Source organism: Mytilus californianus, unplaced genomic scaffold, assembly GCF_021869535.1.
Source record: "Mytilus californianus isolate M0D057914Y unplaced genomic scaffold, xbMytCali1.0.p SCAF_1, whole genome shotgun sequence".
NCBI lineage: Eukaryota > Metazoa > Mollusca > Bivalvia > Mytilida > Mytilidae > Mytilus > Mytilus californianus.
The window spans coordinates 28,375,607-28,447,695 of NW_026262581.1; the positions used below are offsets into that span (position 1 = coordinate 28,375,607).

General features: G+C 32.1%; 2 protein-coding genes across 6 annotated transcripts; one reads left to right on the forward strand and one right to left on the reverse strand.

The window, feature by feature from the left end:
* Positions 1-38,861: 38,861 nt before the first annotated feature.
* LOC127718453 (uncharacterized) lies at positions 38,862-59,537 on the reverse strand. 2 transcript variants are annotated; one of them, XM_052224486.1, is made up of 2 exons: positions 59,448-59,537; positions 38,862-39,592 (listed from the first exon to the last, which is right to left on the reverse strand). In XM_052224486.1, exon 2 carries the CDS (start codon positions 39,577-39,579, stop codon positions 38,902-38,904), a length of 678 nt encoding a protein of 225 aa, XP_052080446.1. In that variant the 5' UTR covers positions 39,580-39,592; positions 59,448-59,537; the 3' UTR covers positions 38,862-38,901. The 2 variants fall into 2 exon arrangements, with proteins under 2 accessions (XP_052080446.1, XP_052080445.1); XM_052224485.1 differs by lacking the exon at positions 59,448-59,537 and adding an exon at positions 58,158-58,216.
* Positions 59,538-64,305: 4,768 nt separating this feature from the next.
* On the forward strand, positions 64,306-71,790 carry LOC127718465 (baculoviral IAP repeat-containing protein 7-A-like). 4 transcript variants are annotated; one of them, XR_007989853.1, is made up of 6 exons: positions 65,013-68,105; positions 68,285-68,356; positions 68,456-68,637; positions 68,844-68,988; positions 70,365-70,544; positions 71,003-71,790. XR_007989853.1 is itself a non-coding variant. In XM_052224516.1 (5 exons), the coding sequence occupies exons 2-5, from the start codon at positions 68,443-68,445 to the stop codon at positions 71,200-71,202; spliced, it is 720 nt and encodes a 239-aa protein (XP_052080476.1). In that variant the 5' UTR covers positions 64,306-64,326; positions 68,285-68,442; the 3' UTR covers positions 71,203-71,790. The 4 variants fall into 4 exon arrangements, 3 of the variants coding, with proteins under 3 accessions (XP_052080476.1, XP_052080462.1, XP_052080482.1); XM_052224516.1 differs by lacking the exon at positions 65,013-68,105 and adding an exon at positions 64,306-64,326 and having other exon boundaries at positions 68,285-68,637; XM_052224502.1 differs by lacking the exon at positions 68,285-68,356 and having other exon boundaries at positions 65,040-68,105.
* Positions 71,791-72,089: the final 299 nt, after the last annotated feature.

The window sequence follows — 72,089 nt, forward strand, 5'->3', positions numbered from 1 at the left end:
TAATTTATTGCAATACTTTCCAAATTAGTACAGGAGTGCACAATCTTGTTACAATTAATTTCTGGTTGTTTCGGCAAGAGCCGCTAATATGACTTCTTATAGAATAAAAAATTGACCACACTACGTACATGTACGTTGATTTGATATCAAGGTGATTTCATTAATTTTCTGTACTAAAGCTCCTGGAGCTAATATATTAAAACAGCAATGCAATGCAGTATATGACATTGACAGTGCTGGTTCTTTGGAGAATTCAGATTGTTTTTTATATATAAAACTATCCGTTTTAGACGAAATGAAGTAGATTACAGCAATTATAGGTACATATAACTGTACGGCCTTTAACAATGATCAAAACCCATACCGATTAGTAAGCTATACAAATGTAAAACAATTCAAACTCGAAAGCCAACGGCCTCAATTATAGGAAAAACTAATATGATAGACAGCAACAGACGATGACCACTGAATTACAGGCTCCAGATTTAGAACAGGCACATACATAATGTGGCAAATTGAACATGTTTGTGAGCGCTCAACCGTATCCTAACCTGGGACAGTAATAATTTATGAACAACCTGTAAAAATCAGTTGAAAAAGTGTTTGACTCATCAGATCGACACTAAGCACAAAAATAACTAGCAAAATGTAGTACTTTTAGCCTATGTCGTATGGACTTTAGCTGGCCAGGGAAAAACGAAGAATTTCAAATAACTATACTTTATTCAGACTGTAATCTCATGGCAACTTTTATGTAATTGTACCAAGAAGATTTGAATTTAAATGCACACAAGGTATTTCATAATATAAAGTAAATCATACTTTTATTCTAAAACCAATTGTTGCCGGCATGACACGGATTTAGTTCTGTTTAGACATAATCTTTCGATCAGTTTCATTTTGAGTCTGGAGCTGACATGTCAGTAACTGCTAGTAGTCCTTTGTTAATTCATGTTGATCAATGTCATTTTGCTTAGTTTCTTCTGTTACATATTCAACATCGGACTCTGACTTCTTTTAAACTGAGTTTCACTGTGTGTATTGCGGTGTGTTTGCTTATTCCACACTGGCTAGAGGTATAGGGGGAGGGTTAAGATCTCACAAAACATGTTTGATCCCGCGGTATTTGTGCGCCTGTCCCAAGTCAGGAACTTCTAGCCTTTGGAAGTCTTGTGTGTTTTTTTTAAATTTTGGTTCATTTATATGTTTCGGAGTTTGATGTGGCGTCCATCCCGCTGAACCAGTATACATTATTGTTTAGGGGCCAGATGATGCCCGCTTCCAGGTGCGGGATTTTCTAGATGCGTTGAAGGCCCATTGGTGGCCTTGGGCTGTTTTCTGTTCTTTGTTGGCTTGTTGTCTCTTTGAACCATTCCCCGTTTTCATTCTAAATTCTATAAAACATTACCGCTTAAGTTGTAAAATATGATATAATGATTCTCTGTATATTAAATTACACGTAGTATTTCTATTCTTGCAGTTATGTATTTTGTTTAGTACGATATCGATGTACAGAGAACAACATATATTTTTTCTTTATGTTCTGATACGATGTCAATGTTCACAAAGCGATAAATAACGATTTCTCTAAACTTCATCAACTAATCGAAATTATAATCATTACATTATGTTACCTCATATTTACATCTCTGTATTGAATACTTATTATTCTTTGCAAGAAACGGAAAATTACGATTTTCTTGTTACTAATGAAATGGCAATATAGGTTGACAATAATTTCCTAATGCACGTTAATGCATAAAGTAAAAACATAATTTCCTATTGCGAAGTGAATGAATTTATAAATCGCTTAAAAACAATTTAAACATTTACAAAATATGAAATATAACAAAAGGACTAAAGAAACATACAAAGTACCGATCTAAAAATACTCGCATTACTTACATTAATCATGTTTCCTAAACCAAAATATCAATTAGTACATGTACACACCCGATGGATTTAGTACATTCCCGTATTGTTAATGGCGTTGCAGTAAAATTATATAGTCAGATGTTTGAGTTGATTTTTGGTACAATAATGACGTATTATTATTATAAATATACTAATAATCAGCTCCACATCTGAAGGCATTACAGGCAAAGCAAGGGAAAAAAACAATGTCGATGAATGTAGGATTTGCTTTTTGTTCTTGTTAAAGGATCAATCTTCCGCGTTATTTAAATCTGAATTTTATTTCGCGCGATCAATATTTGTCAGACAGACTCTTATAATTGTTTGTTTGAAAGTGTTACAGTACTTTAAGGCATTCTGGCTTGTGGATTCTAACGTGTTTATTTCCATTTTAACAACCATAATGAATACAATAGTTTTGTCATATATTTAGTCACATTGCAACCATTGGACACAGTTTTGCAATAATAAGTTGATGGTATGCCTAGTCTATCATGTGAATTAAGCAAAACGAACTTTAAAAATGTCGCGAGCAGGGATATAAGTATCGTGCCGACATATATCATAATTACTTGGTTTGATTTATGTTCTTTGTTATCAGTTACATGTAAATATGTATATCTTTATTTGTATAGTAAAATCCATTAACTGAAGTGAATTTTGTTGTATGTTCCTTTGTGTACATTTTTTATCCACTGATCGAGTTTAAAAGAATCATGGTTTTGATCTCCAAAAATTAATTTGATCCCATCATATATATATTTACCAGTCCCGGGTCCCGTCAGTGATGGTCTAGCAGTTTCTTATGTCATAATCCTACTGTTTTGCCATTTGGATAATTTAAATTATTGATAGTACAGGTTATATTCATGCTCAACTTTTTAAGACTCAGGGCGATTAAGAGCTTGATAAAATACTCTATGTACACCTGTCAATCGTTGATCACTGAAGATTTAATTCTACATATATGTGTGTGTGCGTGTTTTTTGGATTCTGTCTAATTGACGTTCAACTCCATCTCGTTTAGATAGCAAATCAAATTAATAACAAGTGGATGCGAAATTAGGTATCGATAAAGATTGTTCAATTTTCTATTTTCTAATTACGTACATGTAATGTTATTCGTTGATTTTGAAGAAAGGACAGTGTGTTATTGGTCGTTTTCTTGCCACAAAACTTGAAGCTCACAACAGGATAACTTTTCATTTAATTAACAATTGTGCGGCATGTGCAAAATCTTGATGTGAGGTCTTTATGATATAATGCATATTTACAGTGATATTATGATGAAACAAAAGACATTGAAATTAGTTTGTTATTAAGCTGGAGAAAACAAAATACGCAGGCAAAGAATTTTGTTCGTAATTATCATTGACAAACACAAGCTAAAATTATAGGAGTTTATCGGGTTAAGAATGTGCGCTATGTAAATGAGATTTGAAAACAGAACAGTATCTATATATACATGTATCTCAAGATATGTATGACTTCACAACTTATTTATTGTGACGTCATGACTCCTTAACTTTCTCAAATATTTTCCCTCCAATTTACTCTAGCTGTCTTTTATTGTAATTTTGAGGGAAATATAATGCGTAAATTCAAAGAAAACAAGGTCTTTATCGCACTTTTGCGTATATGTTTTAGGATTAACTACTGTATAATAAATATCAAGATTTATAATTAAGAAGAAAAGTTAGAATATTTGTTCAAGGTTCAATATCGTTTTGCCTTCAATACAAGTTGTTTCTTTTTTTCTTTATTATAGTGACGAAAACACAATTATGCTGAGTATTATTGTACTTTTTTGTCAGCATTTCTGTCTATCCATTATAGTTAACAACATAAAACAAAAAATTCCAAAAAGTGGGTTAAATGTGTTTTAGTGGCAACAACTCCTGTCAGGACTCCATTGACGTTTTAATCATATTGGCTAAGTCTTATTAGACATTTTCGAAAAGTCGTTTACAAGGACACTTATAGATGTACCGACACCGATACCCACTTTGACTCAAAAAAGAGGACAATATCAAAATGTCGAAACATACTAAATGAACAACTTGGTTTGACTCAGCAGAGGTAAAACATATGAGCCGTGATACATGAATTATGTAACGACTGAGCAAGTTGATAGAGGTAAATGGAAGGACAATAATTTTTTTGTCCCTGCACAGCGTTTTAACACATATAAATGGTTATAAAGTTTGCATATTAGCAACATCGAGTCGGTTTTCAAATCCACCTTATTTATCAACAAAAAGAAGTTGGCTACATTTGTTGATTATAACATGTACCGTCACTTATGAACATGATACTAAATCATAGAAATATTCACTCAAAACAAACTGTATTGTCGCATTTTGCTTTTTCTTCGCAAAACAAAAAAATAAGGCAGGTAAGATCAACTAAGCAGATAGTCATTTTGCCTATTACATTGATCCAAGACCATTAGAGTTCAACTGATTGCATCGATCAAAACGTCGAGATAGGGTTGTTCTTTAACTAATTTAGTTTGTTTGGGGTTCGACTGCTCAGTTTTTCTGTGCAATGTTTAGTGATTTGTTGTTTGTCTTTTTGTGGTTTTTCGTTTGTGCCATTATGCTGTCTGTTTTTCTTTGTATTAGGGATTTGTATCGCCCCATGATATGGTATGTCCCTTTGATAGCGGGGTAAAGGGCATAATTTGTTTGAAATATGTGCCCTTCGTTTTTTTTCAATCTAGACACATATTCAAATGTGTTTATTCAAATCGAACTTTGACGACTCTTTGGATAGCTACATGTACTATATGAGATAACCGAAAACAGAACAAAAGAATCAGAAATTGTTTAGAAGCAATCTATTACAAAATTTAAATTACCTTAAATAAGACTGTGCTTTACAGTAATAGGTCAGCAATATTCTGACTATAAGTGAGTGAATTCTATTGATAATATTGTTTAAAGAATCAAAGCCATACTAGGTTTACTCCAGTCGTATATTTTCTATTTTTGTTTTATTCATATGTTTGTAAATTTATTGTTATATTGAATTGTTTTAGAAGATTGCACACACATAATATAATATACATCAATTACGATTAATTATTCGATATCTAGTAAGTTCAAACTGTACCGTGCTAATAAAAGTCGAATGTATTCAATTCCTTAGCATTTACCTTTCCAATCCGTCCATCCTCTGTTCCAATATAAGTTACCATAACTTCATCATGGAAGAGTATATCCACCGCGGTTATAACATCTTTACCTGCATAAACCGGATTTCTATTTTCAATGCCTGTTGTGGATTCGAAAGTATGACTATAATTCCTGTGGCAAACGTTTTCTTGTTCATTACAAATCTATAAAAAATTATAAATAACTCTCTAAGAATTTTATGTGGTAAATATATCCACGTTTTACACGATATTCTCTCAAACCTTTAGTTATACGTACTTTCTCCTCTTTACTTTACTTCAATGTACCTCATCTTTCATTATATAGATTGTCTTTAGATTTAAAATGATTATTACATCCATTAAAATGGATTTGTTTATCGTTTGACAGTTGGATGAAAATGGTACAAAATGCAAATGCAGCAAAACCACACGATCAAATGACGATACTGGAGTGTTCTTGTTTTTTGTTTTTTGATTTTTATTTGAGTAATTAAACAAAATCTATTCTTTATATAGCATATAAAATATCCAGTTTGTATTAATTACGGGTTCTGCATGATGAAAAGGGAACTTCCCCTGGACAATGTTTTTCTTTTTTTTTTAATTATTTGCCCAAAGATTTCCTTGCAATTCAACCTTATTCTTTTCTGACAATATATAAATATCACATACATGTAGCTGAGAGGGCGAGGAAAAAGCCTGGTATCTTTGATGAGTTTTAAATTCGGTTAAAATTAATGAAAATACTGCAAATTTGCAAATGAGGTTTAAAATCATTGGAGGAATTTAAACAGAAAAAAACATAGCTACACATTGATTTCCTATTGATACTACAGTCGTTTAATTTCAGTAGTCAGAATGTGCTGATTGCATATAAGTAGATTGTGAAATACAGTCATGGACCGTATATTGCCTCCAGCCGCGCCCACAATAAGGATGTGTATATGTATGGACAACGTTCAATGTCATTGCTCTCGAAAAATAAATGTATACACAATAAAATTGAGAATGGAAATGGGGAATGTGTCAAAGAGACAACAACCCGACCATAGAACAGACAACAGCAGAAGGTCACCAACAGGTCTTCAATGCAGCGAGAAATTCCCGCACCCGGAGGCGTCCTTCAGCTGGCCCCTAAACAAATATATATACTAGTTCAGTGATAATGAACGCCATACTAAACTCCAAATTGTACACAAGAAACTAAAATTAAAAATAATACAAGACTAACAAAGGCTAGAGGCTCCTGACTTGGGACAGGCGCAAAAATGCGGCGGGGTTAAACATGTTTATGAGATCTCAACCCTCCCCTTATACCTCTAGCCAATGTAGAAAAGTAAACGCATAACAATACGCACATTAAAATTCAGTTCAAGAGAAGTCCGAGTCTGATGTCAGAAGATGTAACCAAAGAAAATAAACAAAATGACAATAATACATAAATAACAACAGACTACTAGCAGTTAACTGACATGCCAGCTCCAGACTTCAATTAAACTGATTGAAAGATTATGTCTTCATCATATGAATATCAGGCACAATCCTTCCCGTTAGGGGTTTAGTATCATACCATATGCATATTAAGCGGAGAGCGATGTAAACTAATTTATCGTACAGTTGAAAAAACACTATAAAAAAGTGTGTTTTCTTGTTGAAATTGGTGTATAAGTTATAACATGCATTGCTTATTAATGATAACTTAATCTATAATCAGCCGAATTAGTTCGCCATGCATCAGATAGACCGAAATCAACAAATCGTATTGTTTACGTTATATTATTACCTTGCCAAGTAACAGGCCTTTTTAAGGGATCTTTCATAAGAATATTTATAAAAAAAATCATCAAATGAGTACATAAAATGTTTCAGGTTGAAAAATAAAGACGATACTGGCTAGTGTATTGATTTGACATTACAATGATGATCCGATTCGCACACATCAGGAAAAACGCTCGTCTCTTCACCTCATCCTCATATTTTTATATTAACTAGACTAAATATTGTCATATATAAATAAAGAGTTGTTAAACAAATAAAGAGTCTACGACTGTAACGAGGGTGATACGACATTTCTCCACTCGAGACAAATAAATTCAAAATTCCAAATTTAAAACGTGAGGCTCGCCAAGCGTTTTAGATATTTAAAATTTACTGTCAAAAGTGGAAAATATATCGTATTTCTCTTCTGATTTTTAGACGATATGCAGACAAACTTTATTTCTTTTCCAATGATCTGCAAAAAGGTGAGCTCTTTCTAAGTTACGTCATCAGGCATGGTCACCCTTTTTCGTGACTTCACAATAGGATTTTGAGAGGAAAGCAAGATCATTGGACGTCATAATTGAATTTTTATCAACGAAGAACTGAGATCAAACGAACAACACTTTGTTTAAATATATGTTCAACCACTGCGCATGCATCAAGTGTGTTACGATATTTCTCCACTCGAGACATTTTATTTTAATATTTAAAGCGCGGACTTGGCGAGCTTTTTGAATTATCAAAATTTAACTGTTGAGAGTGGAGAAATATCGTAATACGAGTTATAGTGGCGGAAATCTATTTCTCTAATGATTTTTAGACAATATCTAAACAAAGTTTATCTTTCCGTTTCAAAGATTTGCAGAAAGTTGTGTTCTTTATATGTGACGTCAGCAGACGTGGTCGCCTTTTTTGATGACGTCACATTAGGAAATTAGGAAATTTAAAAGAAACAAAGAAAATCTGACGTCATAATTGAACTGAAATATTTTTTCTCACACCGAATGAGAAATGTGAAAAAAGCATAAAAATTAGAGAAATGAAAATAACCAACCGGTCAGGAAATGGATATAACAATATCCAAAACCTTAATAGTTCACAACACACCGTATAGATTATTTGCATGTAATGGTGCGAATAAAGAAAGTAAAGATAATACTGAATATTGGGAGTCTTAAGAAGCATTCGTTTCATTTAATCGACGAGACATCACCAGGATTCAGCTTATCATAATAGTTAGTTTTCATAATACACATACATGTGCATGTGCAGTGCATATGTTCGTGAAACGTTAAAGTCGACTTTGAATGGAGAAATCTTAGTAACAACCCATTGAAAGAACCAACAAGGAAACATGTTCGAAACATTACTCGGGACTTCTGCTCTTCTAGCTCAAACTAAAGAGGTTGGTGTATTAGTTCGTGAATAAATTCCGTCTTTGCACTAGACGAAATCAAAAACAATAAAACAAAAGTCATGAAAGTGAATCTCATAGTTTTAGAGTCATGTATGCTGTGAAAATAGGTTTGAACATGCAAGACCGAGCGATCATTGAATTTAGATAAAATCGTTTCCTCTCCAAGTTGATTAAAACACCATAACAAAATGCCGAACTCCAAGGCAAATTCAATAAGGGGACGCTTATAAAAACTGACAAATTTAAATGAATGTGAAGTTAGCAGCCGGTTCGTTATTTGATATTTGATATTCAATATCCAACCGGCTTCTAGCAGTCGTTTCGATATTCAAATTTAGTTGAAAATTATAAAAGTTAAAATAATCGATAACATTAAAAGCATGATAGTCATAGTTAAAAGGAGTGAAAAGATATGTAGGATATCGTTTTATGACCCCTTCAACCTGTTGTAAATTCAATATAAACCCTTATGTAAATCGCACATTTGTCTTTATGAAATATAGATTTTTATCAATAAAACGACATCAAAGATGTAGGTTTTCACTATATATATATTTTTTTTTTGGCTTTCCATAATTATTTCTATTGATATTTTTAAATGTTACTAGAGTGATCGAATTTTGTTTTTGTTTCTAGAAATATCATAATAAATAAAAGTACATCTTTGATGTCGTTTTATTGATAAAAATCTATATTTCATAAAGACAAATGTGCGATTTACATAAGGGTTTATATTGAATTTACAACAGGTTGAAGGAGTCATAAAACGATTTCCTACATATCTTTTCACTCCTTTTACCTATGACTATCAAGCTTTTAATGTTATCGAATATGTAAACTTTATAATTTTCAACTAAATTTGAATATCGAACCGACTGCTAGCAGCCGGTTGGATATTGAGTATCGAATATCGAATAACGAACTGGCTGCCAACTTCACCTTCATCAAAATCAATTGGTATCAAGCAACGGAGCAAGTAAAAAACAACAGCCATATTCTCTACTTAGTACAGGCATTTGCGGACGAAAAAGATGAGTTTAACCTAGTTGTATAGCTAGCTACACCTCCCTCTTTTTTACACTTGTTTTCGTTATGAAACCAGTGTCATAATTTGATTCGACATTCATATTATTGTAAAAGGGGCAGTAATTATAAAATTTTATCAATGAAAAATCGTAAAATGTCTTGTCTTAATATATTTACGTGTCGCTGTAAAATTAACCTAAACTTTACAATATAATGTGAATAACACACGAAACAAAATGACTGGTTTTGGAGGAAGATCAAAACTTTATTATAATTGTTAACTAATACATACACATGGAACAAGCGTCTTTGAATTACAGAGAAAGAAACATAATGATCAAAAATAAAAACAAAAACAATCTGCTGGTTGTGACATTCGATATACCAGGTGGAGAATAAAAACAACATGTCAGATTAATTTCTGGACTGCCATTGGAAAACATAGTCTGTTACATAAGGAAATAAGTATTGCATTGCAACCAGCCACCTTAGTATCTGGAGCCTTAAGAAGTTGTTGCATGACACTCTCTCTACACGGGTATCGGATTTAATGTCTGGATTAATGGGTTTGTAAAATAGTAATTGTCTATACTAGGTCAAAGTCGCTAAAGAAAATGTCAACCACATGTTACGAAAATATCATGCATTTTCGATGCATTGTATTGATGACTTATTATAATTATAGTGGCCGTAAAACTATTACACTACCATTCATACCTTAACCGAGTAACTCTGTTTATAGTGGGTTTTTTTCGAAGATGAACCATGTCTACAGAGAATGTCAAGTACCTTGTTCAGTCATACATGTATGAAGGATACATATACCTTGCAGCAGACTCATATAAGTTCAGTCATATACTTTCTAAAATTACTCCTTACAACAACACGCGTGTGTATGTGTGCTTTATACTTAAAGTGAGTGTGAGGATCTTCGAGAAACTTCGTAACAGCATCCTGTTAAAATTAATATTATGTTGCCCTTTTATTCACTTTATGTAATCACTGTGCTCAATGTTTTATTCAGTGTTGAATAACCCCAATTCGTATATCTGGTACAAAGTATACAGTCTATTTACTTACTTGAGAATGGTGTGTTCCAGTTTTAAGGATGGACTTGCAGAACTGCTTTCTTAAATTAATAAATCTTTTAGAAATATCTGATTGATTGTAAAAACAAATTACACTGGTGTTATCTTCACGAAATACAACTAAGATAACTTCATCAAAACGGATTCCGTGTTCTATCTTCTTGAAAGTCGTGTCTTTATATACACAACTTAGTTCCATATCTTCAAACGCACTATATAATTTACTGTCTGTTTCATCAGCAATGTAATTTAAACAAAGTTTTCCTATCTTTGAAGACTTATACTGGCCACTTATTTCAAATATTTGAAAAAAGAAATAAACATATGAAGCATTATAAATAAATGATGATTTAAACACAACATAAGTTCCTGGTTTTGAAGGATGTAAAACAGATAATTTCATATCTGTAAGGTTTAATGATAAAAGTCCGTTCGACATATCACCTATGATAGCAATATCCATATTAACGCTTGGCTTATTGATCGTTGAATAAACTGGGAGATATGTTATGTTCACTAATATATTGTAGCGTGCTCCACTTGTAAACTGTAAATCGTTGGTACAATGGCTTACATTCATTATGTTGTAGCATTGAATAATGTCTCCAGTGTCACCCCGATACAAGAGAAGCCACACGTTTGAATAATTGGTGATCACATTTCCAGTAAGGGTTTTCAGATTTAGAGACACGATTCCTCCGGCGCCTCCGATATATACTGTTTGATTTGTGACAGCTACCTGCGTAAACGGCGAAATTTCCTTGTTGCTATAATTACTATTATGACTTAGAGTATTTTCTATCATCACAGCAAATATGTACAGTAAAAGCGGAAACGGCCGTGTTTCAATTGTACCCATAATTACTAAATAAATCTTGCAATCAATAGTCGAAGGTGAACAGGTCGAACTTGTTTTTCCTTTTTCGTCTTAAAAGACTGCCAGTTGAATCTGTTATTCTGAAAAAAAAATCTACTTCGGGTTTAAACAAGGTCACTTCCGGTTGACCTTAATAGTATGTCATATGTCTAACAACCTAACACCAAAAATCCATGGCTTTATAACATACCATTATGAAGCTATAACCAAAAATTCATAAATATCAGAAATGCTGTAACACCAGTCCTATAAATGTTATCGTATTAATTTAAGCTGAAGATATCAAATCTTCGCCAAAATGTCTCAAACATTTAGCCCTATTTCTTTTTTTGTCTCATTCTTTTAGTTTCAGGAAAATATCAGTAACATGCAAAGGTAAAAAAATAACAATGTCCAACAGCCGTTTGACCTTCCGCAATTTCAGATGATCTCAAGTCTCGTGTATGTATAATTAAGAATTTAACCTGCCAAACAGTTTAATATGTTGAATGTTTGAGGGGAGTCATTAAAGTATTTCGAACCAAATGTATTGGGGTTGCTTGAAGTGGTTAATATCTAAACTTTGACAAAAATCTTAAATCAACAACTTTTACAGTTATTTAGGAGTTGCGATAACAGACAACGGTAAAAAGTAACAACATGCTCTTGACCTTTGACTTTGATCTCAATTTCCTGCTTATGGACCAAGGAGCTCATATCAAAAGACTCTAGTTGGACTTTTGTTTTTTTTTGTTGAACACAAAAGGGAAACTACTCTTATAACAGTACCGGATCATTTGGTTCAAATTGAACAGATTATTCTAAGGAATTAAAAAATGGAGAACAAATGAATTGATATCTTTAACGGTTTCTGAGAAGCGATAACAGTATACAAGTATATAATTCCCATATGGAAAGTGTTCGGTTCAAAAAGATAAGTCTCAAAAGCAAAATGATTGTCTGATATTATATACTAAATACCTTATCAACCTGTTGCAAAACTAGACTGGTACTGGGCTGTTATTTGACAAGTTTGACAATTTATATAATAATATTTGTATGTTCCGAAGGCATACTGAATATTTTACGGAGGGAACCAACCTATTGCGCCACATACTTATGTTTCGAGGTTTCATAAAGTTAAGTGGCGGAGGACAATCAAAATAATCAGAACAAAATTATAAGGCTTTCCACAGAATGGTGTGTATTAGTATTTACTGGTTGGATTATTATTTTTTGAAAGAAAATTATTATAAAATAATAATTTATGTAACGTAAACATATATGATTATTATTTTGCAAAGTTAGTTAAATAAAACTAAACTTTACTCTAAGTAGTGTTTCTTTATATTTATTTTTTAATCTTTGTATAAACTAAGGAGCTTTTGTTTCTGAAACATAAACTACATTGTACTTCTTATGTTTGTTGTTGTTTAAGAACACATTACCATCGTTATTATCTCTGCTCTGCTTGCTTGTTGTGAAAATGATTTTAATTAACGCAGTTTAAAAAGGTCTTCATAGTTGGCATGGTATCGGGCCAAATTAGTTTTATGTTTTCAAAATATACCTGATAACAGGTTAAAGATATTCTTGTACTTGGGTCCAAATTAATGAAATGCTATTCACCTTTAGAAGTAGTAAATAAGCAGCCTGGGTAATCTCCTTCAAAGTTTGTACGATCACGGAAAATAATTGAATTAAATTGGATAAAAAAATTACAGACAGTATATCCTCTCGGTCTTAATGATAATATCATGGTAATATATCAAGAACCGATAATGATAGCATTTTGGATATAGATTATAAAACTGTTCGTAAAAACCGTTTTCATGGGCGAAGAATAAATTGTAATCAGAGATAATTTGGTACCAACAATACAAATATCTCGGACCTCATTACTATTTCAAAAACCAACGGCAGACATTATCTGTTCTTCACCTGTTAATAAATGACATCAAATTTTAGAGGATTGCAACACAATTCCATATTGCAGTCCTAAGTATGAAATCGTCCAAATTATAATTGCATATTGTTATTCTAAACTCTTTCCCAAAATTTATCGCCCTGAAAATCACAAAAAAAACTTTTATTTAAATCAAATGTGTTAATAAAGGTTTTGATTATGTAAATATTGCCGGTAATTTTAATGATCACTCCGTTAAAAAACAAATTCCTGGCTGTTTTGATAATCCTGAGCTCCCTCTTCTTTGTTATGTTTACAACAAATCTACCCGGAAATATGCATTTAAATATAGCGAAGTGTGTACAGATGTTAATATCAGTGACAATACACCTATGTCATGAAATTGCATTAATTCCGAATACATTAATGGCCCCAGTTTCCCTGTTATAACAGGTGACTTTAACATCGTCCATAACCGAGAGTTGAAATAATTCCTCAGTAAAGGACTTAAAGGAGAGGCGAAATATACTAGAGTGTCATTCAAACTCATAAGACAAACAGACAAACAATAGTTCACCAAACACAACATAGAAAACTAAAGACTGAGCAGGACGAACCCCACCAAAAACTGGGGGTGATCTCAGGTGCTCCGGGAGGGTAAGCAGATCCTGCTCCACATGTGTCACCTGTAGTGTTGCTCATGTTAGTACAAATACGGTAATAAGTCTAATTCGGTAGGTCACATTGGGGAAAAGGGGACGGGATTGTAGTTTCGACATTAGGAACATATCCGCTATCATCTGTGAAACGGATATTCCATAACGGTCAACCAACTATTGATGGCGTCCGTTAATCTTACGAAGGGATGATATCAACTTCACAAATTGGAACTCTTGGTTTAATAGCTTTCACCAATTTGAACTTTTGGTTAAATATCGCCCCGTCAATATTAATAGGAACGACTGCCTTAACATCATCCACGACTCACTCCGTACTTACTGCACGCAATGGATAAAACGAGAAAATAAAGCTGATAAAAAATCCTTAGATTCTTTTTTTAATTCAGTAATGAACATAGTTTATATTCGTATTAAACATTTTAAACAACATTTTACTCCTAACAACAACCATAATAGCTCTATTTCTCGTATCAAACAAAAGCAAAAAGAACTCGCCAAGGAATTTGTTTTTGTCCCGGCTGATAAGGCTGCCAATAATATCATTATTGTTTGACGTAAATTTACATTGAGGTTCTACAAAAGGAAATCACGAATTCACCAACATTCCAACTGGCTCTATTTTCGGAAAATGACATCTGTAACAAACATAAACTTTTAGCTACATCTTTACAAGAAGAACCAAATACAATGAAAGTTCCAACTATGTACTGGCTTCCGAAGCTACACAAAACAACTTACATATATAGATTTATTTCGTCTTCAAGTCATTGTTCAACTACTAAACTGTCTATTCTACGTACTAGTACACTTGGTACAAAAACCTGGTAATAAATTGTTCAAATAAGGCCTTTGAAAATAGTGTAATTAATTACTTTTGGAGTGTTAAAAATTTGTTGGAAGTACTTGATAAATTGCATGCTTATATTGGTGATTTCGAATCTGTTCAACGTTTTTATTTTTCTACCCTATATACCACTTTGCCTCATAATCTCATTAGTAAAAAATTCACAGTCCTAATTAAATGGGCATTTAAAACGTCAGAATGCGAATATATATGTTCAAACTCTTTTTGGTCATTTTTTAGTAACAACAAACAAAAGAACTATGTCAACTGGACCTGCTATGATACGATAACTGCAATTGAATTTTTACTAGATATCATTTTTGTTCACTATGGATATCCATATATCGTCATTTTATCGGAATTCCAATGGGGACAAACTGTGCACCACTTATTGTGGACCTGTTTGTGTATTGTTATGAGATACAATGTATGACTAAAATCAGCAAAGGCCTATCGAAACAACATATGATACAAAAATTTGGTAACACTTTTAGATATTTGGATGATATATTGGCTCTCAATAATGATGACTTCAGTTTTGTACACTACAGAGATTTATCCTGCTGAATTGACTTTAAATAAAGCTAATACAATGAACAATGCCCTTTCCTCCATCCTAATAACTATATCGTTAACAGGAAGCTTAATACCAAAATTTACGATAAAAGAGATGATTTTTAATTATTCATTTTGAGATGATGACATTCCGTTGTCACCATCTTATGGTGTTTTTATATCTCAACTTGTTCGATTCGCTCGTGTATGTAACAATGTTTTTGATTTTAACGAAAGAAATCTCTGTATTACGGAAACATTATCACAAACTAGTCAAAACATTTACTGAATTGTATCATCGGTACAAGGACACCATTCGTAAATATTAATCAACATGCAGACATCTTATACATTCAGGTATTTCACATCAAATCTTTTATGGTAATATTCTAATACAAAACACACAAATGTCGTCATTCACCTCAAAAGCTCCCCAAACCTTTCAACAGACTTATTAGAAAGTGATATAGTTACGATATTTTGGAATTAATATTGATTCACTGATAGGGTTTTTGCATCAGAAATAAATACATATATGCTAAAACCAGTTATTGGCATGATATTGGTAATGTTCTTGTCGTATATTTCATGATGGTATGATACTAAACCCCTCACGGGAGGGATTGTGCTTGATTTTCATATACATATAAGACATAATCTTTCAATCAGTTTAATTGAGGTCTTGAGCTGGATTGTCGGTAACTGCTAGTAGTCCTTTGATATATTATGTTCATCATTGTCATTTTGCTAAGTTTCTTCTGTTACCTTATCTAACTCGGACTTCTTTTGAACTGAGTTTAACTGTTCGTATTGCTGTGTGTTTGTTTTAAATTCCACATTGGCTAGAGGTAAAGGGGGAGGGTGGAGATCTCACAAAACATATTTAACCCCGCCGCAATTTTTTGCGCCTGTCCCAAGTCAGGAACCTCTGGTCTTTGTTAGTCGTGTATGTTTTTTTTAAATTTTGATTCATCTATATGTTTCGGAGTATAGTGTGACGTCCATTTTCGCGTAACTAGTATACATTGTTTTAAGGGGCCAGCCAAAGCCCCCCTCCGGGTGCGGAATATTCTCGATGTGTCGAAGACCCATTGGTGGCCTTCGGCTGTTTTCTGCTCTTTGGTCGGCTTTTTGTCTCTTTGACACATTCCTTGTTTCCATTCTTAATTTTATTTATTTCCTAAAATTTGTTGTACAGAATATTCATTTTTTTCTCCTGTCTTCTCGCAAGATATTTTGTTTTCAGTTCTTTCCAAGAAAGTACCATCTTAAAAGTCAACCCCCTCCTCGAAGAATATGGAATGGTCGTCCGCTTAATTAGTCGTTATTCTATTTTTGACAGAAACTACAATGTACAAATAACCAGCATATTACCTAGTGTCAAGATGATATAGCTCCAGAGAAATATTAAAACAGTTTAAGATGGACCGGTTGCGAAAAATATGACATGTTCATAAGTTTTAGAGGAAATCCCGGTAAACGGACAAGGTTATTGACAACAAATATCCAAAAAAGTAGGAAAACCCAAGGTACCAAATGAAGATAATTTAATTTATCATCTTGCCGGGTTTAAATAGGTGTATCAGCTATGGGAGATTTCATATCAAGATCACTTGATAAAGTTTTATTTCCTACAGGTTTTTACATGCGATTTATTACCCTCCCTATCGGACATACGGTTTCATATAGGTCATACAATTGTGAGAACTATTAATATCCAAGCAAAAAACATAATAGAATAGGTATGAGACATTATTTGGTCCCTAAAATGGCAAACTAATAAATTTGTTCTCAAGTCTTAATGGACACCGAAGGTTACGCGTGATGTCACTATGGTGTCATGAATATGTTGAAATCAACATAACAAAATTATTTGAACAAAATAAAATTGAGAATGGAAATGGGGAATATGCCAAAGAGACAACAACCCGACCAAAGAGCAGACAACAGCCGAAGGCCACCAATGGGCCTTCAACGCAGCGAGAAAATCCAGCACCCGGAGGTGGTCCTCAGCTGGCCCCTAAATAAAATTGTGTACTAGTTCAGTGAAAATGGACGTCACACTAAACTCCAAAACATATAAATGAACTAAAATTAAAAAACATACAAGACTAACAAAGGCCAGAGGCTCCTGACTTGGGACAGGCGCAAAAATGCGGCTGGGTTAAACATGTTTTGTGAGATCTCAACCCTCCTCCTATACCTCTAGCCAAGGTATAATAAAGAAACACATAGCAATACGCACAGTAAAACTCAGTTTAAAAGAAGTCCGAGTCCGATGTCAGAATAGGTAACAAAAGAAACTAAGCCAAATGAGAATGATACATAAATGAACAAAGGACTTCTAGCAGTTACTGACATGCCAGCTCCAATTAAACCTCAATTAAACTGATTGAAAGATTATTTCTTCATCTTATGAAAATCAAGTACAATCCCTCCCGTTAGGGGTTTAGTATCATACCATTTAAAATATATGAGAAGAACATAACCCGTATCATGCCAACAACTGGTTTTAGAATAAATGTGCGTATTTCCGATGCAAAGACCCTATGAGTAAATCAATATTAATACCAAAATATGCGAACCTTAATGACTTGACAACAGTATCGTAACTATATCCTTTCCGAATAAGTCTGTTTAAAGGTTTGGTTAGCTTTTGAGGTGAATGCCGACATTTTTGTGCTTTATAAAGAATATTGCCACAAAATATTTGATGTGAAATACCTGAACGTATAAGATGTCTGCATGTTGATTTATATTTACGAATGATGTCCTTGTACCGATGATAAAATTTAGTAAATGTTTTGACTAATTTGTGATATCGAAAACCCTGGTGTAATAATTTTTCAGTAATACAGAAATTTCTTTCGTTGAAATCAAATACGTTGTTGCATACACGCGCAAATCGAACAAATTGAGATATATAAACACCAAAAGATGGCGACAAGGGAACGTCACCATCTAAAAATGGATAATTACCAACAGGAAATGAAAAATCATCTCTTTTATCATAAATTTTGGTATTAAGCTTCCCGTTAAAGATATAGATATCGAGATCCAGGAAAGGGCAGTGTTCATTGTTAGTATTAGCTTTATTTAAAGTCAGTTTGGCAGGATAAAATGTTCATTTCACTCAAGGTCTTTGTAAAAACATCTTGGTTCATATCTAGATGCTTATGACAAGATCTCAAATGAGGTAACAATGGCAGTTTTTTACAGTTTTCAGTGCGATAATACAAACAGTTTAAAGCCGTGAATCACATTTCAAAAGTATGAATATTGATAGACTGGTGTCTTACGTACATCTGGATGATATTACTAGTGATTCGTGATACGTTTTGGTTTTTGAATTTAGGAGCCTAAACTTTACCTTATCATACCGTATCCATTTATCTAAATTATGGAAACAAATAGTGAACGCGATTTAAATCCCGATCGAAATTTTAGGTACGGATCCAGATGTTACAGGCTGTTCATCTTTTGCTTTGGCTGCTTTAATAAAAATAGCTTTACTTTCATATATGTACATGTGTAAGGCATTTTACTTTGAAATGTCTTTAACTACAATAATTGTTGGCTCATTAATACAATATTCTACCTTTTCCATTGATCAAGGAACTATGACTCGCGGCACTTTTAAAGACCAGTATAATTGTAATACTGGGTTGACACATTAAAACAAATTATTATTAATATGCACTGCTTGTTTAATTCTGTAACGTTAGAAAAAAATAAAACGGAAGCTTACTCGTTTTATATGACAGCTTATAATAATTTGACCGGATTGCGAGCAGTTCAATAAATGATTATAATATTGTGATGTGGGGAGGGCGATCAGGAAAATTCGTTTCTTTTTGACCTACTTAACTTTTGAATATAGAATTTGAACTTAATTAACCGAAAGATTGCGCACATATTGAAGCTGTGCATGTATTATAGTGGAATTGTTTAATGTTGTTTCACTTTTGCCTAGACTTTGGAACAACTTAATAATTCTTAACAGGATAACAGGAATTAACAAATATATTGAGTATAAGCACCTATATTTGACTCAACACCGACAAGAAAAAAGTCCAACACATTATCAAAACATTGTCGAGGAACCCTGACTTCACACATGCCCGAATATAGTGCGTTAAACCATCCAAATGTTGGGTTTCCATTTTGATGTTCGCCATGTTTTGATACGAAGCCGCGTCCGGTCGTGGGCTATTTTAACCGATATGCCGTTAAATCAAACACTTGGTTAACGAATTGATGTTTACACGAACATGAAGAAACTGGTCTAAAACTTACCACATCGTGTGCCACTAGCATATCTACAGGTGTCGCATTGTCATTGTCTGGTCAAATGTAGAAAAGTAGAAAAAGGTTATTTTAAGACTGTATTCCCTAATACTAGCACATAATTCAAACCATTGATGAAAACAATAGATGAATAATTTTCATTAAATAGAGACTATTTTGAACACATTTTTCGCATAATATTGAGTCACACTACGAAACCCATTTGCCTTGAGTTTAAAGTCTACTTGCGAATAAGATGATGCACGGAGCTCTTTTATTTATGTCCAGTTTTCGCATTTTAAGTTTGCACTTCGGAATCAAAATATCTTCAAACACAATTGATAATTTGTGTGTTTTCAATTCAAAGATCATCGCTTCAAAAAGAAAGTTGAAAGTTTGTCCTATGTGTCCTCGTCAAATTTTGTAAAATGAATTCAAGTTCATGAAAATCAGTCATAATTCAAAGCAAAATAATAAAGATGTAAAAAACAACATTCGAATATGGAACTGAAAAGGTATGTTTCCAATGACGGCGCCTTATTGAAACTTTGTCCTCGTCCAGAGTGAATAATGTTTTTATTCTGATGAGTTTTGTTATGTAGATAACATTATTTAATAGTTATACAAATATCCATTGAATAAAGGTTCTTCGGTTCATTTCCATCATGATATCTTTTAGTTATTGTTTTACGTAGCGCAGAATTTGCTACTAATGTTTTCATAACAACTATAAAAATAAATGCAAATGAATATGAATAGTCCCAGCAAACACACAACATTTTAAATACATTTTTTAAATGTCATATGGACGTCTCTCACAAAATATTTCAATAAGATATCATGTTCTCAAACATTGTTCTAAAATATCCCGTAGATATTATATAATATAAAAAAAATAATATTTTCTTCAATTGGTATTTTATATTTTAACAACATTTAGAGGAAATATTTTCCAAATATCCAAAAAACATTCTGCAAAAAAATGTTTTACAGAAAATATAGTTTTGCTATTTGCATAAAATGTTTTATAACGTAAAATTAAAATGTTTTACATAAAACATCTGAAAAATATCAGCTAAATGTTTTCTATAAAATATTCTGACATACACATTACTTAATAGTCTTACTGATATCTTATTCAACATTTTACGGATATAAAAATAACATTTTATTTAAACTTTATTCAAAACCCCACAAACAACGTTTTGTGGAATTAGCTCGTTTTTTTCAGGATAAGATATAGTACTACATTTCATCAATATCATGACAAGCAAGATACTATGGTTGAAATCCTTAATTGATATCTTGAAGATCCTTGAAGTCAGATTTTATTCCTTCTTATATTAAAATTCAAAAGAGTCAACATTAAATTAAGCAATAATGTATTAATAAACAATCACCGTTCTTTAATGTTTATTCATTTCGTTCGTGTATATTTTAGAAATTAAGAAATGAAAACTGTAACTGTACTAAGTTCAATTTTCGTATCGTTTATATGCCTTACGGAAAACCGACCTTTTCCGGAATCGACTTTTGTTTTATCACCGGAAATGATTTTGAAATTTGAATTTCGAAACGAAGACAGGATATCAACAAAGAGAGCCAAGAAAATTGTTTGTTACGCGATATATACTCACTTGGTAAGAATGATTAATCTGTTAAGATGAAACTTGTGCATTCATTGTGTGTGTTCAATCATAATCGGAACCAAAATACATCTGTTTCTGGAGGTGCGGATCAAGGTTTTGAAAAAAAGGGGGCACCTGCCCACGGCAAGCAAACGTTTGGAGTGATATTTGTAAATAGTCTATACATTTATCTTATAAGTAGCTCCATAAGGGGGTCGGGGCCCCTAAATCCGCCACTGTTCAAGCATCTACGTACACCAATTATGAATTTGTTCATTGATATAAAAAAAATTAAAAGGATATGTTGCTTGTGTGTTTGATTGCCAATACACCTTATCGCTATTTGTCCGCCATTACTGGCCATGGACATCACAAAAGTTCCCGTAAAATGTTGACGTCATATTAGAAAATATTTGACACCACAATTGAAAGTAATACACCTTATCGCTATTTGTCCGCAATTACTGGACATCACACAACTGTCACAAGTTCCCTTAAAATTTTGACATCATCATAAAAAATATCTGATGCCACAATGGAAAAGTGATTGTTGTTTGACGTCAAAAGTTCAAGCAGGATAGATTCTCGGGTCAAGCAGGAATAGTGATAAGGTGTATTATTGTATGATGTATGCTGACGTAAAAAGTTCAAGCGGGACAGATTTCCAAATACTGAAATAGCGATAAGGTGTATGAGACAGCTATCTACCAGAATTTAAATGACTTGGATAAAAGAAATTATAGGTCACTGTACGGCTTTCAAAACTGAGAAAACCAATGCCATATAGTCCACTTTGAAGCCTTGCCAAACAAATGTTAAATTTTTCTCAACGCAATTGACACAACTACATGTAACTGCCTACATTAACCCTCTCAGTCCCAAATAGTTGTCATTTTCATACATGGAAAACCCTATTTTTTCGAGGTAAAATGCACATTTTCCGCATATTTTGAATACACATTCCTGACCTAGTATATACCTTTATTGATGTATTTGACTTTGTAAACATTAAGTTTACATATATAGTTGACATTATAAAAACATTGTTATTTTATTTTCAAAATGTACCGTTACAGCATATGACGTCATCAAAAAGAGTGTTATTCGTAACGTTTATATGTAAGACGTCGAAATAAAGTAGCTTGCAGGTACTTGAAAATACCATTAGTCAGTGTTGTACAGTCAACAGCTTGAAAAACTTATAGTTATATAGTATAATCGATTTGCATAGTGTAAAGTGTTATTGATTGCAAAAGTTCTTATGCCATCCTATCAGAGTTTCATTTTTTGAAATATATTTGATATTTGCTGAAATATATTCAACTTAAAGAAGGTTTTATTTTGGAAACAATATGCTAAAAAAAATATTTACTCTTTTGTTTGAAAAACTCGGAAGTATAGTGTCGAAGTCTTGAATACTACTTTCATAAATAGTGCCGAAGTCAACAATATCTCTTCATAAATGGAACATCGTATCAAAATCATTAATTACATAAGCAACTGAACAATATGCCGTGAATTAATAGATTGGCCGCACAATAATTCATTTCTTTGGGGGTTTTTTTTATCATTTTTGTGATGTATTATGTAATGTGTTCACGTTTCACGTATGCCATCAATCCTATTGGGGTATTCATTTTTCAATAAAGTTCAATTATTCTTACTTTGCTATTACTTGCCGAGATTTCATCCGTCTTGTCAGTCGACAGCGAAGAGAACATTTTATGGCCGCAGGTCGTCAGTGGAAAAATAATGAGCCGGAGCAAACGTCCCGTTCACCAAGGCGGGAAAAAAAAACAGTCTACTAAAAGAAATACCTAGAATTTTTTGAAATACAGTACAACCTGTGACTTCCTCTTAGTTATGTCCACCCTCTTGTATGGTCACCATCAAATGGTGGCCATTTATTGGGGTATTCAATCTTGAGATGTTGGCCATTTATTGGGGTCATAAAACATAGGTTGATGTTTTATCTAATTATGTTACCTGTTGAAATCAATCAGGGTTGAAGTTTTCAGCTTGTATGTTTCATTAAAATTTACCTGTACAGGTAACTCAGGTTTCTTCTCAAATTGACATTTTACCTTTTCTTGAAAATGTAGAATAGAATGTTTGTTTTAGTCTTTGTTAATTCATATCATTTGCTGATTTTTCTGTCTTTAAATTTACATATTTTCCTTATTTTTCTAATGCTTTTATTTTTTTATGTTATTATAATTTGATTTGTTTTTTTGCTTCTTATTCTTTTAATTTCTTCTTGGAAAGAATCTTGAGTAGAAATGACAAAAATTCAAATATAAGTTATTGACTAGCATTTGAAAACAAAAGACAGAATCTTTTAAATAATTTTTTTTTCAGTAAAAAAAAAGTTATTGTACATGATGTACATGGTATTCTATTGTTCGTTTGCATTATTAAATGAATTATTATAAATTATAACTTATAGTCATGCAAATGATATGTTTAAAGGAACCATGAAGCAAGTAATTTAACAAGCCAGTTTATTTACAAATTTAAATTATCAATATCATGAATATCAACCCTTTTATAATAAATTTTGTTAACAAAGTTGTACAATCTATTATCATGATTATTTTTCAGGAAAACTACAAATATCATTATATGGTATAGGAATAAACTATTTTAGTTTATCTTTGATATTTTTCAAATCTCAAAACGAGTTTTGCATCAAAAATCACTAAAGAGACTTACAAAGAGTTTATTTAAAGAATAACTTGTCTTGCTTTTTGAAACAATTGTAAACTTATCAAATATGTTATCTTCAGTTTGGCTAATTTTGTCAGTTAACAGGCGAATTTTGTCTCCAGAAAGAATAAAGTACACTTCTATATAGATTGTGACATTTTAATGGTCTATTAATTAAATCACTTTTTGTTCTGTGTATTATATTGTCGAAACTGCAGGACTGGCATATGCATGATACATATTCTTGGTATACATTTGCAAAGAATATTTCACTCAACTCAGGCCTTTTAGATAAAGTTAATAATTGCAGGGACTTGAATGAATTAGATTCTTTAAAGCCCTTGATTAAAAATGAATTTTAAGAAAAAAAATAAGAATATTTTTGAACATAAAATAAAAACTTATGATGAAAACAGTAAACTCAAATGCTTCACTAAGTAAAGAATTAGTGGTCATAATTTAGAAATAGAAAATGGTGAATAAAAACTCCTATAAAGGATAGAATTGTTTGTTAAATTAACATAACAACTTAGAGATAATCTATTTGAAAATTGTTTACCTTCTCATAATAATGTCTCTGACCAGTTTATGAATAAAATCTTGAATCTGATGAATAAAATCTTAAACAAGAACAAAAAGTAAAAGAAATGCTAAACCTCTATAACATAGAACATGTTTAAAATATTGGCTCCTTTATAAAAGAAAGTCAATAGAACTGAGGGCAGAAACCTAATATAACCTTTTTCCATGTGTTTTGATTTCTTATAGAATTGTTATTTCTTTGCATTATAATGTTTGTTTTTTTTTTTGTCAGAAACTTGATTTAATTGTAATATGTTTATATGACAATAAAAAAATTAGCAAATTTTTCTGTAATGAATATCATGAATATAATGAATATACATGTATTTATTCAATAGAGAAATAATGAATTGCCTAAATTTTATTTAGAATTAGTCCTAAAGATAATCTTAAACATTTGTTAATCAATGTAAAATGCAGTAAGTATAAACAATTTTGATTTTAGAAAAAATAATTTGAGAAACACTTTTTCAATGGAAAAAGGCAGGCGTTGTGAACGTTTGCATTATATTAGAAGATGATATTCATTTATTATTCACTTGCCAAAAAATACATGTAAAAAATAACTTAAATTGATAGAATTATTTAAAAGTTATAATATCAAAACAAACATTTGCAAACAGTTATGAGAAAATTTTTACAAAAAAAAGTTAGGAAGCTCTATGGTCAACTAGTTTTATTATTTCATTTTATTCTAGAATTTTCTTGTCATAACCACAGCTATTAAATTTGACAAACACAAAAAGTCATATATTTTCCCTGAGACACTTTACCTGTAAGTTATGTAATTTTAACACTGCAATGCAGTCATGATTTCTCTTTATCCTTGACTAGTTTTTGATTAATACCTTGTGTATTAATTAAGCAGCAGGGGGTATAATGATGGACATTTAGGGTCCTCATGGTGACCATACTTTTTATGGCCACCATTAATAAGATAATGTCACAGGTAGTACTGTACATGTATTTACCTTAAGCATACATCTTTATGATCCGTCTTAAAAGAGCACGACATAGGATTATTTATGCGATAGGTGATACTTTAAAAACTATTTAACTATCTAAATATTTCAAAGAACCATGCCCTACAAAATGATTTTTTTCGAATTTCAATTTAATTTTTCATCATTTTTTTTGGGTGAAAACGTTTAGCAAAAAGAAAGATCTAGCCAAATATCAGATGGGGACGAGAATCTAGGATTTTTTTTTTTGTTATAGCCTCAACGTGGAATTATGTTTTGCCAACTTTAAAATACGAGTTCTTTTCGGTTATTGTGAAATGGACACTGTAATTTAGACAAAGTTGGGATGTAAGAATGGAAGTATTAAAAAGATTATAATCATTGAATAGCAAATAAAAAAAGTCTACAGCAAATAAAGGAATCAATGGCATTATACATTTACTCTTAGATCTCCATTTTTTAAAATTTTTAAGGCCTTCCCTTAATTTAGACGAAAGAGATAAAATTGAAGTCATCTAATTAACCCCTTGAAACACTGATGCATTTGTTTTATTGTACGTGTTTGTAAAAGTTACTAAATCATAAACTTTGGGAAGTTAAGTTTAAGATGTGTCTATTAGAACAGTTTAGGGGGTGTCTTCAATACGGAACAGTTATGAATAAAAGGAGATGCAGGGGGTATACACCAATGAGACAGCAAGCAAACAACAAAACCCCAAAATAGACATCTAGAAGACATTTTTGGTATTAATACAATGTATCATGCCCTAAATAATTTTTTCCTCGGTCTGGTTAAAATGAAGATCTGTCGTAATTCGCTTACTCTTGTTTATGAACATTACGAAACCAGAGATCTATATTTCAAGTTGATTGGTTTTTCATTTAGCAAAGGTTGTTGTCTTCTTTATGATCTTACAAGAAAGGGGGGAATATTATTTACAGACAATTTTTACTTTGTATTTTGATTGATTGTGGCTTGTTAAACATCTAGTTTGCAACATAATATTTTATAACAGATTATTATTTCAAATTTCTTTCGTTCAAATGGGTCATTTAGAATCATATATTCTTCAACAATGGTTACAGTGTGAACGTGCTTTAATATTGAACTAATAGATATAGAAAGGTCGAGGATTTTGTACATGTATACTCCCCAACCCCCTCCCTCCTGTGATAGTTGCTTACAACTTGTCTTTACTAGGGGCTATTTAGAGTTTGATATATCGTCATGATGTTTGGTTATTGTACAAAAAATATATCATGTTGAAGGCCGTACGGTGACCTATAGTTGCTAACTTCTACGCCATTTGGTCTCCGGTGGAGAGTTGTCCCGTTGGTAATTATAGTGACCAATTCTTCTAATTTTTATCATAATTAAGTCTAAATTAAAGACGCCCGTTTCGTCTCTCTCAAATGAAAAATCGGAAACGAAATTGAAGAGCATTAAAAAGAAAAAAAATAACAAAAAGCAAATCAAATTCAAAACATAAAAATGCACTATTATACATAAATATGCAAACTGTACAGTAACTGATTAGTTACTAGTATTTTTTTATTTACTCAAATCATAGAGATGCAAACTACTAGTATATCATATTTTTGGTAATTCATTTATTATTATATATGAACTTTGATTTAAAATGTTTTTTTTTTTTACTTTTTCATAATTCAGCCTTTTCTGATAGAAAAAAACTTCTGAATTCTACGGTGAGTTTTTATTCTGATGTGCTAATTTTTTTGTCTATAAAAAAGAACAAAAAAGTCAATTATGACTTAAATATCTATATTTTGGCCTACACGTTTATATTTTTAGAAGTTCTAAAGATGTCATGACATTGAATTTTTGTCGATAATATTATTTTTTGAGTGGTCTCACTTTTTAAATTCGAAACGGAAATGTTGGTATATATTAACAACAAAACCTCTTTTGAACCAGTTTTACAAATTAAAATATATAATATATGTTAAGTCAGTCTCTGTGGTGTTTAAGATTCGGAATTTAAGATTATTCAAAAATATAAAAAATAAGAAGATGTGGTATGATTGTCAATGAAACAACCCTCCACCAGAGACCAAATGACACATAGAACTATTCAAAAACCATATTGTTTGTCAAGCTTATTCATGCCAAGAATAAATACTTAATATGTCTCTTAAAATTGCGTTGGTTGTTTATTAAAAAGCTGTATTAAATTATTCTAAATAAGCATTTCGCAGCCATCATTCAACTAAATCATGTAAATGAAGACGACGGTGAGTGCCCGACAGTAATTTACGACGTAATGTCTGACGTCATTTAGATGAATTTTATTGACGTCACGAAACGCCGAACCCTTAGTACAAATCTTGTCAATATTCTTAATTTATACCCCAAAAATACTCAATGCAAATATCGATTCTGTTGTTAATAAAATCAAAATCCCGCTTGAGAATAAATTACTTCACAAATTATAAGAAGTAAAATCCGATACAGGTCATACAGAAAATGAAAGTTAAATGGAGAAATGTAACAATATTTTTCAAAATATTGATGGTCTTTTTGTTGTATCGCCCGGATAGATCTGCATGAAAATATGTATAAAATGTTTGCGGAGAACAAGGTTTTAAAATGAGTACACACTTATAAGTTCTGTCGGTTATTTACAGAGTTTTACTCGATATATTTCAAAACAAGGTGAAATGGACATATATGTCCTCTTGGGACTCGGCCGGTGGAGGACATATATGTCCGCTTGGGACTCAGAGGGTTAAATACATACATGTATTATGAAAAAAAAATTTGACAGACTTAAACCAACAACAACTATTGCAATAAGCATGACTCAATACCTTGTTTCCGAGGCACACAAACAAGTTACAATAACACTAATATAAGCACCATTTGAATATGGAGATTTTTTTTTCTAGTAAAATTAGTGTATGTATGTATTTGCAAAACAGTAAATTAAATTCCCTTAACAGCTTAATGAACATTACAAAGACTATGTAAGACTTCAGCACAAGCAAGATAATATAAACTGTTGCTTAAAATTATATTTATTGCTTCATACACACAATGTACATACAATGTATCTTTAACTTTTTTAACAGGAGCTAAAAGAAAAGCCACAAAGGACAAGTTCAATATGCAGGTTTACAATTTGGAAGTGGCGCAGGTTCTTTGAAATGTCTACAACCTTTCAGGAGAATTTTTTTTTGAAGTAAGATTTTCATACAGAATTACTGTTATCCATATTTAATTCAAATATTTAGCATAAACAATGCATTACATTCAAGATTAGGGACATACAATACAGAAAAGATATCTGGATATTTGAATAAATTATTTTTTTTGTGACAAAATAGAAACAAGTTGTTTATTTAATTCAATCTTTTAGTCCAACAGTGTGCTTTCATAAACATATTTGCTTTCTTTTGAAGTATTTCAAATACATATTAACAACTCATTTAATGACATCTGTGTGTTTCTCGGAAATTAAGTTTTATTATTATCATCATTGCGAAAACAATGCGTAACACTCTGACACTTCGATAAGTTATTATGTGCCTATAGTATACTTCTAGGACTGTATTATATGCCCTTAGATACAAATGACAAGTTATAAACTATGTCACTCTACAGAGTTTAACACTTAAAAAGGACAGTAAAATGTTTAATGACATTATGTAGCAGGGCTTTTAAAGGCCCTTACATGATGCAATGCATTTAATGAAAACTAAAAAAAAACAAGAAAAAACAACAGCCTGATTCATACAAAACAATAAAAGAAAAAAAATATGATAGACAATAATATCAATAATATCTACGAGTATAATGAAATAAGACTCTGGACTGGACACATATCTAGTCTAAAGTTGTTTATGTGGTTTTTTTTTAATAACTAAATGAAGTTCAGCGTGGCATATTGCTCTCTCTTAACACGGTCAGCCATTTATCGTCCCCTTCCGACGAAAAAAGCAGGAAACTCAATCAAAAGTACATACATTTTTGTATTGATATGATCTAGATATCAACCAAAAACATCTTCTCAAAACATTTTGAAAACATTTTTTAGGCACAGTCTCACTTGCAAGAAAACATCCAAAAAACATTTTTATAACATTATTTGATGTTCATGATATTTTTCAAACGTTCAGAAAATATTTTTTAAAAGATTATCAAAATGTTTTATACGCCATTGTTTTTCACATTATCATGACATTTCTTTACAACATTTTAATTATATTATGCAAATATTTTAGAAAATATATTAGAGAACGTTTTAGCGATATATATTCTACCATACATTTAATGTTTTTCTCACGTTTTTTTGTGATATTTTCATGACATTAGACACAACATTTTAAAAACATTTTAAAGATGTTTTTGTGTTTGCTGGGGTGGTAAATTATATATCTTTAGATTTGCAAAGTCAAATTATTACTAATTATTCATCATATAAGATCATACTGCCCACAGAATTGCAAGAACACAATTCAATTAACCTATACTAACATCTATTATGTATGACATTATATAATTTCTCACGGCAAAATATTTTTTTGAGAAACCGCATTATTACCTTATATATAACTTGGAATAGCATTTTGGTATACAAAAATCTACGCTTATGCAAAATATATGTTGGTCATACTGTTGTTCATATCTACATGTAAAAATAAATTGAAGAATCTAGAATCTGGGGTTCTTTCTTGAAATACATGTGAATACTAGTTGCAGCAATATTTATTATTTACACCTTTTAAACTAATCTATTGATACCACTAATCTTCAATAACTATAACCTTTTAGATATTATGAATTTACGGTTTATCCAAACCAAAATACCAACTCTTAATAAGATAATTAACATACCTGTTGCAGTCTTAAATATGTATATCAGAATTATGATGCTAATGAAAGGACCCTTTTGAAATAAAACACCTGTAACTACCTGTTTCAGGTTTTATATATACTAGTGTGAACACAGTAACATTGCTACTTCCTGGTGTGAGTTAAATGTATTGTTTTAAATTGGTAAAATGATCCTTGAGTCAACGGAGAAAACTTCTATCTAAAAAGTTCCTTATACAATTACGGATTGCTTCCAAATCGATCATTTTTCATACTGTATTTTTCATAAATATCTCTGAATTTACGAAACATTAAATAAAAATGTACTGCTGTCCATGTGAACGGTGCAGAACCATAATAAATAAGTTTAATGCATTTTTATTGCCTCTTTCCCCAAACATAAAATGATAAATCAAAGAAATGTTTTCCTTTATAGTTTATCCGATTTCTTTTTTTGCTTGATGAATGCCAATCATGCAATCGTGACTTAAAAATCGTGATTATGCAAGGGCGAAAAGGAAACATACCTATTTGAATTACCCCAACTTTTTGTTCTGACGAACTTTTTTTCCCCGGTATTGTTGTATCATTTACATGTTTTCATTTTTTTAGGTGGTCAGTAAAGGGAATGCAGGGATTTGGGCTCCATATGACAACAACATAATGAAATAATTCTTCGGATTTTTCGTCTTCAATTCCAATTTGTATTCCTCTAATCTTTTGCTGTTTGCTATGGTCCTTAATCATTTTTGACCAATTGAACAATTGTTGATTTGACATAACCGAGATTGGGATCATTGAGTATATAATGATAAAGCAATTTATTAATTAGTTCTACATTTGTAAACTTCCAAGAAAAAAGGAAATAGTTTCGAAAGTACAACAAACTTCATAAATTCATAAATAATTTCAAGTCATTTGCAAAATATTATATCAGCTCGCCGGGTTTAACAAGTTTATCAAATAAGGAACAATTTCAAATCATAAGTGTTTGATAACGTTTTATTGCCCGCAAGTGTTGATAAACTGACAATTTATAACCCTATTTAAAAAAATGGCACGTGAAGGTCGCCAAATTATGAGAAACAGCTTAGTATTTGGAAAAATACTTGTTCTTATAAGTTCATTTAACAAAAGGTGTAGTAGATTTAAATCTCCGTCGATTCACCATAATATCAACCTACTGTTACAATATAAATTATCAATGCGTCGACTTCACTATAGTTCCTATCTCGTGCACAAATACTGTAAATTTAGAAATAATTGCGACATTTTTATTAATGCGAATAATGCGACCGCTTGAGTATCGCAAGGATAAGAACTCGTATTCTTATATCAAAAACATATATATGTATGTAGCTTTTCCTACAATCTAAATAATTTCACTTGCATTTCTTTTTTGTTTTTTCTAAATTCGCAATAATAAATGCACGCAATAATTTCTGAATTTACAGTAGTCAGTTGTTCAAATGTACATGTTCAACCATCGGTGCGTGTTAAACTTACAACGCCATGGTTAAAAGAGAAAAAGACCAAAGGACAAACAAAAGTACACAAAACACAACCTAGAAAACCATAGACTGGGCAACATATGATATAAGATGTTGTAAGATATAAATAACACAGTATTCGTACAATGTATGAAAATATACAATTTATTTGTAAGAGCTTTAGAAACATGAGATACAGCGAGCTTCGCCGAGCTTTTCTCGTTTTTCGTATATAAAGTACAAATGCATTTTATATTTTCTTACAATGTTGGAATATTGTTTTCATCCTGCAACTTTGAAAAACATTCCCGCTTGAATATGTTTTTTTACTTCCCAACCGTTAGATTTGTTTTTGAATAAAATCAGCATGAATTAAACGGGACATTGAACTGTGACGTAGACAGTAATTTGAATACAACCATTCGCTCGCAACAGAAGCGGGATAGCAGGAGACTAAAACGTATAGTTATCTGTTATCTGTCAACCTGTATTTGTATAGAAGAAAAGTCGAGTAAAGGATAAATTATGAATTGCGTTAACTCTTGTTAGCACACAATATGCCATCGGTTAACGAATTATTTTGATGGACATTTGATACTCTGCTTAACCTCGTCACATTCTAGATCTATGTTCAAATATAAAAAATAAGAATATGTGGTATGATTGCCAATGAGACAACTATCGACAAAAGCACAAATGACACATAAATTAACATCTATAGGTCACCGTATGGCCTTCAACAATGAGCAAAGGCCATACCGCAAATCAGATATCAGGCCCCGATATGACAAATGTAAAACAATTCAAATGAGAAAACTGACGGCCTACATGTTATGTAAAAAATAATAAACGAAAAACAAATATGTTACACAGCAACAAACGACTATAGTCTCTTGACCTGGGACAGGCACATACAGGATGAGGCGGGGTTAAACAATTTGGTACCAACCCTCCTCTAACCGAGGATAATGGTGTAACAGTACAACCTAAGAACATATTTGTCCCAGCCGAGATCCTGTTTACTCAGTGGTTGTCGTTTGGTTTTTCGTTTATTGTTTTGAACAGTGTGTTTTTGTGATGTGTGTTTGCATCAATGTCCAATACTGGGGGATGGTTGAGCGTCCAAAATAAACCCCACCACATTATGTAGGTGCCTATCCCATATCAGGAGCCTATAATTCAGTCGTTGTCGTTTGTTACTTTTCATTAAATTCATTATTCGTTTGTTGTTTTGTACATAAATCAGGCAGTTGGTTTTGACAATTATTTTACTTTTTGTTATATCAGTACCTATTGTAGCTTAAGCTTGCTATGCGATATTGGTTTTTCTCGTTGTTGAAGGCCGTACGGTGAGCAATATTTGCTAATATCTACACAATTAGGTGCATGGTGTATATAGCTGTCTCACTGGCAATCATACGACATCACCTTATTTTATATCGTATCTTATAACGTGTTCACAGCGAACACAATTTAGTGTACCATTTATTATTTCGAAGTACCTTGCATTGCTACCTAACCCCTGTTATGTACAGTACACCTGGCTTTGGATCATATAAATTACAATGTATGTATTGGGTGTCATATACCATCAAAATCCGGTTAACATTAATATATTACGTTAACCATGAACTTGCAGTGAGTGGTGCAAATAACTGCTACCTAAGATCTCAAAATGACATTTCAATGTCAAGAAACCTGTTGCAATCAGTTTAATCTGCATGCATTTTCTCAGTTGTTTTATTTCAGCATTTTAATACTTCATGCACGTATCAATCCTTTACAGGACGGATGCAACTAGCATGCCTGGTGGAGCCGGAACTAGTTACCTCCAAATATTAGTTCAACTTTAAATATTTTATTAAATAGCTCTAATTATTCGATAATTATACAAATATCCGTTGACTAAAGGTTCTTCGATTCATTCCCATTATGATAGTTTTTAGTTAGTGTTTTACGAATTTGCTACTAATGTTTTCATTTCAGTATTAAAATAAAGGCAAATGAATATGAAAAGTGGTAAATTAGTAATATTTAGATGTGCAAAGTTAACGTATTACTAATTATTAATCATACAAGATCATACTGTCCAAATAATTGCAAGAAGACAATTAACCCATAGTATCATCGATTAATTATGACTTTATATAATTTCACGCGGCAAAATATCTTTTTCCGAAACAGCATTACTTTTTGTTTAACTTCGGTCAGAATTTTGGTATAAAAACATCTACACTGATGCAAAATATGTGTTGGCCATTCTGCTTCATCCATTGAACATATGCATGTAATCATAAATTGAAAAATCGAGAAATGTTGGGTTCTTTCTTGAATGAAAGAATCCCAATCCCAAAATAAATACGTAAGACAAATTCAAATGCTTGTATATCTAAACTGATACTTGATTGTTCAATGTCTCTTTTAATACGTGAAAATGGTTTCGATACATATTCATTAATTCGTTACATGTACATCCAAATTCATGAGGTAAAAGATTTTGAGTCTTCTTTGAACCATATATGTAAATACTAGTTGCAGAAATATATATTATTTACATCTTTTAATCCAATCTATTGATAACATTTACCTTTAATAACTATATCTTATATTATGCATTTTATAGTTTATCTTAACTAACATACCCAGTCTTAATGAGATAATTAACTTACCTTTTACAGTCTTAAATGTGTACATCAGAACTATGATGCTAGTAAAAGGATCCTTTTGAATTGAAACACCTTCAACGTCCTGTTTAAGATGTTATATGTATATGTACCAGTACCAATGGTACGTCCGTGTTGTGTGATAGATGTATTGTTTTTCAATCATTACACAAGAAAAATGTCTTCACAGGTAAATTGATACAGGAGTCACAGGGTATCTGTTTTTTCGCAATAAACTTACATCTAAATGTATCCTAATACAAGTACAGATTGCTTCCAAATCAATCACTACTACGCTGTATTTAAAAACAAAGCTACATTTACAAGAATTAAATAAAAAATGCACTTGTTGTCCATGTTAACTATAATAAATTTAATGTATTTTTTGTGTTGCCCTCTTTCTCTCATCAAAACAAATAAATCAAAGAAATGAACAAACGCTAACTAACACAATGCAAATGAATTTGTTATTAATGCCTATGCAATCGTGAAAAAAAATTGTAATTATGCGGGGGCGAAAGGGAAATCGGTACCTAGCATACTTACGTTGCTACTTCTCCGTTTAAAAGCTTGTATCTCCATATTGTAAATGTTGTCTTTCTATGGATGGATCATTTGTTAGGTTTTGTCGTATTATTTACACTTCATTTTATTTTATTGTTTGGTAAATGACATTTTAATAGATAGATAGATATATACTTTATTCTCTAAAAACTAAATACAAGTTTACAGAGAAAGTACAATATATATACAAATACAATAGTTGAGAATAAACAGATGCAGTACGATAATGTAAAATGAAGTACAACGTTCATTATTATGACATACATGTATAATAAACGGTTAAACTAAATATGAAGAAATCAGTCTGGTGTTTAACGTTTACATGGAGGGACTAACCTTTTTATTAATACACTTAATGAGTGAACACAGTTTTCATAAAACTGATTGGTTTTTTTAGGATTAAACAGTGAGAAAATTGACATTATAATAAATTATAATAAATATTAACAATTATAATAAATGCCTAATATGCAATCATGACTTAAAATCGTGATAATGCAGGGGCGAAAGATAATGTACCCATTTTACTTAAGTTGTTACAGAACTATTTTTCTGGTCTTGTCTGTTTTTTTTAATCTTTTTTTTGTGGGATAATTAAAGAGTAAAAATAGAAATTTGGTGTCTATATAAGAACGAAATAATGAAATAATTCTTCTGATTTTTCCTCTTCCATTTCAATTTGTTTTAGTTCGCTGTCATTTTCTTCAGATGACAGCGAACTAAAACAAAAGCGTAAAAGGTTATTCATGTCGGACTGAATATCTTTTTTTTTAATGTACAGTAATTGTAGAGTTTAGTCCTTTTCCTTTTTATTGATTTTTATTGTATTTTTGTATACCTTTCTTTTATTATTCAACTGGCTGAGATTTATATTGGACAGCAGTATTTTACCGAGTCCCAAACCTCATAAATTGGTTAAAAAGATACAAATCGGGGTCCCGAACACTGAGGAAATCGCACGAACCCCAAAAAGGAGTGCTATTGTTTGCGTCGACAGGAAAAGCGTCTATTATAGCTGCTATGCATGCACATCCATAATAAATAGGAAATGACTGAGTTTTCTAAAAAAAAAAACCATTGTGTAGTCATACGACGCGATAACGTGTGTTACATGTAGAAACTCATCATCGGAAGTGTGTATGGTTATACTTCAAATGGGATTTTATTACTGGTGGCAGCTATTTGTCAATGTTAGATATATTCATAACTGTTACAGTTACTTTTTTAACACTTTCAACGGCTAAAAAGGATATTGACATGTATGTATGGTATACGTACGCGTTTTGTAGGTAAATTTTTAGTGTATTGGTTTATACTGCATAAGACTGTAATACATGTATTGTCATCATGTTATGTCGATCATTTGGTGTTTAATGGTTTGAGGTCCATCTGACGCTTCCCCGACATCTGCTTTAGTCGTACGTGTTGTTTTTATACTACCCTTATTTCAAGTAAATTTGTATATATGAAATACATTTTAACTTACTGAAATAATAATTATTTAATAAGAGGAATTCATCAATAAATATGTGACGGTGCAGTTAATGGATTTGAAAGTATATTTAATTTTGCTAATTTTTTTGTATTGTTTTTGGTTTTGTGTTAGTTTTTTGTTTTAGCATTTTTTGTTCCCATTCAAACGTCCACTGCTTTTTGGAATATCAATTAAAGTTTTAGAAAGTTCTTGAATTCATTATATTGGAACCATTGTTCTCTTCTTATGCAATGAAATCAATAAATTACAAAGTAATCTAATTCACTCATTCAAATTAATAGGTTTTATCATCGAATAAGATCTAGAAAACAACTAGTTGTGTAGAAGAATTTTATGGAATGATCTTACAATCTAGTAGTTGCTTTTAAGAATATTTTACATGATATACTGACAAACTTTACAAACGCAACACCATTTAACATGTTTAACAACAATTGTAAAAAAAAAATACGTCCGTCGTACATCGACCTGGTAAGTAGCATTCAATCATTGTGTTAATTGAGCAAGTCTGGTGAATACGTTGTGAAAGGAGCATGAAATTTGTGACGCGAAATTGTGGATAATTTTTGTTTTAATGATGACCGTGTTACATTCATTCATGACCTCGCTTTAATTAGTTTTTTTTTACCGCAATGCCAAGACTCAGTGACAACCGTAATCAAGCCAGCGGAATGTTACTGAAAGGGACGAGTAAGCGTGCTGTTGCAAGAAGTGTTGATGTAAGCAAGTCTGCAATACTCGTTTATTTAAACGTTACAGATTAGCAGAAACAGATCGCCCAATACTCGGCCCACCGCATGTAAACACGCGGCGCCATCGAAATGACATCAGGCTACGCCTTTGCGGCATCGATTCATGACCGCGACGCCAACCGCAATCCAGATAAGTGGACGCCATAGCAGAGAAATAAATGCTAGGATAGTGTCCCGTATACTGAAACGTCGTCACATTCACTGTAGGAGACATTATACGTCATAAACGAAATAGACTACAATTGGAAAATCAACAACTGTAACAGCGGACAAACCGGACCCGCCTGATGATTTCCGATAAATCATTGTATGATGTCAATTTTGCAGACGGCGAACAGCAGAAGAGAAAATGAACGCTATGTAGATAACTGTGTACTTGAACGAGACAGATCTAATGGTGGAGATGTAATTGCACAGTGCGCTATTAACACCCATTTTTGGATACGGTTGGTAATTAAAAGATAGACGCTACATTGACGACACGTTTCATCTAGTTGTCGTTACAGAGCTACAACATCATGGGCAAGTCAATCAATTGACATTCCAACATGATAATGCGCGTGCGCACACTTCTAGCTTAGTTCAAAATGTTCTGAATGTTAATGGAGTTGACGAGTATGAATGGCCTACCCTTTCTCATGGCTTTAATCCCAGTGACCATGTGTGGGATGAGTAGGGCTGACGCGTCTGTTCTCGTCCATATAGGTCCATTTCAACAGGAATGACAAATCATCCCCGCGCAGAACAGTCAGAAACCTTTGTCGATTAATGCAATTAAGATTAGAAGCTTTATAACGGAACAACGGTACCCATATACAGCCGACACTGAAGACCGAAAACCAGATAGAAATAAGATACGGAAAAATGCGTCATTAGTTTCTTGATTGTGTAACGTTGAAAGAAAGTTTAAGTAATATAACGAACCATGAATTGATGTTATAGATTATTTATTAAAATCTGATTCAATAACTGCAAATTTCTTTTAGTCTTGCATTTCTATAGCCCCCCTCAGTATATTTCATTTTCGGTCATTGTACATTCACTATACATGTATGCGGGAGGGGAAGGTATTATTATATCAAAGATCTTTATCTTAATCCTAATTTGCAATGCGGTATGGGGTTTGCTCATTGTAAATGGTCGAACGTGATCTGTATTAGCTTATTTCTACGTCATTTGGTGTCAGCTGGATAGCTTCTCATTGTCAATCATACTTTCATATCGTGTCCTTTTCAGTGTTCACTACATAAACAGTTTTTTTTTCGTTTATTGTTCCGTTGTACCTTACATTGCTACTGGATCCCTGCTAGTAATTAATTCTGAATTTGGGTCATGTGCATTATGTATTAGGTGGCATGTACAAGCAATATCCGGTGTGCGGTAATATAAAGTGATCCTGAACTTGCAGTGAGGGTTTTGCTCACTGTTGAAGGCCGTATGATATTTTATAGTTAGTAGCATCTACGTCATTTGGATTCATTAGTCGAAAACGAACTGATAATATTATAGAAAAATATACGAAGAACTAACAAAAGACAAACAACAGTCTGCAAAACACAATATAGAAAGCTAGAGACTGAACAGCACGTACATGTACCTCAACATATACCGGTAATGAAAGGAAACATTTTTTGTCTTTTAGGTTTACTTTTCTATTCTACCAACCAGCGTTATATTCGTGAAATAACAAAATGTTTTAACCGTTTGTATGAAATTTAATTTTCAGACTCAAAATCAGAAGAAATGTCTTGACCATCCTTTTATTATTTCGTCATCTGGGCAACATGTTGCAGAGAATGTCTCCGTCTTGTAAGCATCATCGACATACTGTTTTAACGCAGTCATTTCATCTGGAATTTTGATACCCGCATAGTGGTCTGCTGCAACTATGACGTGTCGAAGACGGGGCAAAAACATACAATCAATCTCATTCATTTCTTCTCCAATGAGAAATTTGCCTTTATGAGAATCACTTTTGAGATATTCATTCACTTTTGATAATTCCGAAATTAATTCAGTTTTCAAGGAATCGTTTTTTTCTTGATCTTCATTTTTCAGTAATGATGCTAACTTTGGAAAAACTCCGGAACATACATCAAGCGCGGGTCCTGTATAACCTACTTTGCAATCACATTCAGGAAATTCATTATCTAAATATCTGGTAATATCTGCTGAATCGGCAATAACTTTATTTTCATTTTTAATGTCGACAAGCACAGGAACTGTTCCACCAGGATTAAGACGTATGAATTCGTCTGATTTATTTGCAATATCAACTGTCGTTATGTCTATTTTATCTGATGGCACTTTCAATTTGCAAAACATCAGAACTCTCTGGGAGAAAGGACAATCGCCAATGTCCTTGCCATTACTCGCTGCTTTAACATATAACAGAAACCTCCTAGTACTCATGGTTATATAAAGCCTGTTGGAGAGAAAGAAAACAAAATTGATAAATATTATCCAGCATTTTCTTATATATTTATCAGAGTTGGACCACTAGTACATTGTATTTTTAAAGTAAACTCTAAGCCGTGTCAACCCTAAAAACCTAATGCTGAACGCTACATCATATTAACACAAATAAAGACGGTTGGGTGGGGATTGGTAAAGATCTTGTTGTAAAGCCAATCACGGATTTATCATTTTCTGTAAAATATTGTCCGGTGTGTATTGTAAAAACATATATCAAAAGAGAGGCGAAAATACCAAATAGATATTCAAACTCACAAGTCAAAAACGACCTGACCGCTTCTTTTTTTTTTTTGTTAGATGTTTTTTCTGCTTTGTATCGATCTGATGAGTTCAGCCCTTTTCAACTGATTTTTATAGTTAATTTGTTCTTATGTTATAATGACATTACATCATTGGCCCATGTCCCAGGTTTCTGGGTGTTTGGGATGCAGTTGGCGTCTTCAAAAAAGTAAGTGAGTGGTTTTCGTTTTGTGCGTTTTTCATATTTGTTTTTCGTTTATTGTTTTGCATAGTTTTTTCTTGTATTGTGCAGTTACACCACTATCCAAGGTTTGGTAGGGTTGGTGCCTTCAAACATGATTACCCCGCCACAATGTAAATGTGCCTGACGCAAGTCAGGAGCCTGAAGTTAAATAGGTTCGTGTCTGTCATAAATTGTTTTGTTATAGATGAGCTGTTAGTTTTCTAAATTGAATTGTCTCATATTTTTCATGTCGAAGCATTTTATAGCCGACTAAACGGTATGGGTTTTTCTTATTGTTGAAGGCCATAGGCGGTAATTTCTTTCATCCACTTCATTTGAAATGTGGTTTATAGTTGTCTCATTGCTAATTATACCACATCCCCTTATTTGTTTTAATAACAATGCGATGTAAAATAAAAACGAAAAACGACCAAAAGATAAAACCATTACACAAGACACAGCATAAGGAAACTTAAAGTATTTTCCGAATGGACAACGGATTTAAATGGGTAAGGTCCATCAGAATTAAGAACACAAGAAAGGTGATTACTACTCTCAGATATAAGCATGGTAGAGTAATTATGGAATGCAAATCGGCATTCAATGGACGGCTTATAAAAAGAGATGTAAGTATTGCATATACTGTGAAGGGGTTAGATCGAATGGGTGTAACTAATTTACACCACTATATTATTGTCAATACAGAATGATAGTTTTCAATAATTAAGGAGGAGTTTATTTCATCGATTTGATCATATTTTATTGAAAAGCATGATAAATGCAGGATATCCGTTTCATTGAACAACATCTTTGTGAAAGTATGTTACAACAAATGCCGTTATAATCTATTTCCTTTTAAAGATGGTATTTAATTGTTATTGATAGTTCTTTGATTGTTAAACGTTTTAAAAGAAATCACATCTTTTATATAGACTCATAAGAAATAAGAGCCCTTGACACGTGACAAAGTGTTAAGACATTTACCATTTAGTCTATAGTATAAGGCCGTATCAAAGATGACCTACTGATGTTTTTAGTTACTTGCCTCGTTTGTTTGGTTGCTGTCTCTTTGATATTAACCCCACATTTTACTTTGATTCATAGCGAATAATAGACAACATTTGCATGCACTTCGTGCTTGCCTTCATGTGTAAGTAAATACCAGAATAAAGATCGCTTTAGACATATTAGATAAACCTTGGCAGTAGTTCAAGTAACATGGAAGATACACTACAAACCAGTAAAAGTCTGAAATGGCCTATATCTGTACTCGACTGTACTGATTTTTACTCGACCCGTCTTAATTGGTCTGAAATTTACTTAATAATACTCGACTGTAGTCTGAACCATACTTAACAGTCTGAACTTGTACTCGACCCTTACTCGACCAGTACTTAACCATTTTATACGTGTCTGAACCATGCTCGACCTAGTCTGAACCATACTCGACCTAGTCTGAACCATACTCGACCAAGTCTTAACCAACCTAGACCTATTTTTTGTATCTATCTATTGTATTTCATCAATTTAGGAACTGTTTTTAACAACAGCTATTTCCCCTGGCTAGAAATTTGAACAACAATTTGAAATTAAGAATGTATTCAATATAGCATTGAAACCAAAATTTCACAATAAACATGATATAACTTCACCATATTCATCAACACTTATGTACATACATATATATCACCTTTAAAATAAAAAAAAAACAAGCTGATCAAATAATCTCAAAACTGAATTGTGACTAATATTTTCAATGTTATTCAAAATTTTTTGAATGTTTCAGATATATTTTATGGTTACTGGACAATTTTCACCATTAACTTAAGCCTTGTATAGATTAATGGTGTCAGTTGAGTTTAGTTAATAATGCAGTGAACATTTTTTTTATTTAAGGAATGACTGTTATATTTTTTCTGTCTATGAAGAAATAACATCAAAAATGTGGTGCACACTGAATAACCCGCGTAGCGGGTTATTTTAAAGTGTGCACCACATTTGTTATGTTATTTCGAATAGACAGAAAAAATATGACAGTCATTTCTTATAATTTAATTCTAAATTCCATTTTAAACCGGAGTAAACCATGAAAAAACGTCGATGACGTCACGGTCACATGACAAAATTATGTCTATGAGCTGATAAACAAAACAACGTCAGCCAATCAGAAGACGCGTTACATCCAAAATTAAATTATTAAAATATATATAAAATAGCATATAAAGCAACTTAATAAATTTAAAAAATGACACCTTTGTTTTGTTAAACCAAGAATTTAATATAATCATGATAATAGAACTTCCATAGTAATCCTGTGATAAACTTTTAAAAAAGGAAATGTGTTCCAAACTTACAGTATAAATTTATTTCAATTAAATTTAAATATTTTTTGTCAAAATTAAAGACATGGCATACAAGAAGCACTTTAATAAGGTTTAATTACCTCAGTACATGTGTGTTTTACAGGTAAAAAGAAAGCCCTATTTTTCTTAAACTCGTGTATTACTTATCTAGTGAATTCAAAAGGCCTTGCGATTTAAGTTTCACAGGATGTTGCAATTTTGAATGAATGTTATTTAGAATTTAATACTCTCTAACCAGGTGTGATCTTTTTCATGAGTTTGCCCCAAGCAGGAGGTATTACTTTATACTTCACCACTAATCAGAAGAACAATTTTATTAATTTCTTTAATTTTTATCCCTTTTTGATATATATTGTATATGATATATCCCAAATTATAATAATAGATATATTTCTAAAATAAGATTAAACAATTTCAGTGATTTTGTTGGCTGTTGTTACTTCATTAAAAAGATAATTATATAACTATTGTACATTTTTTGTATGTAACCATGAAACCTATGTAGTTTTTATTTAGGAATTTAGGAAAATTAATTAAAAAAAAAAAACACATGCCAAAAAAGAAGCACCTAAAATATTTCAAGATCTTTCTCTTATATATTCACACAATTGTCAACAAATTATTTGTGACTTTTTGTCCTGTGACTTTGTCCTATCAAATTTGTGACTTTATGTCTTGTGACTTTTTGTCCTGTGACTTTCTGTCCGTTTACCAGGTTTAATTACCCTCAGTATAGGTGTGGTTTTTAGGTAAAAGAAAATCTTTTTTTAACAAAACTCTAAAAAAATTAATATAATTAAATTATTATATAAGATTATATCTGAGAATCATGTGAGAATGTAAAAATCTGTTTTTTATAATATATATCTTTATTTTATTGTGGCTGTTGTCATGTCAGTTAAAAAGAAATTTATTTTAACAGTTAAAATTTTGAAAAAGTAGAGGTTATTTGGTCCAGTGTGGTTCAGACTGGTCGAGTATTGTTCAGACCTTTGGTCGAGTATGGTTTAGACTGAAAAAAAATAGGTCGAGTACAGGTCGAGAAAGGGTTAAGACTGTTTCAGACTGGTCGAGTAATAGTTCAGACTATTTTCAATGGCAAAGATAAGGGTCAAGTACAAATCAGTACAGTCGAGTATGGTTAAGACTGGGGTCGAGTAATGTCGAGTAAAATTCAGACCAATTCAGACTGGTCGAGTAAAAATCAGTACAGTCGAGTACAGATATAGGCCATTTTAGACTTTTACTGGTTTGTAGTGATACCAATACCGTTAAAACTACACATATTTTATAAACCTAGAACATGTGATACATATATCTCTCTAATTAAACCTTTTGGGCTCATTGTATAAAAAAAAATAATCAAAGTGTGGTTGCCGATGATCTCAGATTATTGTCTGAGTTTAAATGTCAAAACCTTTGTCAGCTCAATCACTGGGGGAATCGAAATGTGCTTACAGGTGTTAAGGAAATTGACAACTTAGTGGAAGGCACTAGAAGGGTAATTATCAACAAGAGGCTGTCCGAGTGACAGCAAACCGGATTTCCTGCAGAGGTCGAACCCTGTACAGTTGAGCAAGTATGGATACTACATTAAAGCTTAAAACAGCTCATAATTTGAATTGTGATTGAATATTTGACACAGCATAAGTTTGTGACACAAAATGAATATGGTCAAAGAACTGAAAAATTTGAAATTGCACATTTACCTATTATATGATTATGGTCCAATATCCAAAATCTAAGTCCATTGTTAGAACCAGCATATCGAAGAACCCCAAGAATTCAATTTTTGATGAGATCAAATAAAAGTTTAATTTAGGTCCCTTTGGACCTCAATATAGACCAATTTGATAAAGGAGCCCACAATCCAAAATCTCTAAATACATGGTTAGATTCAGCATTTCAAAGAACCCCATAAATTCAAATTTGTTGAAATCAAACAAAGTTTAATTTTGGAGCTTATTTGGACGGGTGTTGTTAAACGGCGGAAACGGAAAACGGAACGGAAACGGAAAGAAATATTTATATGGACGGAATTTAAGGGGGAAAACGGAAAGAACTACAAAAATATCAATAACGACTGAAGTAACGAATTCACACAACAATTATGTTGACAATAGGATAGGAGCTAGATATCAAAGAAAATAGCAAACAGATTTGGAAATACATAACAGCTATAAAAAACACGAGGCTATACAGATCACGTGTCATTCATCTAGGTCTATGTGCATCTAAAACAATGGGAACTCTCCAACATTATAGACTTGAATAGTTCATGACAAAAATCACTCTATCTTCTTTAGTTTTTAATCCAAAACACAAGAGAGGATAAACAAAGTCGTCATTAAGGGAAATTGTTACTTTAAAAAGTCTACTTACTATAACGGAAATTTTGACTTGTATGTAGATCTTATCTTGCTGATCATTTTTTGTTTTGAAAGTTTCTAACTATCGCTTATAGTTTTCAAGACAATTGGCAAACACACCAAAGATTGGTAAATTCATTAAGAACAAAAACTCCAATAACGAGTCGACTAACGATTGCGCCGGACATTTTGACCTCCTTGTGATCTTGTCTTTGCTATTAAAAGTTTCTATCTATTTATTATATATTTCAATATAATAGCCTAGCATGGGAAGTGGTAAAATTCGTTATATAAGGGCGATAAATCCTATAAGAAATTATTTGACCGTTTTGACGTGAATGGACATTAGGTAGAGGTCAACATTCTAAACATGTTTTTCACATCAGGTTTTCGCTATAGCACTCGCATTTTATCCTTATGTTTTAAATTTAGCCATGTCGGCTATCTTGGCTGCCAGGCAGGGTTATCCACCAGTGATAATTGTTGCCGAGTTTAACAAAAACTGTCAGACGACTTCCTTTAAGACAAGTGTTCGGTAACATTTGGCTCAGTAATCTCAAAGAAGATTTTTGAAAAGCTAACTAAGACAAATACGGAAGACGGACGCCAAGTGACGAGAAAAGCTCACTTGGTAGGGCCAGGTCAGATCATGAAAAAGAGCTCTCAAATTATACCACCACTAAAGACTAAAGCAGGTCTATCAGCAGAAAACGACCATGACGGAGCAGAAACATTGAATGAACAATTCACTATAATTGTATGAACGATGAAGACATCAACTAAATATGTACCACTAAATAAACCGTTATATCCAAAATGGAAAGACATAATAACTTAAGTAGGGACGAGAAAAAAATTAGAATATGGACTCAATACATCAAAAGTATGAGGGCCAGACGAAATAAGTCATAGAATGTCTAAAACATATAAAATGAATTAGCAGCTATCATATCATTATTCACCAATTTTTCAACAGTCATCAATACCATCTTTATACCCGATGAATGGACAACAGGAGACCTTTGTGCATTTGCGCTAAGTATCTCAAACATGCAGTCTCTGCAAGATGCTCTAACATAAAGTATGCTCCAACATAATGCGTAACCAGCTAGATTATTATAATATCATCAATGCTGTTTTCCGTTCTTTGGTCGGGTTGTTGTCTCTTTGACACATTCCCCATTTCTATTCTCAATTTTATTTTCGTTAATATCCTAGTTGCAACTATGTGCTGTAATCAATGATTGCGTCAAAAACATCGATTAGGACACGTTACAGATATATTTATGTTATATTTTGAAAAAGTCCCATATAAACTACTTAAATCGAAATTAAACAGTTACAGGAAACTAGGTAAAATGTTGGATTTACTCATTCCTATGCATCCGCAAGCAAAGAGTCGTGGTAAATTGGACAACATCAAACAGGTCCAACAGGACGTTGATTCTGGGGTATCTCAAGGAACTGTTCTGGGTCAGGTGTTTTTAGTAAATGATATCAATGATATCTTGGAAAATCGGGTGTTTGGCCAGTAGAAACACTCAAACAATCAGATGCGTAGTGTAAAATAAAGTATTTCCGTCATAAAAAAGAACAAAGAAGAATGAGTTTTCAGTTGTCATGATATAGCATCAAAATCTTTAAAAACTACGAATATAAATAAAAGTAACTTTCAAATTCAACATTTCTTCAGTGTGAATGAATATAGATTCATGTCTATGTTAGCGGGTGTCACATGTGAAGCTGGGTCTGTTTACCCTTCCGAAGACACTGAGATCACCTCCAGTTTTTTGTGGGGTTCGTGTTGCTCAGCCTTTAGTTTATATGTAGTGTTTTGTGTACTATTGTTTGTCTTTTGGTATTTTTGTCTTTTTTTGTCTTTTTTTAGTCATGGTGTTGTCAGTTTGTTTTCGACTTGTGAGTTTGAATGTCCCTTTGGTATCTTTCATCTATCTTTTAATGTTTTCAACCAAAGTAAAACAGCATACTGAATGAGTGACACTATTTTCAATTGTAATATTATGAAATAAATATCACGGCTTCTTGAGAGGGATTGAATTTTCAGAGAAGAATTAAGCGGCATGATACTTAAAGCGATATGAACGAACGCACCTAATGTCAAGAAGTAGCACGCAAATTGAGAGACAATTATATGAAAATATCTACACTTGAAAGTGAACATTTATGAAACAATTGACATTATAACATCATTATTTGCATTTAATCAGTATAACACAGTTGACTGTGTAAGTTTGGGGTTAAACAGTCGAACAGTGCAAAGAATTTTTTTTCTGTTGATACGCCCGGTGATAATTGAACAAGATGTCCGGTAATAAAATCCGGGATAACAAAATTGACTTTGATAAAATTGTTGTAATTGAAGAAGTCATTGTGCATAGGGAACCAACACATAAAATGACTAAAAATAAACAAAGTAGGAAAAGAAACTTATCAGCCTCAGATTCAGAATTAAGTATAACCCAAAACAAAAAGACGAAAAACACTCAAGAACAATTCGATAATGCAAATGTTACGGACGGTGATAACTTGGATCTGAAATCTCTCGTAATAAGTCTTTCTCTAGAATTGAAGTCAGCTTTTTCTACATTATCAAAACAAATGACAGAACTAGAAAATAGATTAGAACAAAAGATATCTCAAAAACTGATGACTGCTGTTGATACAAAAATAGAAAATGAATCCAACAATGTTAGGAAAGAAATAAAATCAGAAATAAATTCTATGAAGAATAGGTTAAACAGCGCTGAAAAGTTATATGCATCGGTTGTGAAGAAATCTAATTAAACAAAAACAGAAGATAATGAAAGAGGAAAAAATATTATTGTTTAAATGTTCCCAGTAGATAAAAATGAAACACCAACTAATAATTGTCTGAAAAACAATGTTATATCAATGGTCAAAGATGGAATGAAACTCAAAAACGTCATAGTCGAAACGGTAGAGAGGAAACAGTCGAATGGACCATGACCTGGCGTTGTTATAGCAAGATTACAATCAAAACAGAACAAAGTAGAAATTATGGAAAAGAAAAAAGAACTTAGAAAAATCCAAAAGTATAGAAACGTATATATTGAAAGTGACATTCCATATGAAACCAGAGTGGCAAATTCCAACATGCGCACCATTTTGAAAGAGATGGGAAAATTAAACGACTTTAAAGTCTCACAAGGAAAACTAGTGCGAAATTTTCAGCGAAATCAGTCACAACTTAATGGAAGGTAGGAATTGTTGCTTGGTGTTTTGAATGTAGGCGGTTGGTCACAACATGTTGAAAGTGATAATTATAATTTTCGAAAAACTGTTTTAGAACATTTGAGCTGCGACATCATTTGTGTGTGTGAAACGTTTCTGATTTGTAAAAATAAACTTAATATAGACGGCTATCATTTCTATGGAAACAATCGAAAAATTAATCACAAAAAAGCAAAACGTTGATCTGGAGGAGTTGGAGTATTCGTAAAAGATATTATTGAACAACAGTACAAGATTTAAATATTAGATGAAAGCATAGAAGACATACTCTGGATGAAATTTACCAATGCTTATGAAACTTTTTGTATATGTGTGTGTTACTTACCACCTAAAGGCTCAACACGTACAAATAACCCCGAACAATTATACTCCGATCTTCCTAGACAAGTGTTATGTATCAGAATTTAGGCAAATTCTATATAGTCGGAGATTTTAACTCTAGATGTTCGGATTCATCTGATTATATTGAAGGGGTAGACGAGCTACCGATTCGGGAGGTAATTGACCAAGGATCAAATGCAAATGGACATTTACTCATTGACTTTCTAGTCGACTGTAATATGTGTATGATAAACGGAAGAAAGGGAAAACAAGACTTTACATGCATCTCGAAACGTAGTAAATCGGTAGTTGACTATATATTCACAACTCACGAAAATCTAAACTCGTGCATAGACTTTGATGTGAAAACCATGTCTGATATTATTGATTGTTTAGATCTTCAAGAGTGCAGCTAAATACCAGATCATTCAGTGCTACAGGCAGTAATAAAAAGGGAAGCAGCTGTACCTCTTAATACAGTGTTGAAGTTTCCGACAAATTTAAAAAGAATTTCAAATAAATCAAAATCTTACCAAATTCCTAACGGTTTCTTAAATGATGACAATGCTCGAGAAAAAATTGACCAAACAATAAACAAAATAGAAAATGCACTTGCAGATAGACGAGACGTTGACGAAGCATATAGTAATTTATTTCAATTAATTAATAGTGAAGTTATCTAAAAAATAGGGCAAAAGAGTGCACATGATGATCAGCATAAAATAACTAGTAGAAAGTCAAAATATAAACCATATTGGAACGAAAACCTTCAGGAACATTGGGACAAAGAATGTGAACAGGAGAAAGTTTGGCTTAAATGTAAGATATGTGGACCGAGGAAAAAACGTCTAAGAGAACAATTCGTAACAGCAAGAAATGATTTTGATAAACTTCTGCGGAAGGAAAAACGTAATTATCAATTACGTCAACAAAAAGAACTTTTTGATTTATCGAAAGAAAGTAATACGAAGGCTTTCTGGCGAAAAATAGGAAAACTAGGAATTGCAAAGGATAGGCAAAATACAATACCAACGGAAGTCCGCCTATCAAATGGTAACATCAGCAAGGATATAAATATTGTGTATGAAACCTGGAAAAATGAATACAAACATTTGTATAACACTAGCGACGGAGAATACGATGAGAGATTTTTAACATTTATTCAACAACAAGTAAATAATAATCTAGTGAACAACATTGAGAATAACTCGGACACATTAAACTCTGATATTTCATATGAGGACGTGGAAAAATCTGTATATCGTGCAAAATTGAATAAGTCCACCGGGTTAGACCAGATATGCGCAGAATTTCTTCGCAACAATTCATGTGTTGATATGATATTCAAGATCATAAAATTTGCATTCGATAACGGAGTTGTACCGGAAACTTGGAACCAAATTTTGATCAATCCTATTTTAAAACCAGATAAAGACAACCGTGATCCCCTGGGGTATAGATGAATAGCTCTTATGTCAATTCCTTGTAAAATATATGCTGACATTTTAAATGTACGATTGTCATCTTGGTTAGAAGACAATAAAATACTAGCTAACGAACAAAACGGTTTCAGGAAGGATCGTGGCTGTATGGAACATCTTTACGCTTTAACAACTCTAATTACTAATAGGAAAATTGAACGTAGATCGACGTTTGCGTGCTTTATCGACGCAAAAAAGGCCTTTGACACCGTGAACAGAGAAATGTTGTGGTATAAATTGATGGCACTTGGTATAAATGGAAAGTTCTTGAAAGGTACAGTCACTGTACGTAGATGTTCGTTATGCAGTAACAATCAATGGGTACATGACAGACATGTTTAACGTTAATTTAGGAGTGAAACAAGGATGTAAGTTATCCCCGACGTTGTTTTCAGTTTATGTAAACGATCTGGCAGATGAAATCAACTCTTTAAATTTGGGTTTACCAATAAATGCAGATAGTATGCTTTCGATATTGTTATACGCAGATGACATTGTTCTATTGGCGCCCAACGAAAAATACCTTCAGCAAATGTTGGATATTGTTCATAAATGGTGTTCCAAATGGAGACTTTGTATTAGTTTTGACAAAACTAGTGTAGTGCATTTCAGATGTGGGTCATCACCTCGATCTAACTTTTATTTTACTTGTGGAAATACCGTTGTGAAATATGACAGCAAATATAGGTATCTTGGTATGTGGATAGATGAACACCTAGACTGGAGATTTACAGTTAAGAGAGGTGAGAAAATCAGCCAGTCGAGCTTTGTCAGCACTTTATACTAAATTTATAGCCTGTGGCGGAATGGACTTTGATATATACGAAAAATTATATGAAAACCTTGTTCAACCTGTTTTGTTGTATGGATCTACAAAAATGTAGTATTTGGCGTATATCGGAACATAAGCAACTAGAAACTGTGCAAAATAGGTCATATCGATACTTTTTAGGGGCCTTTAAAAACTCCACCAATCTAGCCGTTCGTGGTGATATGGGATGGAAACGGTAAAAACAAAACAGAACATTGAAGTAATAAGATTATTTTTCAAACTTTTTAATTTAGAGGATGATAGAATAGTTCGGACTATCCATGAAACTAGTAAGACAAAACAACGATCATGGCATTCACGTGTATTAGCTTTACTGAGAAAATATGAATTAAACTATTTAATCAATCTCAGCATAACAACCAAACAAAAGCTACAAACGGCTCAAAACAAATTAACAGCTATGGATCGTGAGAAATGGTTAACTGATGTTTTTGATGATAAAAATTCTGTAAATGGAAACAAGCTAAGATCATTCAGAAGGTTTAAAAACAATTGTAAAACTAGTTTATTCGTTAAAACAGTCAAATTTCGTGACCATCGTCGCATTTTATCTAACTTTCGATGTGGATCACTGCCGCTTGCGGTTGAGACCGGACGTTACACCAAGCCGACCACCCCATTATGTGATAGACTTTGTCTTTTCTGCAATGACAATTCTATAGAGACAGAACAACATTTTTTAATAGACTGTAATTTTTACTCAGATATAGGAGAAGAACTTTTTAATTATATTAATGCTCTGAACAACTCTTTTAATTGTTTTTATTCTGATGACAAGTTTGATTTTATTATGAACTGCGATGATACCCAAGTTTTATTAGCCAAGACATTGCATCTTATGTTTAAACGTAGGAAGATAAATTTGTAAATTTTTAATCTTTACTGAATGTATAAATGAATTTTAACGAGTATTTAGAATTTTTAGTATCATATGAAAATTTTTATTATTTAAATATTCATTTTACATAATAGCATATACTTTTATTTTGAAAAGCATGAAAGTGTCTCATATGTCTTAAAGGCAGGGATCTAACATTGTTTTAAAGATTTTTATATTGTATATGATGATGTATATTAGATTGTGACACTATAATAAATTATTTACTTACTTACTTACTTACTAACTTAAAGCAGTGTGAAAAACTTTGAGTTTAAAAACCCTAGGACATGACTACGACTAACTTGGTGAGGGCACTGTGCAAATCGATTATCCATGAAGGCTACTAATTTTCCGCAATTTGTTTCACATCTATTCGTATTTATTGATTTGAAATGGAGGTGTAATGCGTTTCCGACGTTAATACCAAACAGCATACTTCAGTATTGTAATCGGGTGAGAAAGGCTTTGTATAGTGAGTGATTTTGTCAATTTTTACACAAAAATAAAGTGTATTCTAGTTTCTATTCTACTTCCCGGGTTTCCTTATCGGTTGTTGTCCATCCATCATTGTCCCATTAGGTTTCTTTTATGTTTTCTTTCCATTATACAAGAAAAGATACAACGGGAATCACCAATGCAGAACAACGCAACAAGATACACCACATCACTAATCTTGATTCAAGGCAATTAAAAAAAACAAAGTAAAAACGATAAAAAGCATTTCCCAAAATTTTATTACTTCACAACCTATCTATAGAATTTAGGCCAATGTCCATCTTTTTAGGCCGTATGTAGATTTTTTTTGTGTTTTTGGGTTACTATTTTATTGACATGTATCCAATATTTGTTATTTAAATACGAAAAGTCGAACAGACTATACTGAATCACATGAACGACGTAGCCATGACCTTATCAAATATTTCAAAAACATAGTCTCATTATCTCCTTTTAATTATTTCAATACTTTATGCTCTAAAATCTTTTATTTTAAATTTATTCATCTGTTTTTCTTTCTTGTAAACATGTGTTATACTATATACACATTTGTATGTAGATAACATAACCAAAAAGATGTTAATTAGGTCTTTCCACTTTTCGTGGAAAGACCGTTTGCTTTTGTTCTGATTATAAGGTCTTTCCACTTTTGTAGAAAGACCTTTTGCTTTTGTTCTGATTATTAGGTCTTTCCACAATTTTGTGGAAATACCTATTGTTTTTGTTCTGATTATTTTATTTTCTTCCGCCAAATTTCAAAACTTGTTTGTGGTTTCGCAAGATGTCGCTTAGATTTTTTGCATATGAGATCGAACAGTTATTGTGCTTTTGAGACTGACCCTGTTTAGTCGAAGACTTTCTATTGTAAGAGTTATCTCCCCAAACACTGTTTTCTTTGTGGTTAGATCTCCTCCGTAACCGTAAAAGAAAGCAACAAATTTATTTTACTAAATTGCTCGTTATATCCTCAGGATGATTTGTCAAATTTTAACCGAATCAATTCGTAGACTCCATATGACAGTTATTTCTCCTTTTGAATTTGACATAAGCGATATCTCAATGTTTCACATGAATGGTAAGTAATACAGACCTAAGGTACGTGTATTTTAGGTCCTGGGTTCATAAAAATAAATTTGAGGTCAAGGTAAAAGGTTAAGGTCATGTTCTAAATTTTGACTTTTCATTATTCCGATATCTCCTCCGTAACCGTAAAAGAAAGCGACAAATTTATTTTACTAAATTGCTCGTTATATCCTAAGGATGATTTGTCAATTTTAACCGAATCAATTCGTGGACTCCATATGATAGTTATTTCCCCTTTTGAATTTGACATAAGTGATATGTCAATGTATCACATGAATGGTAAGTAATACAGACCTAAGGTACGTGTATTTTAGGTCCTGGGTTCATAAAAATAAATTTGAGGTCAAAGTCAAAGGTCAAGGTCATGTTCTAAATTTTGACTTTTCATTGTTCCGAGATGTCCTGCGTAACCGTAAAAGAAAGCGACAAATTTATATTACTAAATTGCTCATTATCCTAAGGATGATTTGTGAATTTTAACCGAATCAATTCGTAGACTCCATATGACAGTTATTTCCCCTTTTGAATTTGACATAAGTGATATTTTAATGTATCACATGAATGGTAAGTAATACAGACCTAAGGTATGTGTATTTGAGGTCCTGGGTTTATAAACATAAATTTGAGGTCAAGGTCAAAGGTCAACTTATTTTCGAAAACCGTTTAAGATATCGACAACATATTTTTTACTAAAGTATTAGTTGCGACATGTCATAACACATACATTTTGGTTGAAAGGGTACGTAGACATCAAATGGGAGTTTTCTCCCCTATTATATTTAAAATTATGCGTATGGTGATATAATACATTAACCATACATAATAAAGACCTAGCGTCTTTTGATTTGAGGTCATTGGTTTTTGACCTTGAAATTAAGGTCATGGTCATAGGTAAATTTGACGTTCTAGATTTTGACCTTTACTTTTACTTCCTATGAATACATGATAAAGCCATGGGACTTTTTGCATTAGGTTGTTAGCCATATGACCTTGAAAAATCCAACCGGAAGTGACCTTGTGTAAACCGGAAGTAGCTTTTTTTTTATGTAATGTAAAAGTATATAGAACCATATATTTTTGGAATCAGTGTCAAGTAAACTATCAAATAATAGCGGAAATTACATTTTTCAAACCGGAAGTAACATATTAACTCCCTTATTTCAAACAACAATGTATAGAAACCATATATTTCTGGAACCAGTATACAAAAATCTATCATTTGACACTGGAAATGACATCTTCAACTGGATATTGTTATTTTCATATCAAATATATCATTTCGGGTGAAAAGACCTTCAATTGTTCTCTGTTTGGTTTTTTAATTATTTTTTTTTTTCTTCTGCCGTCTGAGATGCTTTTTTGTTTAAAGATATATCGAAAGGATATTTGGCCAATTAAGTCGTACAGCTTCACCCTGTGTAACATAACAGTTATTCTTATAGGAGTTATCTCCCCGCATCCCCTTTTGCTTGTTATCTTTATTTCTCTGAAACCGTAAAAGATATCAACAAACTTTTTTCACCGAATTGTTCGTCTACTCTTAAGAATGTTTTGGTTTAGTTTTTACTGAAGTGATTCGATGACATTTTATTGGAGTTATTTCCCTTTGAAAAATTCAACGTTTAACATAGGTGATATGTTGAATAAATTCATACATCATAAGTCACAGAGGCCTTAACTCTTTTGATATGAAGTCCTTGGTCCATTTGGAGGAAATTGGGGTCAGTGTCAAAGGTCAAGGTCATGTTCTTAATTTTGAATGTTGCTTGTTATCTTTATTCAAAAGAAACCGTAACAGTTAATGATATGATGTGTTTGCCAAATAATTGTTTACAATATGGCGCAACTTCAACCTATTTAAGTCGAAGTGTTTTGGTCACCCTTTATCGAGATTTTCTCCCCTTATGTATTTGAAATCAGTATTAATCCTAAACCATACAAGTGAATGACCTGGGATCTTTTAATTTGGGATGACTGACCTATGACCTTGAAATTGAGGTCAAGGTCAAAGGTCAATTTGACGTTCTAGATTTTGACCTTTGCTAAAAATTCATACAGGTCCATTTTAAAACCATTAGTTGTTTTGCATTTGGTTGGTAAATATTTGACCTTTTAAATGACTAACCGGAATTGATATTATTTTAACCGGAAGTATCCTATTTCGTACTAATTCAATGAAAAGTAACTATAAATCTTATATTCTTAAATTCAGTTTGAAGTCACAAATCATATGAACTTGAAATGGCATCTTGAAGTTTTTTTTAAATTTCATTCACCATTATTGAAGTCGAGGTGGAAAGACCGTCAATTGTTCTCTGAACAATTGGTTTTTAATTCTTTCTGTTTCCGTTTTCCGTTTCCGTTCCGTATTCCGTTCCGTTTTCTGTTTCCGCCGTTTAGCAACACCCTATTTGGACCAACTTGAAAACTGGACCCAAAAATCTAATATCTAAATAAGGTTTAGATTCAGCATTTGAAAGAACCCTATATATAATTAATTTATATTGAAATGAAACATAGTTTAATTTTATCCATATAATTTTCTGTTCAAAGGGAAATAACTCAAACTGAATAAATTATAAACAAATAGTTTTCTAAAATTAGATATGATGTAATATATATCTATCTTCAAATTATAATCAATAAAATTAGATATGATTCAACCGCATTGTTAGAATCATCATATCAAAGATCCCTGAGAATTCAATTTTTGATGAAATTAAATCCAAAATCAGAAATCTAAATCGATGTTTATTAATAGGCAATTTAAGCTTAGTTTTTATAGGAGTTCACTTCATAAAAAAAAACATATAAAGCATTCAGAAAATTAGTTTATACAGAATAAAAAACAAACCTACCACAAAATTCTTCAATCAAATTACCAAAGAAAAGAAGAAAAATCCAAAATGTTATTTATCATTAATACAATGTCTTTTAAAAATCTATAAAAGCTATCTGTAAGTGTAAGCAAACTTTACATATATAATTAAACATTTCTGTTTAAAGGGAAATAACTCAATCACATAATAGGTACCACTTTTCACTATTGGAAGTGGATATATAACTTGACAAGGGGAAAAGCTAAAATCGTGAAAATTGAACTTGACCTTCATTAAGTCACAATAAACAATATATCAAAATTTGAAACAAGTTCATCCAAGCGTTTGCAATGAACGGACACTGTTTGGCAGCCGCCCGACCGACCGCCCGCCCGCAAGCCCGCCCGCCGTACATCACCAAATCAATAACCAATTTTTACATCGAAAATACGGTTAAAAATGAAAATTTATTTGATAATCATTACAGAGATAGATTCTTACATAGTTACTCGTAGATTATAGGATGTATCCAATCTCGATAGTTAAATTATCCATATTAACGTCTTCGACGAGGCTCAGACTTTTCGATAATTTATCTTTCTAGACAGGATAAATCCGATAATTAACTGGTACATGTACCAATGTAAGAATATACAAGATATATACCTAGTCAAGTATACCTAGCATAATGTTACGAATTTTCAGTTTATGAATATTATTATATTTCTACAGTTATTTTTTCGCCGATTCTTTCGGAATTTAGCCATTTGATTTTGCTATCGTTGAAATCGGCATCGAAAATCATCCCTTTATCCGTGGTGGCTATAAGACGCTTTACCTGTACAGTTGCTGTTAGGGTGCTCTCTTCCGAGGTCCGCGTTCCTAGTATAAATAGTGGGTAGCTACTCAGTTAAAGTTGTCATTTGTGCCGAAGACAGTAGACAGAACAGATCGGAAAGGTAGGCACGTAAATAGTTTAAAGTAAGCAGCAGAAGTAGTTAAACAAAGTGAAGTGTTTGAGAAAGGCTGTGACGGTTGGTTCGGTACAAATTGTCCAAACAGGGCTGGTTTTGCGTTACACATCTCTCACTATTGCAGTGAGCGTTTGCTGATAAACAATGCCTTAGTGCTACCCTGTGGTTCCGACGGTTATAGACATATTTTTCAACAAGGTTTCATACGAAAGTTTACATAGTTTAAATTTGTTTCATACATTAGGTTTAAGCCTACAGTTCCAAACATTTGGTTTTAACCAGTATCAGACTCAAAGGGTTTTAAACAGTTTTAATTTACCAGGTTCGGGTTAGGTTGATATGTGTTGAATTCATTTTAGGTAGTATTTGTTTTATATCTGGTAGTCAAGCGTGAACTGTTTGACTTTAGAAATGCATTGCTCTTCAAATCCCAGGAAACTGGTACAAACCCGAGGATAAAAGTATTAAAACGCCGTCGCCCGGTTACACGTTACAATAATAAAATTATGTTATATTCGCAACGAAATACCAGCAAAGATGAATAAGCCTCACTTCTCTTCGTATGAAAAGAAATGTACTTTTATAAAAAAAAATATGTGGATAGTTATAACACTGCAATTTGAAAAATTAGTAAAGGGAGATAACTCTTATGTTATCAGTAATGCGTCTGTAATAATTAATGCGATTGTTTGACACAGAATTCAGAACAACTCTGTGTTACTTACAATGTAAAACATTAGAAAGTATGGACGAAAAATAACTGTGCGTTTTTGTGAACGTTTAATTATAATATAATACCATTAGTATTGTTATTGCAGCGCTCCATATTTTGTATAGTTGATAGTAATGTTTACGTATTATTTTTTTTATATTCATGAAATACAGAACATATTGCAATTTCATTATACATGTTATACATAGAAAAAAACACATTATTTTGATATGATGTATGTATTAATTATCGATTTGGATCATTATCTAGTAATAACTTGATGATTTCCGAATCACGTGAGTTTCAAACAATGCATACATGATTATAAATCTATTTTTGAACTATTATAAAAATTAAATTGCTATACATGTGTATTTATCAAGCAACTTGTTTTTGTAGATCTTGTAATGTGAATGAGACAAACTTGTTTTACAAATACATTTTACTTACAGGTGTTGCGGCTATGATCACGCGTCTGTGTAGGTAAGAAGTTTATTGACGAATACAAGTAAACAAGTAATAGCTTTTCTAAAAGCTGATAGTCGAATAGCTGATTATATTGAACATAATTTTTTAATTACTTTTATAATTGTAGTTTTATTCATTCAGAACATTTTTTTCGTATATGGATTTGTGTTACAAACCCTGGACTCGTAGAAAGGCTATTACCATTTTAGAGTTAAAAACATTTTGTATTTTTGGATGAGCGCATAAACACTGGACAGGGGTAAATTTCTCAATCATCTGCGTTTTTACTAAATTTTTTTTTGCTAAAGACTTTTTAGAAAATAAGGAGATGCGGAATGATTGCCAATGAGACAAGGATCCATCAAAGTACAAAAGAAGTGAATTTAAATTCTCCCTCATAAATTCGTCCGAATTCAAAACATTTCTAATCTATCTAATGGCTTAATAATAGGCAAGTCAAAATGTAGGCTTGGTTTGCTCGCAGTAACTTATTATTTTCCTAGCGATGCAACATTTAATAAAGATAATAAGAGCATTACAACCATCTCTAAACAAACACACACCTAGCTATTCTACGCTAAATCATTATAATATAATGCAAATAATATACTATACGTGTTGTACTTAGAAGTTACTGTGAGCACCTCGATACATACTATACAAGTATTGGACTTGTTTTACAGTTACTAAAGATAGAAATAGATAAGGGAAAATCCAAATATAACGGAATAGAAATATATTTAAATCATCTCTCATAAATTCGTTCGAGTTTAAAACATTTCTAATCTATCTACATTGCTAAATAAGAGGCAAGTCAAAATGTAGGCTTGGTTTGCTCGCAGAAACTTCGATGTAAAAAAGGAAAAAAATGTTTTATGAGGATTATATACCCAGATTCAAAGAGACAGCCATCTGAGATTTTAAAGTGTCTTTATAATATACCCATCTTTGGCTTTATCAGAAGCCCATCTACCATGAGCTTTAAGTAACCTATCAGATAAACCTCGATTTTCACCAGTGGAAGCGACACCGCTTCTTAAACTATGAAGCACAAACTTAGACTTATCTAAACCAATGTCTGCCAAACTCTCTAACAAAATCTCCCTAGCTCTAGTATATGATAATGGATTGTTAATACTGCATAATTTATAAACAGCTTTAGATTTAAAAAAAAGTAAGAAAGCGCCCTTAAAATATAATTATCTGAATTCAAATTCAACTTAGATAAACCGATATACCTTTTCAACCAAAGAACTGGACATAAATATGTACCTGTAGCAGCTATAACAACAGAATTGCCCCTTCTATTCTGTACTGTTTTACTTTTCTCAATACACATTTTTATATGACTGTCATTGAATTCAATATTGTTCTTGATGTTGACTAATTCGCTATACCTAAAAAAAAAACAGAAAACCTAACAGAAATAAAACTACTGCTCTCAATTTCTTGAGATTATTAGAATTTCCAAATTTCCAAACAATTCTCCTTAATATTTCAAAGTTCATAGGTTTTACATACTCTCTAAATTCTATTACAAAATCTTTAAATCAGTCTGTAAATCAATTGACTAAAATAGGCCAAAACAATGCTGATTTCCATTTTGGTACTACTAATGTACCTCTAGCTATACATAACTGCATATGATATAAACATTTACTCACTAAATAAACTGGAAGAACTAACCAGTTATTATGGCCAGACCTATCATATGCGAAAGCATCGACCCCCGAGGTATCCGGAGTAAAATATTTAGAATTTAAAAATTCTACTTTTTTGTTTTTAGAATCCGCAAAAGAATCACATGTGAATGGTCCCCACAATAAACCAAAATACGTAAAAATATGCTTTGAAACGCCCAAATCATCATAATCAAAGATTTTACTCAGATAGTATATGCGTAATAATTTTCATCTTTAGGAATCCATTCAACATCTAAGAAAATATCACAAGATAAACAAATGTGGAATATACTTACAAAGCAATTTCCTGTAACTCCATTTCCATGCTTCCTTTTAACAATATGTACAACATTTTGGTTATCTGTATACAACTTGACAAACTATTAACCGATACAGTAAGTGGATTAACCGCAAATGAACAATTAACTTCTGTTTTGAGAAAAACAGAAAGTGGATCATCAAAAAACGGAATTCTATAACCAAAATGAATGATGTTCATAATAAAATCATTAGCATGAAGTAAATTTTTTCCAAAATGATGAATGTTTTTTTTTTAAATTTCCTTTAAAATTTTCAAAATGTTCGTCAAATTTTTCTCATAATTGTTACCAAATTCAAATAAATACTCAACTTCATCTGCGTCTGTTGCTGTGCGGTTACTGTGTCTTTCCCGTGTGTTGATCCTGTATGGACTTTGGTGCACTAAAAGTTGCTGTAGGGATACATCTTTAGGGACAGTTCCGTGCGAAGTGTCCGGGATGATTGCAATAGAAACACTTGAATATTTCTTTTACCCCGTCTATACCACTGACTTGGCTAAGGCTACGAAAAAAGCTTCTGGAATTAAATGTTCCTCGACTTGAACCACTATTTGCAGTATCGGGTGTATTGTATGGCTTAGAATTTCTTCTTTGAGCAACCCTAGAAATAGCAGCATGTAAATCACTAGCATCTTCTTTATTTTCTGCCAACGGACTATCCAAATATTCCTTTACCGTGTCCCAACCGTGTCTATCAGCTATTTATTGGATCTTATTCCGCTTACGAAGTATTTATTTCTCCTCGGAAACGATATTACTAATTTCTGTAACGTTGCCCAACTTTAAACACCTTTCAATGGCGGAAAGTTTATCCCAGCGTTCGAAATTAAACGAATTTTGAATCTTGATTCCTTCGCTCTTGAATGTAAATTCTGTTTGGTCGACACCAGTTGCCTTTGTGCTTTGGCCTAACCGACTTTTAAAATGTTTAATCAACGACTCTTTCTGTTTTTCTAAAGCGGTTGTTTACAGCTGAAGTGAAATGTGAAATGGCCTCATCGGTAGTCAAATCTGTATCATGATGATTTTCACCAGTAGCATTATGGTCTTGGTCAGAACCTGCGGCGGACATACTATGCAGAACGTGTTGCACTAAGAAGTTACTGTGAGCACCTCGATACATACTCTACAAGTATCGGACTTATATATGACTATAGAACCCCATCCGTAATACCGCCTAAGAAATGCCCGTGCAGTACTAAACAAAGACTTAAAATTAGATACTAGTTCTAAAAACTTGTTTTACAAGACAGTTCTACAAACTTTTTCCACAGTTACAAAAGATAGAAATAGATAAGGGAAAATCCAAATATAACGGAATAGAAATATATGTAAGCAATTAGGCAATCGTAAGGCCGTATAAAATGAGAGAGAGAAAAAAACCGTATATAAAAAAGAAGATGTGGTATGATTGCCAAATGAAAGTCGGCTATTAAAGGTCCCGTCATGAAAATTATGTTATTACAATTCAATTGATAAAACTTATTCATAACAAAACAATTTACCGAAAACATGTTTGAAGGTTTCAAACCTCCCTTAACGCTGGACAATTGTATAACAGCACAAAATAATAATAAACTTTACAAAAAAAATATGAGAAATAGCAATAAACGACAATCACTTAAAACAGGCTCCGACTTGTGACAGGCACACGTAAAATGTAGGCGCCAACTATTCTCTCACCTGAGATAGTGGTATGACAGAACGACATAAGAACAAACTATAAAAAAACTGTTGAAAGTGCTGAACTCGTCAAATCGATTGGTTTGTTAACGTTTGTTTGTATGATTGTGTAAGAAAAAGTATCGTCATGTTATTTTGAATCTGTTTCATTGATAAAGTGTTTTTTTTTACTGAAATTTAGTGGAAATTGATCCTTATAGAATTCAAGTATTTAGTTTTTACTTCTTATATTTAACTTATATGCAATGTATGTTATGCATAATGCTGTTTCTCTCCTTATATGCAATGTATGTTATGAATAATACTGTTTCTCTGACGAGTATTTTTTTTATGTAGTTTTGTTTGTTTGTTGTTTGGAGTTATCTTCTTTTCGTGTTTGAGAAAAAAAAAACATACTCATATGAAGGACAGAGATATGGTAGTCTAACTGTGGTTTCTTGAAACGATGATTTTCTTTTGACTGATATTCGATAAACCTTTTGTGTTTTAACAGATAAAAGGAGGAACTTCAATGTTAAAATGTATGGTTAAAATGTTTAGAAAAAAAAAACGGACTCATTCGTTTCCCCCTTGAACAACTATATATAATTTTAGGACATAATAATTATGGAAAAAGCAACCCTTCTTTTGTCTTGGGTCCTGGTCTTTTCTCTGCTTTAGACGACCTCAGTAGCAAGGCAGAAAAACGGCTACCGCTCATCAGGTTCACTATATATATAACACATAGCTGAGAGGGTGATGGAGCAGATTGTTACCCCGAGAAAACTTTGTCAACTGAGGCGAAGCCAAGGTTGACAATGTCTTTTCGAGGGGTACCAATCTGCTCTATCACCCTCTCAGGTATTTGTTAATTAATTTATTATACTGAATTATCTGTTATTACTGTCTATTAAATTTCAAATTCAAAGTAATAAACTATGTCGTCTTGTACATAACAATCATCCGTATTTATTAAAGCGCACATTTGAGCAAGCGTCTCCGTGAAGGGTAATAGAGTATTTGCCATGGGTTAGAGTAAATTGTCTCACTCGTATTAACCAATCAAAATCTGGCATTTTGACATGAAGTTTAATAAAACTTATTGTTTCCGCACATAGCACAAACAAGATGATTAAATTGATAGATATGAATAATTTCTTTAATTTAATTTGTTTGATGTTATTCCTAAAGTTTGAAAGTCTAAACGTTCAACATTTAATTTCTATGAACATAATCTTTGAAATGAAGCGAGTAAAGAGTGTGATTGAATTAGATTAAGATTTAAATATTTTTAAGGTTATGTGTTTTTATATAAAATTAGGTAATAAATGACAAAATAATTGAGTACCGAAAGCAGGATGTTTTTATGACTTTAAATGTACTTCATTATCTGAATAATAATGTTTGTAGCGATCACTTGGGTTATTCTGTACACACGAACACAAGTGTATATGTTAAATTTCATATTTTGTTTCGGGTATTTGGTTTAAATTTGTTCTTTTTTTTTCTCTCAACCTTACCTTAGTCAGTCGCTAAATATCAGGTCGCTAAATGGTACACAGACGTACCTTAAAAGTAATTTCAAATTTCTAGTCACTGATATGGTAAGTTACAAATTTTCTGACGGAAGGAAGTTTATGTGAATAGCATTAAAAACAAATAAAGTTACCAGATTTTATGTAAAAAAAGATAATCGAAGAATTTTGCTTGTGGAATTATTTATTTTGCCAACCGCAATTTGGAATTACATTGAAAAATTTCAACGAACAATAATGGTATATATGACAGATTTATTATTTAATCATTAATTTCTTCGTAAAAGTAATTGCTTTGTATTGTTTACATCATGTTAAAGAATCGCTTGTCCATGATTAACGCAAAACAGTTAGTTTTTCACAGATTTTTTTTTCTTTTTATATCTTTTAGAACAAAAAGTGACAAGAGGGGACAAGGTTGACGACTGGAAAAAAATATGTTGATGGAAAAAACTGTGACTATTTGAATAAATTGATCGGTATGGTGTGTAAGTTAATAATAAAAATTACTTAACACGAGAAAACAACTACGTAGGTATATTTGTACACATTAATAGAGTCAAACAATGACAACCATTCATTTCCGTTGTGGCTTCTATTAACGATCATAATTCATTATTGGCCATTTATGTTAGGTATAAAAGTACAGCTCATTTTTAATCTTCCCCAATATTTTGATTGCGTCGAAACCGAGAAATGTACCGAAACTTCCCGAAACTTTCCGAAGAATAACCTGATAGCAGCTGCTACTATTTATATCCATTCAAAACTATAAATAGGCCATATATATTTATATTATATAAGGCATTGACCGTAGCATAGTACAACTACTTGAAACTAGTAAACAACTCCAGAAGTAAACAGTCAAGGCGTTCAAGGCCAGACTTTATAATAATACATATAAACATAAAATTGATAATACTTTTAATATTTCCTTCTTTATCCAGAAAAGGTAAGTTCAATTAATTTTACTATTTAAAAAATTATTCAGAGGCGTGGGAAAATTTTACAGTCGTACACAAACGACATAACTAAAGTGAGTTGTCTTCCTTTTACATGTAGCAAACAATTAGAAAAATATAATATCATTTACATATTAATAAAAATCCCAAACCATAAAACATTTATGTTGTGAACTGTACAACATTTTACATTATGAAATAATGAGCTACATAATGTAGTTGTTACAATAGCGTATAGTCACTGATCATGCCATAAGTTGAATGATTGTGTTTGCTTGACGTTCTGTGGCAAATGCATGTTTAGGACAAATATAAATCAATGCAAGGAGAGAATTCTGCATAGTCGGATGACAGGAATTAAGGGTGATAATTTAGACTGCCGGTAAAATCACATAGAGGAGATTTTATATATGACTAAAATAGCCATGCTTTTTTACTACTTAAATTACACATATTCACAAATTACGTATGACTGTTATCACATATATGTATATTCTTACACGCATACAAATAAAGTATTTCTAAATGTACACATAAGCTTAAGGTGTTTCGTGTATTAAAACGTAATTTCATATACGTGTTAGAATTTAATCAATATTTATAAATAGTATATTTATTATTGAGAGTAACAATGTGAGATCCACGTATCACAATCTAGGTAAGATACGAATGAAATCATAACATAATGTTTAATAAATAATTGTAGAGACTTAAACTATTATGGTATTTATGTCTCTGATGTATGCGTTTTAACATTTTCCATAAAAAAAGGACCAGATTTTCTGTAATATTATATAATTTTTTTTATTCATTTCCACCACAGTATGCCAAATTTTGTTATGACAAAAAATTCTTGAACTATGGGTACTGCATGTTTTATAAGAACAAATTTGCCAATTTTCACAGGATACCGCGTGGTTCAAACTAAAGGAAATGTTGTCTAGATCGTAGAAAATTTGTTTGCATCTGGACATTTCCTCTTTAAGGCATCAACTTGATTGGCTTGAAAAAAAATACGACCAATTGTATGCACTTTGGGATGACAAATTTCCAAAACAACAGATTATTTTTGTATTATGCGATGTCACAATTGTTCATATTACAATGTAGGTACCTCAATGGAAAATAAAATTCAAAATTGTATGAAATTGCCATAAATATATTAATATACATATATCAAACATCGTTCCCAGCATGATTCTACATTGGTTCTGCTTTAAGAAATAATATAAACACACACATTCTGACGACTAGATGTAAATTCATTAGATTTGTAAGTGTTTGCGTCGCTTGTCCCGCACCCAGTTCCACCAAAGAGTTGTTTCAGCCTGATTTCCCTTTCACACTGGAAAGATAACTGTAAAATATTTAATGTACTCAATGGCACTTTCGCGATGCTCAACGAGAACAGTAATCTATTTTTTTGATTTTTTTGGTTATATAGAAACAATTAACCATGAAACTCCTCCCAAAGGGATACATTGTCATGTCATCTATAAATAAACCGATTGTTTTGCCATGACTGTCTTTACTGGCTTTCGGCTTTTTGTTTAGGGATCCAAAACGAGTTCATCAAGGAATAAACATTATTTGTGTCTTTAATATTTAGTCAGTGCATGAATGGAACACATAAAAAAAACCGTACTTTCAATGAAAAACAAACATTTCCAATACTGAGGTCGATGCTTTTTCTACATTTAAATCTGTAATTTCAAAATATTTTTACCTATTTCTATTACAAGTGCGCTTACGTATGTAACATTTGAGGTTTCAGTGAAAAATGATACCCACACTTTATACATGTCATGCATCCAAAGCGCTTTCCTGGATTTACCTGCACCAGGAACGCTTAACGCGAATATTTGAAAGCCAAAGCTGAATTAAAACCGAAACAGTTGAAAAGCTATTTGCCAAAAAAGGGACATACAAATAAAAGCCAAATCCATCTAAAGCCAACTTTGCATGGGGATTTATACCTAAGTTGCTCAAAAATTGCAAAAAAAATAAACGGACAATTTAAGAAAGGTTTGTCCAAAAAATGAAATTAACATGTTATAAATTGCATAAATGATGTTATAACCGAAGTATTGACTTCTTAAGGGATGATACCCTTGGTGTCTGATAGTCCAGCAGCAACAGTATCGACCCATGCAGTGCTGTAGAAAATGAAAACAGTCCTTTATAAAATTCATGCGTCCATAGCGCTCTTTTCGATTTACCTTCATCAGGCTATATATAAATGTAAGTTGTATGTACACTACGTGATTATAAAACATGTGTAACAGTAATACACATAAACATTATGTAATAGTATATATTATATAACCTTGTACCTATTTTTTTACAAACAACGTAGAGAACTAGAAGTTAATCTTAATCATGACTGTACCAATAAATGATGAACACCTAGAAACAGGACACGAATATAATGTAACATACAACGATGATGACAATTCCGATGCCCAACATGATCAGTGTACTAATGATGAGAAGTCGCAAACCTTAACCTCAACTAATACGGTAAACATTGTCGTTAAACAAAAGACAATAGAATCCAACTATGCCGTGCTTGTTACTATAGTTTCTTGTGTCATGGCTATTGTCAAAACAGTTCAAAGTGAGTTTATGGATATATTCGAAAAACATATGGATAGTCACAGTTTGATTCATGATCATCATAATAAAATGACATGGATGACATTGAAGTCAGAAAAAGATTATTTCATGCCGAAATGTAAAGCATGGCTGAACAGATTTGTGAGATCATTTCATTTTTATCCGAAAACGTTTTTCAAGACGTATTTATTGGACCCTGAGGAATATAACAAATTTGTTGATCAACAGCAATCAAAACAATCCAGTTTTTTAAAGGAATCTATGCAGTTTGAGTGGTGTAGATTATCAAGTTTTGCATCTTATCCAAACACAAATATTTCAGTAATAAGGCTGGCCAAAGCTGGATATTACTATGAAGGACACGGAGACGAAGTTATCTGTTATTTTTGCGGGTCAAAACATCAATACTGGAAATCAACAGATGATCCAACAGGAATTCACAAGGAAAAGGCACCAAGATGTTCTTTTGTTATAAAACATTTAAGTGCTTGTTCAAACCAAGATCATGTGTGGACTATTTCTACAAATGGTGGAGCAGAATCTTCCACAGGCGCGTGTGGTAATTCAGCAGATGCCGAAAATTTATCAGTAGTCAGTGAGAAACATTGTGAATCTGTAGAGGAACAACATGCAATTGAAGCAAGAGTTAATCATGAAAATACGTTTACAGTTGACAGAAATCATGAACATATCGTTCCAGTTGACAGAAGTCATGAACATATCGTTACAGTTGACAGAAATCATGGACATATCGTTCCAGGTGCCCAGGATACAACGTCATCTCGATATAGTGAACTAACCGAAAACCAAGTGAATAATGTTTCTGATAGGCAGACGGAAAGCAGTGAAGCCATTTCATCACAGAGAAGAACGAACCAGACGCAAACCGTGTACTCTAGAAACGACACAACTAGTCTCATCCGTATACCAGATACAAATGTTGCCCCACAACGAACATTAACGCAAACAGTTATAAATTCGGCGCGATCTTCGGCTTCAAATTCAGCACCAATGAACATCGGCATTTGTCTTGAAAAACCAAAATATCCTAAATATGCTATAAAGACAACTCGATTTTCATCATTTAATAACTGGCCTTTATACCTGTCTCAAACACCAGAGGATCTGGTAAATGCAGGTTTCTTTTATACTGGTAATTAACTGTTAATTGAGTGTACTAAACATTATTAGTAGTAGTTCGATTTTTAATGATTGAGTTGTGAGTATTGTTCATTGCGTGAAGATACAGATATTAGACAATTTATGCTTTACTTAAAAATGAAATTTTACATAAGTTATAGAAATACAATCATTTCTAAGAATTTTTTCCAGGAAATTGGAGATATAAGACGGAAAGGCAGTTTCCAAATTTAAACGATAAAAGACATGATCTTAATTGAGCAGGTATGTATATTTTTAACAATTTCGCGCTGCCTTTCCGTGAACATTTTTTTATTCAATTTTATAATTTAACTTATAATGAATTTTAAATGTTATATTTAGGTACCGAGGATCACTGCAGATGTTTCTTTTGTGGAGGTGGTTTAAGACGATGGGAGGAAGGAGATTTGCCTTGGACAGAACATGCTCGATGGTATCCCATGTGTCCATTTGGTATACAATGTAAGGGGAAAAAGTTCATTGATGATGTACAGCGAGGGACAAATCCTGAAATTGCTGAAAATGTAAGTACAAATTAATAATTAAACTCTTCAGTTATGATAGTATGATAAATAAGCTAGAAAATAGATAAATTTGAAGTGTTTTCAAAAAAGAATTTACCGAAACCTTTTAACTAAGCCAGAAATCAAAAACAATTGTGTGTTTGATGTGCACGTACACTCCTAATGTGTATTCCTTTAGATGCAGCTACTTTTCCTTAATATTACAGGTGACAGAAAACAAACAGAAGAAAGCGTCTATTGGAATAAATGGTTACATAAATAACCAAGCAGTGCAAACTATTCTTGAATTTGGATACGAATCTGATGTTGTAAAGACAGCTTATACACGATTGAAAGAATCTGGAATACATGGTATGTACAAATTTATACTATTCTAGACGATCACTTTGTCTTTCCCATGCTAACTGTTACTAGTCCAACCTTCTAAAAAAAGTATAGAGTGCTTGTTAGTATCATATATTACGTCAGCATGATGCAATAATGTAATCGAGTCTTGGATACCCATATTGAAGTCAAATATCTTTTCCTGTCCGTATCTTGTTTAAATATCTACATTTCATTGTAGCCAATTGAATTCTAACTACACCATAATGCTATAAATCAGACCCAATACTTGTTTAGTAATAATTTCCATATATTTCTTTATTGAACGAAATAAAATACCTTGACTTTCCAAATAAAACTATTTCATAAGTTAACACTGTTATATAGGTTGTGTTGATGTATATATGTTTTTAAAGAAAGCCAGTATTTTTTCTCTCCAAAAAATGCTGTCTTATTTAAGCAAAGATCACTTACAGAAATAAATATAGAGTGTGCTATGAACAGAAATAAGTTTTGATAAAACCTCTATCATATGATATGAAGGTGTGTAATGATCGCGTGAAATATCAATCACTAAAACACACAACTGACAAGTGACAGTATTAATTTAGATTGTTACAATTTTTGTAAATGTATATAATTATTATGTAATATACTTGTATCTCTATGCAATCTTGAGTAGTATTAGAAAGTAGGAGAATATTTCCCTAAATTTGTCACTCGTTGACTTTAAAAACAAGTTATTCAGTATTTACTAAAAATCACGTCATGAATAACTTTGTGTATTATGTCCCCAAAAACTAAATAACACCAATACAAAAATACCCTGAGCAGTATAAACGACCACATCAACCAGAATAATTTTGATACAATTCTATTGTATTGTTTATATTGATAGGAAAATATAAAACTTATTTGACGAGCTTTAGAAACAGAAAGAAAAGCAACGCTCTCCGAGCTTTTTTCCTTTTCCGTAGCGAGTAAAAGTTAATGTTATGCTTTCCTACACTGTGCGAAGTTTATTTTTGTCCTGCAATTAAACATTGAGCTAAACGGTTAGTTTTACATGACTTGAACGCGGACCGCAATGAGGACCCCAAATTGAACGGTGATGTACACAATAATTTGATAATAACCGCACGTTCGCAACAAACGCAGGATACCAGGAGACTAAAATTTACAAACGTCTAGTATACGTTTATCGTATAGTGTTATCTGTACACCTGTATTTGTACAGTTGAAAGGTCGATTGCAGGATAAACTCGTTTACTATACGCTTCCATTATACTAACAGTATGAATGTAAGAAATACAGAACATTGACATCAGTTTCTGGTTGTTTGCTACATTTTTGTACTTTGATGATATGCATCAAACGGAAATGGAATCTTTGTTGTTTTACAGATATTACGACTTCACTTTTGCTAGATACCATTTATGAAAAAGAAGCGAGTGAAAATCACCATGCAACCTCTGACCTGACAATTCCTAGTCATAATACAACTCCAGAAAAAGAAGCAGACGATAAAGAACATTCCAACAAAACCCCAGAAAACATTGAGAAAATTGACCCAACACTGGAATGTGAGTATATTTATATCTATCAACCTTAGAGGTATTCCAGAAAGAACATAACTCAGATGAACAGATATGTATAACCATATGCAACCATGAGATGTATTATTAGATACCATTGGATATAAACGACACTTATGACGAATTGAAATATGAAAATTTATAAAAATTAATCTACAATGTTTACAACGTTGCTTAAGATTGTTATTTTCTTTTATAATACTCGGTTATTTAATGATTATTTTGTTATTAGTACCTGATATTAAATTATTCGCATTCAGTGGAACATAGACAAATATATACATGATATAGTTTTATGTGTGAAAACAATTGTTTTAGTCCTCAACTGTTATTAATTTCATTTTCATTGACCATTTCTATCGTTCGGGGAAAGTATTTATTACAAACATTGGTATCAACTAAATTATCATTGTACCAGTCTATCTATATGTAAAATTGTCTTTCAGCATCTATAAGGAGCCTCGAGGAAGAAAACAGGAATTTAAAAGATCAACAAACCTGTAAGATTTGTCTAGACGAACCTGTGGCCATCGTTTTTCTCCCATGTGGTCACATGGCTGCATGCATTAACTGTGCTCCAGCTTTAAGAAGATGTCCAATCTGTAGAGCATTTATTAAAGGAACTGTTAAAGCTATAATCTGCTGAAATGTTTTTGATTGTAAAATATGTATGAATAAAGAACTGTTGGGAAAAATGTTAAATTCTAATTTTCATATTGTAATGTAACGACTAGTTTACCAACGAAGGCGGAATGACGGTAGAGCTGAAAACCATATGGAAAGATAAGGACGAACTGGGAAGCGTTGAACCCGATATCAAATACAAGTTTAAATTATCATATGAACTTAGTATTATGATAAGCAGGATGTTTAATTTTATTTATATTATTTGTTATTTCAATATTCATTACATTTTGCTTTATTTATAACTGGTGCATTATGTACAGTTAGTTTGCATAATTGTATTATCATTGTTTCAATGTACATTTATGTTGTATAAAATAAAAACGTAAAGTGTCCTCTTCTACAATTTTGTGACAACATACATGTATAAACTGCATGAGGCAACTTATTTTCTGAAATGAATAGGGCATATGCATTTTCTAACTGTTAATGTATTCAAATTGAGATTTATCAGTGGGATGTTTTTATATATACATTTTAAGAACACTTTTACAATAAGGTTTTGATGTTATACAATGTTATTGTTTCGGAATAAAATCATTGGCTCTTATGTCCGTGTTAAGTAATTTATCAAATGCAACAACAAAAATTGAATGCATATATTCACCTACATCGTCTTATAGTGTATGTAGTGTATGACTATTAGTTAATATTCAAATACAAACAAATGAACGCAAACTTAACAATTAAACAATCAAACTTTAATAATAACTACACACATACAAAAACAAAAAAACGCAAAAGGCCACTCAACAACTACAAAAATATTTATAGAACAATACACGTAAGGTTAAACGACTAAGTCCTTACGACCACATCACTTGTTCTTCAAGTTGTCGAATACTCTTC

What these genes read in the sequence shown, in the direction of transcription:
- LOC127718453 (XM_052224486.1), bottom strand. Translation starts at nt 39,579, where the DNA reads ATGAGTACTAGGAGGTTTCTGTTATATGTTAAAGCAGCGAGTAATGGC.
- LOC127718465 (XM_052224502.1), top strand. Translation starts at nt 66,716, where the DNA reads ATGACTGTACCAATAAATGATGAACACCTAGAAACAGGACACGAATAT. An exon ending in ATCCTGAAATTGCTGAAAAT is followed by an intron (nt 68,638 to 68,843) that starts GTAAGTACAAAT and finishes TTAATATTACAG; the next exon opens with GTGACAGAAAACAAACAGAA. An exon ending in GAAAGAATCTGGAATACATG is followed by an intron (nt 68,989 to 70,364) that starts GTATGTACAAAT and finishes GTTGTTTTACAG; the next exon opens with ATATTACGACTTCACTTTTG.